The sequence below is a fragment of the Scaptodrosophila lebanonensis genome, unplaced genomic scaffold, assembly GCF_003285725.1.
Source record: "Scaptodrosophila lebanonensis strain 11010-0011.00,11010-0021.00 unplaced genomic scaffold, SlebRS2 tig00000043-arrow-pilon, whole genome shotgun sequence".
Taxonomy (NCBI): domain Eukaryota; kingdom Metazoa; phylum Arthropoda; class Insecta; order Diptera; family Drosophilidae; genus Scaptodrosophila; species Scaptodrosophila lebanonensis.
In genome coordinates this window covers 13,511,905-13,565,526 of record NW_022060545.1, presented here as the reverse complement: position 1 = coordinate 13,565,526, position 53,622 = coordinate 13,511,905, and the positions used below count along the sequence as shown (strand labels likewise).

At 37.6% G+C, this 53,622-nt stretch overlaps 1 protein-coding gene across 1 annotated transcript; it reads right to left on the bottom strand.

Moving 5' to 3' along the window:
- Window positions 1-1,055: 1,055 nt before the first annotated feature.
- Window positions 1,056-47,363, bottom strand: LOC115622317 (serine-rich adhesin for platelets). The gene is made up of 5 exons (XM_030516223.1): window positions 47,246-47,363; window positions 14,584-15,435; window positions 14,377-14,517; window positions 7,380-7,445; window positions 1,056-6,521 (listed from the first exon to the last, which is right to left on the bottom strand). Exons 1-5 carry the CDS (start codon window positions 47,310-47,312, stop codon window positions 1,978-1,980), a joined length of 5,670 nt encoding a protein of 1,889 aa, XP_030372083.1. The 5' UTR covers window positions 47,313-47,363; the 3' UTR covers window positions 1,056-1,977.
- Window positions 47,364-53,622: the final 6,259 nt, after the last annotated feature.

Below are 53,622 nucleotides of genomic sequence, written 5' to 3'. Positions count from 1 at the left end.
TCGTTGCAAGTTCCGAAAATAATAGAGGCAATTAAAATTTGAAAACTACATTTCTTTTTTTTTTCCAGGAGAGCTTTTTGACAACTACATACAATAATTTGAATACAAATGGTTTTCAATATATTGTACTTGTCCTGCTTATGGATGAGCCATGGTATATGACCAGCATATATACGAACTTACTATATACAGTATATGTAGTATATAGTATACCTATAATATAGGGTCAACTCACCGTAATACACCGCATGAATAAAAAGCTGATGTGTTGGAAAAATGAATAATTATTTATATTTATCTTTAATTCTTGTTGCACATAAGAAGTTAAATTTATTTATATATGTATGTATGTATGTATATCACTTGCTATGTTTACTCATAATTGTATGTATTAGCAAAAGGTTACACATAATTATGAAATCATAATTGTATTTAATCTTTTTCATTTAGTTTTTAACACAACGCGCAAAGTTGGCAAACCTTACATATATGAAGATGTTTTATTAATTACAAATTAAAACCAAAATGTTGTTTTTATATTCTTCTTGAATTCTTCATTGTATCATACACGTACATATGTATATACTTAGTATGTACGTACAGCTAGATAGCAAACTCTCTTTAAAAGTATAAACAACGGAAACGTTTTTTAAAGCGTGTTTATGATATATATTGTATTGTATGTAAGCAGATAGTTTATAGGGTTAATGTAAGTATGTACTATAATCAGATTGTTTAATATTGCTGTGGTTTATGATGAGCGTAAGGAAGTGGTATTTCAATTGTTGAAGTGCGTTGATTACTGGCTTCAACATAAAACGTGAGTCTTTGACAACTATATGCATTTTGAATATATTTCTTGAATTATGCTTAGCATACTTTTATTTCGGAGTACTCGTACCTATAAAATTTAGTCAGTACCAATAAAAGTTCCAATGATAAGTTTTTGTGAAAATGATGTTTAAGTATTAAATACATGTTGCGCAATATTTTTATAAAACTTGTAAGTAAAATTTATTTTTTCTTCATTTTTGTAAATAATTCACAATTCTTGTAAATATTGGAATCCTCTTTATTTTCTCAAAAAATATTGATTTCATGTGTTTTATTAATTGGCTTAACGTAAATTATTTATTTTATTTATTTAATTGTTTTCGACTAATTTAAAGGCTTTTTCTTTCCTTTTAGGAAATACTTATCAAATGTTTCTATTCAATAGGTCATAAATTAGGGTTCTGTGCATGCATAAGTTTTTGCTGTTCTTAATCTAAAATAATTTTTTTTTTTTTTTTTTAGTTTTTTTTTGTTTTCTTTTTTAAATAGAACTTAGAGTAAAATTATTGAATGTGTTTACTGCAATAGTTTACCCATAATATTAATATATATTCTTAACGATTTCTTGCATTTTAGCAGGCTCTTCCAATTCCACATCATACAATCAATCTAGACCCAAGAACTTTCCATTCAAACTTCAATACTCACTTCCCTATTTCGTTCTCTGCTCTATATATTTTAGTTCGGCATCTCTCACGCTATTTTCAAATTGGAATGACCTAAATTAGAAACGTGTACTTTTTACCGAGATTTATGTTCTCTCTCTTTTCTTATTATTTTGGGCTTTTTGAATACGGGTTTCTTTGCTATGGGAAAGGGTACAGAAATATAGTGAAGTGCTATCTTGCAAACGCTCCAGAGAATTCTGGTTTTTGTTTCTATTAATGTATGTTTTTTATTTTTGTATACATGTAGTATATTTTTTTCAGTTTTGTTTGAGTTTTGGATTATGTAATAGAGTTCAACTTGCGTTCAAATGTTTTAAATGCATTAAGAAAATTAATAGGATTTTTATTGTTTTCGAAACGAATTTTCAGGAATATTTGAGAAAAGTGTTGCCCACTTTGATAACTCGTGTATATGTATGTGTATGTGGCTTAGTGTACGTGTACGTGTGCGTGTGTGTATTTGTGTGGACGTCTTTTATACGGTAAAATCGCCAGCAGCCCACGACATCTTGTAGTCATCCATATTGAACAGATCAAAAATGTCGCCGCCAGAGTTAAAAGCATCTACGGCGCCACCGCTACTCTCCATGCTGCCCACCCCCCCGTTTGTCATGCCCACCGATCCCGACGCATAATCCCCTAGCGATGCCTGAGGCTGCGTCACCGCCTGCATGAATGAGTTGAGTGTGTTCTCGAAATCGTCACACACATCCATGGGTGTGTCACTAAATTGTCCACAATTGGAGCTGGAATTTCCAACGCAACCACCACCACCGCTACCACAGTTTTCAGTGGTCATGCTGCTTATGCCGGCGTTGCTGTTGTTGTTATGATAACCACCACCATGATTGCTGCCTCCATCGCTGTTGCTGTTATTGTTGCTACCAACAGCGGAGCCATTGCCGCCAGCAAGCGTGTGTTGCGTTAATTGTGCCACAAAGCTCTCGGCATCGAAGTCCACATCGGCCTGGTGGTTGTTGTTCAAGAGACCGCTGTCAGAGCTATTCCCGTCCAGTAGCTCCGTAATCGAGGTTTGTAGGAGGGGATTGAGATCTCTTCGCTGTTCAGTGGTGGTTTTCGCGCTACCTCCCGCACTAGCACCACCGCAAAAGTTGTTCGAGTCATCGCCAATATCCATCTCAAGTTGTTGGGACATCAGTTCCAGCAGCTCGTATTCATCGAAATGATTGATCTTCGCATCGGGACTGGCACCACCCGCTATCTTGTCGCCACTGCACTTTGGCGGTGTAGCAGGTGGTGGTGTCGGATGGTGCTGTTCCAGAAAAATGTCTAGCGTCTTCGCCACACTCTCGGCATCGATGTGCGCATCTGGTTGCAGGGGCGAGGCCATGTCAATGTTTTCTGCATAGCCTTGAACAAGAGTGGTTGAGTTGGTGGCGGGAGTGGCAGAACCGTAACTGATATTCTCGCTGGCGTGCGGTGTGGTGTCCATGGATATGTCCAGCGTTGCTATCGATTGTGGTGTAGGCGGTGGTTCAATTTTTGGCACAAGTGGCACAATGCTGGCACCACCGGCCACTGTAGTAGGCATGGCTCCAACATTGCCCGCCGCGCTGAATATAGAATTAACGCTTAGATCGCTCATAAGAGTGTTGCTACCACCGGGCGTGAGTGGAGTAAGCGGCGTGATGGGCTCTAGAACGGTTTCCGGAAGCTCACCTTGCTTGATTAAAATGTCCAGCACATCGGTGACCTGCTCCGATTTAATATTTGCTGGTCTGCGCTTATTGTCGCTTGCATGTTGTGTGCAACTAATTTTAAGTGGTGGCGGTGGTGCACTTGTGTTTGTTACTGCCGGCAATGGTACGGGCTCCTCTTTAATCTTAACCAGTGGCACCATGCCCATTGATGTCGCCGCCTTCGTGGCGGCCAACTGTTTGGTGGCCTCTTCGTACTGTGGCGGCGGTGGTGCTGCGGCTGCAGCCAAGCTTGTGGGCTTTATGTCCAGCTGTATGAACTGCTGGCCCGGCTGCAGAGGTTGGAAACGCTGCCCCTGCGCTTGATGCAGTTGCAGTTGTGGTTGTGTGGTCGTTATGAATGGTTTGGCGTCTAGGGGGAAGGTAATGCTCGGCAGGGAATTTGTGCGCTGATGTCCATTGAGCAGTTTTTTCACGGGCATTGTGCTCGCGGGCGGAGCTGCTTGCACGACTGCTGGCGCCGTTGTTGTTGTTGTTAGACTAATGTTTCCCAAGGTGTGAGCCGTCATGTGTTGATCGTTGAGACCAAGCAGGAAGATAGTTTGATTGCCCTCGTTCCACACCAATCCTAAGTTATTGTGGTGCATAGTGGCTGTCGTCGTCGTGGGCGCCTTCACCTGACTTAGTGGCAACGGATTTGTGAGTATTGTCGCGGTGGTTGTGGTGGTGCTAGTGTTGCTAGTGTTGCTGTTGCTAGATATTACCCCATTAACGGGAGCTATTGTCGCGGCGGCCTGATGTTGATTGCTATTGGAATTTTTCGATTGTCGTCCCGCAGATGTGGATTTAGTTTCGACCAGTTTTGAAGCGTTTGATGTGTTGCTGGTGGTTGTTGGAATGAGTACAGTTTGTGTCTTTTGCGTTAGGAGGCGCAATTGTTTCTGTTGCTGCGCTAGTGCCTGTTGTTGCTGTTGTTGTGCCTGAGCTGCCGCGGCTGCTGCTGCCGCCGCCTTTTGCTTTTGTATCTTAGCCTCCAAATGTTGTTTCACAACCATTTTCTGGCTCATGGGCGACGGATTGCTGTTGACGTGATTACCGTTGTTACTGTTGTTCGTTGTGTGGTTGTTGTTCTGCAGTTTCTTGCTATTGGCCGAAGGAACAAGCCCATTTTGTTTGGGCGTTGTTGTCGTTTTCAGCGTGACCTTGGCCGGTATAAGTGCCGTTGTTTTCTCAAGCTGTGGCAGCACTGTCAAGGATTGCGAGGGTCCATTGCCCGTTGTCGTGATCAGCGTAATTTGCTGAGATGGAAGTGCATTCACCACCTGCGCCGTGACAGTCTGCTGCTGCTGCTGCTGTTGATTCTGTTGCTCTCGCTGCCGTATCTGCTGCAATTCTTGCTGGGATCGTTGTAATTGCCGCTGCAGTTCGTGAATCTTGCGCTGCTGTTCACGCAATAGCTCCTCATTGGACAGTATGATGGTTGCCGTTTGCGGTTGTGGTGGCAAAATGGTTTGAAGTCGCATTGGTTGAGTGGGATCCAGTTGCTGAACCACATCCATTTGCTCATGCTCCATGAGAGACGACGTCACTGGTGATTCGCCGACAATCATGGCAACGGGCTGTGGCTCGCTCAACGTACAGCTGCTCGTGTCCATAGCATCACCGATGGTTATGACCTCTGTGGCTGGTGGCGGGTTAGGTGTTGTTATCACTGTGGTGCATTCCAGGGTTTCTAGTGGCAAATAGGGCTTTAGCCGCTCTATCAACTGTGGCTTGGGTCCGGAAACGGGCAAATTTCGGCGCTTCAGATGTTGTTTCAGATCTGATACTTTCATCTTTTCCAGTCGTGTCAGATCTGTAATGGAAGAGGAGGACTCTGCATAGCTGGTAGCCGGACTGGGCGGTATGGATGAGCCCACAGACAGTGCTGGCGATGGTAATGCTGGCGGGTGCTGTTGCGATATCGATATTAGTGGGGCAGCAGAAACGACTGGTTGTGTTGCAACAATGCTGGAGGCATCGCCAAATGTCAGTGGAGCAGCACCACCCGCACTGCTCGTTATGGAAATGGTATTAGGCAGAGTGATGGGAGCTGGAACGGTGGTTCCCGCTTGAGAAACTATGGCCGGCACGGTTTTGGTCGTCACTGTGATGCTGTTGGCGCTGGTGCTCACAGTTGTTGTTGCTGCTAAGCTGGTCGGTGGCAAATTGGATCCTGTGCTGGCCGATGGCAGTATGGACTGATTCTTGTTTAGATTCTCGAGGAACTTTAGCAAACAGTTTTGCTGTTCCAACATCAGCTGATAAGAGGTTTCCTCGGGCTGTGTGTTGTCCTGCTTTTGACCTGCAGCACTGGGAGGCCCTTTATACTCGTGAAACTTTATTGTACGTGCCTTGGACACAGGCTTCGTCTTCGATTTCTTGCGGTTTTTATCCTTTCCAGGCGCATCTGACTTCACAGAGATGGGTTGCAGTTGCAAAGCCGGCGAATAGAGCCGTGTGTTTATTGACTGCGGTGGCGAGGCGATCGAGGATAAAGGACTGAGCGTTGAAGTTGTGGAGCCTAGGGAACAGGGTGAGGGTAGCATGGGTAAAAATCCGCCGCTAGGACTAGCTGTGTGTCCCGCCACGCTCTGGCAGAGCTCCTCGAATAGATTTGCCGTCTCCTGCTTAACTTTTATGCCCAATTGGCCGGCGTTTGTGGGCAATTGTGTGGGCATGGGCGGCGGTGGTGGTGGTGGCGGTGGCACAGGCGTCGAAAATGTTGTAGCCGGCTTCAGTAGTTGCGAAGAGGGCGGAGAGGTAACTACCAACTGACCGCCATTTGTGGGCATGTTTACTGCCATCGTCACAATGCCCGCTGAATTGGCAGCAGTCTGCAGCATGTCCGGGGTAGCGGCACTGCCCATACTGGTAGGCAGAAGCTGCTCAACCCGCGGCGGTGTCTGCCGGGTGTCGCTCTCCGAGCTTTGTGAGTCCTCATCAAATGTGACATAGCTATTGGGATGCTGTGGACGCGTTAGCAATCCCTCACTTGTTGCCTTAAACGAGACTAGTCCCTCTTTCACAATTTTTTCGATGGGCTTCTCTGTGTGCAAAATGTTTTTCTTAATGAGCTCCAGCGGTCCAGGACGATGTTGGATCTGTGAGTTTAGTTGATCAGCAAGGCGCGCCTTCTTGAGCATGCGCTGCTTCTCCGCCAGACTCGGATCGATGTGACACTCATCCTCCTCAAGTATATGCAGGCGCTCCAGATCCTCACGATTAGGTCGCTGTTGGATCTTTGCCTTAAGTAGATCGCTGGTCTTGGCACGCTCTAGTTGTTTGCATTGCTCGTGAATTGCAGGCGATGTTTTCAGCGCTAAATGTCAAATACCAAACGCGAAAGTTTAGGTGTGGAAGAGAGGAAAGAAAGAGAGAACAAATAGAGTTTATTATAAGCTTTGAGCTTTCATTTACAGGCGCCGCCCATAAGCATGCCACACTTTCTTTCTAGGCTTCGGCGTCAATGTTAACGAAAATTTATCATTTAAATTCAAATTTCAGCTTTCTGTGGCGTCTGTATGGGTGCGGATGTGTTTGAACGTGCGGTGGGCTGTCAACTGAATTAGTTTGTAAATTCGCGTACTTTGTTGATTTTTCTGCAACGTCTTTCGCATTTTGTTGCCCTTCTATCTTTGTGAAGCTGCGCATAAATTTATATACAATTGAAACGAGCGCATATTTGCATATTTCGCTTTTCCTGCTTTTACATTTTCCTCGCATTTGAATGCGACTATAAACGAAACGCACTTCGAACACAAACATTTCCAGTGCATAAGTGTTCGAAATAATACATTATTTCTATCTTTTAGTCTAGTGGGGCATAGAAGCACATTATCTACAAATTCAAAGAAAAAGTGCGACAACATTGTGTCATTCACGTAAGATCAATATAACTTCTTCGTAAAGTTTCAATCGCTTCGATTCTCAAACTGATGAAAACCGATCCGTTTACTTTATATTATTAGCTCCATAAATCCATAAAAGTCTATGACTGCCTGCGAGGGCTGCCTGAACTCGGCATCCCCCCCACTTCTTAACTTCTTTGCAATCAAACAAACTAGCTTTGCAACCACATTGTAGTGAGTTTGCCAATATCACAAGGTGTTAAAAGCTCCGACAATTAAATTATATCTTGCTATTCTATGATGTGAAATATGTGCACTTTAATACTTACATGGTATAATGCCTTGTTCGACAAGCTGCGAGTGAGGCCTCCTCACCATGAGCTTTACTTTGAGCGCTGTAAGATAGAAAATGGGAAACATGTTAGAAAAGTGTCAAGTTATGATACACAGTCCTCGGTAAAAGTCAAAACAATTTTAACACTAATAGTGATTATATTTTCACGCCAATGTCACTAATAATGATTGGCGTATTAACAAAATACTAAGGAATAATTAGAAATACACGTATTTCATTTATGTTGAATTTAATTTTTGTTTAATAAACTAAAATGTAAATATTCTCTTTGGAATCCTCACACTTCGCGATGCTTTCTAATCAATCTTCCTTTTTGATTCTCGCCTAAAGTGTTAAAATATATAAATACATAATTGTGATAATGGTAGCAACATAGACCCCGACACTAATCCAAAATCCCAAATAACAAATTGATGCCAATTAGCTTAACAACAATAAGTCGGCTGAGAGCGGAGGAAGGTTGAATGTTGTGTCCACTCGTGGTGCTGATTAAATTACAGCAAATTATGCATTTTGATGCGGCGCCTACCCGAGAGTCATTACATTAAGTGAAGCCATGTCCTTTCCTAAGTCCTATCTGATAAGGCGTGCATGATATTACAAGTTAAGCATACGACCTGTTGCCGTAATATCATTAGAGCAATTAACATTGTAGCATAAGCGCTGATGATGAAAAACGAAATAATACGCATTAAGATAATGCAAAAAAAATCCAATTCAAAATGAAATTAAACGGAGACCAGCTTGTCCAGTCTGCCAGCAAGGGCAACGGGTTTTCTTAGCTTTTAGGGCCGCTTGTTTTTACCTCAATGTCACATAAATGCCAAAGGCAGCAAAGCCAAAGCATTGCACGAGTTATTTCATATTTGACATTATTATTTCTGCGGTCGCAATAATAATGTTGCTGTTCATCATCTAGTGGTTGCTGCATTTGTTTTATCTTGTTAGTAAAAAGTGGTCCATATACATATTTATCTGTACACGCTTTTTGTAATCAGCTGCGCCCCAGACAAATACTTGACGCCACCAAAACGGCTGAAATTTTACAACTTGTTCACTTTGTTAAACATCAAAGTGACGAAGACGACGACACGCACACACTTTGCGCTCAATGACGTTATTAAAGTAATTTAGCCCCTTGCCAAATTCATCATAAAAAAGCAAGCAGAGTTGCCCAAAAGACGCAGAGACGCGTAATTGTCCCAGACATCAGTGGCGGCAGCTGTTGGCTGACTGACTGGCCGCCTTTCTTTTGATTAAAGTGTGCCACGCATGTATGGCAAAACAAATTTATTTGTACATAAACTGAAATAGATACCAACAGCTACAGTAATTATTCAAGATATAGAATATGAAACGATAAGGTATGATATTCGTTTCGTATTTTTCTTTCTTAATTAAAGCGCTGCAGTAAATTTTTGAATCATTATAATTCTCGTAATGTCCTGTTTAAATGGCTACCATGGTAACCTGAAAGTACTTTAGAGATTTTCTTCTGCTTACAAAATGGGAATCACAATAATACCATTTCTATTCTAAAAGCTGACTGCTCCTGTGAAGATATATCTACGGCATTAGACCTATGCTTTTCTTTGCCAGATCTTTCCATCCATTCCACCTGACCAGTCTCTCGGCATTTTTACAAAAAACAATGAGCAACAACAACTGAGCTTCTGTTCAACTTTGTTTGAGCTGCTATATTGCTTAAATAACATATAAATTGTGAGGGTCCTTAAAAACGACATATCGTGAAATCTGAAAATTATTGTGCGTGCCCTTATGGAAATAGTAGTATTACAACAATAGGGAAAACAAAATAATTTTTAAAAAGGAGTCAATAAAACGTTAATATAAAAGCATTTAAAAGCTAACCAATTTAATTTAATAGTTTTGTACCCTGAACCCCAATAGTGAATAGGGAACATTGGGATTTTGGAATCGGCTGAGCATACTCGCCTAATTCGTAGGCAACACGAGTTTATTTTCTTGTTTTTGGATTTTCACGCCTTTAATTCTTCCCTCAATTGCTAAGCTTCATCAACTGAACTTTGCTTACGTACAGTGTAGTACATATGTATGTACATACATAAGTAGCTATCAATAGACATTTTAAATTTAATCAAAACCGGTACTTTACTGTCGGAGTGTAACATTCAATTTACTATAATCTTTTTTATTTATTCTAATAATGATACTACAATTAAAAATACTTTTGATGCCAAAATGTTCGTAAGTTTTGTGCAACACAACGCATAGTTTCCATATCTTTATTTGATATAATGTAATATAATTGATAAATTCGTCCAATGGATGTACTTATAGATGGACAGGACATGTCTAGTGCGATAAAACTTTCTTTCATTCAACCACTTTTACTAACTTTTTTGTTATTGCATAAATATTTTGTGCGAGGCGCCTTAGTTATGACAGATGTGTGAGAGTGAAAACAAGTGCCAAAATAGTTTGACACTGACGTCTGCATTGATTACGTGAAATATTGGGTTTGTCTTAGCAACCTGTGCCGCTCCCAACTGATTTCCTCCTACGCACAAATGCAAAGGAAAGCAATAAAACGCAAGTTCAGAAGCTGTCAAAGTTTTTATGGTAATATTTGTTTCTTTTCGGCCCTCTCCCTTCTATGCGCCCCCACAAAAGTCGCGAAGGTCAAGTAAACAACCAACAACAATGTCAGCCGGTGAGCAAAAGAGATAACAATTAGAGTGTGTAGTCAGCGAGAGAGAGAGAGCATCATTTAGTCTAGTGCCAACAAGACATTTGTTTGTAGCATCTATAGATCTGGCGATATTTTCACAGTACTATATACGTAAGTTTGTATGTTTGTATATATGGCAAAATATTATAAAATCGATTACGTGATCGGTGCTGTGGATAAACTAAGACGCCATCAACGTCAAAATCTCAACGAGAATGCGACTGTGGCGGCGGCGGCGGCAGCGGCGATGGCGACGGCGACAGCGACGCCAACGACGACGACAACTAACTCAATGAATGAAAGGAGGCCAGCAAGCCAAAAAATATATATATCAAGAGAGAGAAGAAGAAATACTCAATACATTTCAGCTTGAATGTGCACAGTGGCACAAAAGTCGTCAGCAAATTTACAATGAAATGAAATGCAATTGCATTTCCGCCTGCAGGCCGCAGCATTGCATCGACATCGGCATCGGCATCGAGAAATGGGCGTCAGGTTAAGTCGCGTGCAGCGTGTTTATTTGTCAAAACATTTAGCAGCACCATCTACACCATCGTCGCCGCCTGCGCACCCCCTATATTTCACGACACCCCTCTCCCCAACCCGCCCTTCCCTTCATTTATTAGTCAGCCTTGTGTGCCATGTGTTTATAATAAATTTTGTTGCAAATTGCAAAATGTTTACATAGAGAGAAACGCCAGTGCCATTGGGCAGCTAGGTGGTTGTTGTTGTTGTTATTATTATTGTTGTGTTGCCCAGTTTGTTGGGTTTGCCGACCGACTCGGTTGGCAAATAATTTGTAGTTTATTGTTAGATAATTTTGTGCGGGGGCTGAGCCTTTTACTATGCAATGGGGCGGCAACAACAACAGGAAATAGTATGCGCGTTCTGAGATGGCCTTTTTCTTTATTTTTGGCAGTTTAAACAAATGTTGAAATTAACATTAAATATTGAAAATAGAGTTTTCTGAATAATAATGGCGGTTTCGTAACGTAGGCAATACATCATTAACGTTAAATGTCTATTTCCTGTTTTTGGCTAGCACTACTAGCGGAACGAAATGATGTAAAAAGGAAAGAAGAGGAAGAGGCAGGATTTGTATTTATTTTATAATTACACCATAATTAATGGTGGCACGTGTTGGAACGATAGAGAAAGAAATTTGATCGTAATGAAGAGGTACAAGACAATTTTAGATTTAATTAATTGCATTCTTCTTTTCATTTTGTGGATCCCGTGTACAATCTGTTCTAGCATTGAGTTCCTTTAAATAGTTCTAAAGCGGTTTTATAGAAATTTAATTGCTTACTGTAGTGTAAAGTGTAAGAGAATAATTACAAATAGGAAACCTTAGTCAATTTCGGCAATTCCCAAGTCAAATTTACAATAATTTTGTTGAATGTACTAGATATTTGTATTTAATTTGTATTTAGCCGTTGATTAAATTGCTGCCTGCCAAGCGAACTCCTATTCCAAAGCTCTATTAACACTGCTATTAGAAATGTTCCACAACCACGATAATTCTTATAATTCTTTTTTACCAATTACAATTTACAAATACGTCCACTTAATGCTTAGTTGTCATCTTGATAAGTTAATTATAAGGGAAGTAATAATTATAAATGTAGTTTCTGTCAATGCCTCACAAGAGAATAAAAACGATTGGAAAACAGATCATGGAATGTACTTAAATTTGTGTTTTATATACACATATATTTGGCAATTAATTATAATTAATTTTAATAGAAAAAAAAATTGAATTCAAAAATAAAATCTAAAAATGTTTAAAATTTAAAAATTGCATGAAAAATTTTAAAATCTTAATAGTTAAAGGCCAATTACATTTTAATATTAAATTCAATTAATTAGCAGAGTATATAAGAACCGTTTGGAAATGTGAATGAAATGCTTGTCATATTCATTGCCAACAGCTTCAGCTCTCATTTAAATTATTAAAGACAAACAATTAAAATAAATACAGGGTTTTATATCATACCATACGGGTTAATTGCTCGCTAAACTGCTGGTCGGGTAACGGAGGAGAAATGCGAGTGCTGCAGAGACGATGGCGATGATTGCGGACAAATGTTTTGCAAACAAATGTCAAAACTAATAGCGAAGTGTACGAGCACACAATTTATTTATAATATTTTGCACTAAAACGCCCTCTAAGAAACTAAATAGGCCAGAAAAGCACCATGGCGAGCGAAAATTGTTGACAATTTTCATCGTGTGTCTGTGTAGTTGCCTTTTCCTTTAGCCTACGAATAAGTCGAAAACGGATGGGGTGGGGTGGAGTGGAGTGGGGTGTGGTGGTGGGGGGCACTGCTGAGTGGGCAACGTGCATGTCAAGTGTCCGATGCGCCCCTTAAGTGCCTGTTGCGCACTGACAGCTTCATTAAAAATTGTGGTTACGACGGCATTGCCGAAGGCGTCGCCCAGTCGATATTGAGGTTGAGCTGATGATGTTAATGTTAATGATGGTCAGCGCTGTCTGTTTCTCTGTTTCTGTTTCTGCTTCTGCTTGTGTTCCTCTACTTCCCAGCATTTCGCTTGTCTGCTGGCCCGATGATTATGATGTCTATGACTAAGCGGCCTAACAACAAACCAACAAGTTGACAAATACCAAACAACTGTGCGCTGGCATGGCATGTGGGCGTTGGCCAAGTATGTAAACACATTTACCAACAGCTACGAGAAAAAGTCAACAACAAAATTCAGAAAGCGCAACTATAGGGAAAAATTAAACCCCTTCCCAAGCGCTCAAATAAAAACGCGCGGAATTACAAGAAAAATTTAACAAATATGTGCATACATATAGTATTTATTTAAACTGGCTGCTATACATTTCCTTATGAGGGAAATTGGGCATTGGGGCAAACACAAAAAGACAGCACATGCTATTTTTGTAAATTCAAAAAGATTTATTCGACCATTTTTTGCTCATAGTATAGGCTTTCGATCAAAATAATTGAAGCATTCAGAAATTTTACCCTTTGCCACTTTTAGAACCATGACAGAATTAAAGAAATTCTACAATACAAATTTACCCTGACGTTTAAAAATGGTATATTAGGATTGTGCAAAATTCGAGTATATAACAGGGAAGGAAGCACCTCCATTAACTAAACTTGGTATGTAACTATTTTTGCACTTTCCCACTATAGAATCAATACTGTTCACATTTCCAAAGCAACACAAAGAATTTCATCCAAATCGTTTGATTCTAAGAAAAGTTATTAGCAAAGCAATTCCACGGGTTCGCCCTTCTTCTTTTTGCTTCTGCGGCGGAATTTTGTTTGCGTACAGGCTAATAAATATTTTAAACAAGTAGAAAAGCTAAAGTCGAGTGTCCCGACTTTGAAATACTCTGTACATATGTTTACAATAATTATAGAAACTAAAAAAAAGTAAGAGAATTACAAAAAAAAATGTTGATCAATTTTACCTTTCTCGGTATTCGAACTCACGTAAAGGGTGTATAATTGCACATATACAAAGCAATTGCGTCTATGTGAGTGTATGTATGTATATGCTCCTATATTCGTGTCTGTGTAAACATGTTAGCAGTCAACCAAACAGCAACATCAACAGCCGCGGGCAGCGCTGCAGCAGCAAATATATTTATGGTTATAACTTCTTGTTAAATCGGTCTATCATAGTGAAACTTGGCATACGGACACATAATAACTAACTGAAGGCATTTGCGTTCGAAATTCCTAGAATTACGGGAGTTAGAGAAAATCGCGATTTGCATGGGAGAGGGGGGTGGGAGGGAAATTCCAAAATACATTTTCTGCGTATTCACATAAGGCATCTGGGACTAAAATTTGGTGTCCGTAGGTCTTATAGTCTCCGAGATATAGGCGATTATACGAATGGAAAATCGGGAAAATCCCCATAGGGGGGAAGTGGGGGGGAAATCAAAAAAATAAAACAAACTTGCACAGCGTACACATATAACGCATCTTTGTGCAAAGTTTGGTGTCTCTATCTCTTATAGTCTCTGAGATGCAGGTGTTCATACGAACAGACGGACAGACAGACAGACAGACAGGGCTTCATCGACTCGTCTCGTCATGCTGATCATTACATTTTCAGCACCCGCAAACCTAATATACTCTTGTACATTTTATGTACAGAGTATAAAAATTAAAGGATTACTTGATTTTGAAACCAAAACAAAATTTTGAAAAAGTGAAAGTTTGGTAGAAATTTGCAGCTACTGTTTTAAGAAAATAATGCAAATGATACTTACACTCTTTGTTTTTATCCATCGCAGGCTGTAATGGACTGGAATCGACAATGGCCTTAGGTGGCGATTGTCTGGCATCATAGAAATCGGAATTATTGCCATCGTCGCTGCTGCCCAAAAACGTAGCATGTAGACGTTGTTCACCTGCAAATAACCGCAGAAATACGTTCGTTCAAAATTTTGGTTGGAGATGGGGATGTGTCGTCTTACCCTCAGACATATCGTCGTAGGCCTCGTGCAGCAGTATGATGTCCTGAAACGTGTGCTCTATTGATTTTCCGCTGAGCCTTGTAGCCAGCAAACCGTTACAGGCGGCACTAGAAATAAGCTCGACCGTAGTAATGGGCGATGTGGAGATGGTGGCTAGTAAGGATGATGCCCCACTACCACTTCCACTGCTGCCGCTGCTCAGACTATGCAGCGACGCTGACTTGACTAGCTGCCCTACTTTGTTGCTAGTGTTGTTGCAAATATTATTATGCGTCGTCTTATGCGTTGCTTTCAGACTACGGACAAGACTTTTATTTTGCGAAGTAGATGTGGACTTGTTGACAAAACGGGACGCCGTCGCTTGGCAGGCGGAGGTAGAGGAGCAGGTGGAGCTGCTGCTGCTGCAACTGCTGACACTACTACTGCTACTGCTGCTGCTACTGCTGGACTTCTTAGAACAATTCGAGCTTATTGACGACGCCGGCGACGCTGAAGACGAGCTGTTCAGTATTGTCGTATGGTGTTGTTGCTGTTGTTTTTGGAGTGTATTATTGTTGCTATTGCTGCTGCTGTTGTTGTTGTTAATATTGTGATGCGACGTTTTTGTGTCGATGCTAATGGGTATTATGTTGTTTTTAATATTTCCACTGGCCACTAATTGCTGCTGCTGCTGCTGCTTGGAATTTCCAGCGCTATTCTCTGCAACCGACCCTACAGTTGCGCCTGCAGTTGCAGATGCAGCCGATGTGCTTTGGAACCAACTTGGAAAGTTGCCCTTGAGCGTGTCAATTAGATCCTGATCGAGTGTCAAACGCCACGATGGAGGTCCGCCGTCCACGCTGAGCGTAGACTCTGTAAAATGTAAATGAATTTCATGAAAAATAACTTAAGAACGCGTGTGTCTGTTTCTGTATATTTATGTCTTAACTTAAATACGTAATACCATTTTAATTTCAACTATTAACCAATGATGTAAACTGGCAAAATTTGGCACTGGGTAACACATTGCATCATGTGTGACATTCCCAGACGCGCCTCAAGTTATGCAACGTTTTCTGTAGTTGACATTTTAAGTTCTTTTTTTACGTGCTTAAAAATACATTTGAGCATAAAAACAAAAACCTTTTTATACCTTTTGCGCAATCAATTTGAACAAGAAGCCAACAAGCTTAACGAAAAGAGTGACATGCACTTGTCAAATGTATGCTTGGCTGTATATTTGGCACATGATTGTTTTTTTATACAGCAGCAACCGCACTTATTTGCATGCCGAACTTATTTATATACTCGAACATACGTAAAAAACTAACTGCCAAATAGTATAAAAGGATTCCGAATTTAAACAACGTAGCTATAAATCAAAAGAAATTAGGCTTCAGCTTGGCCGCAAAGTTATAGTCAAATTACCACGTTTGTTCGAGCAAGCAATGTTGTTATTTGTTTAAGCCAAATTGGAAATTGTTTAGCAAATAAATATCGGAAAATTAAATTATACAAGGGGAAGCCAGAAACAGAGGCCCCCCTGCTGAACGTCAACAACATTTATTGGTCATTACAGCGAGCGCCAACGAGAGCAGAAAAGCGGGTGGGCAACCAGTCAAACAAACAAACACCCGCACAATGCACCGATGTCTGCCAACTTGGCAGGCGGGTTTGTCGCCATCGCACACAGACAGATGTGCAGCTGTGTTACAGCATAGCTTTGATGCTTGGCATCTATATATACTCATATACAAACATTCACATGCACCTACATATATGTGCAAGTATGTTTGTGTGGCACTGGCGCAATGTGTTCGCATGCAACACAAACTAACCGACAAGTACCCCACGTCGCCCGAGACCAAAACAAAGCCATTGCCAATTCTATTTTTACGTGTCCTTTAGATAGATGCAGGAGGCTTGGGGAAAATGGCTTTAAGTCGCACCTGACAACAACCAAAGGCAACCACAGCAACTTGTGGGTCTGTTGTTGCCAACGTCCTGCTTATTGTAATAGTCCAACCGGACGTATTTTTATATATTTCAAATCTAAAAAAGTTATATTCTTTTTCTATATGAGCAAGCACTTGAGCACGTGATTAACGAACATTAAAGGAAGAAGTTTTTTTTTCTCCGATTCACCATATAGCCATGTCTATCTGCCCGACAGTGTGTCTGTCTATCTGTATGAAAGCAAACATTCTAAAGGGGCACCAGAGCTTCAACAACCAAACTTATTTTTAGGTTCTCCTAAGCTCCTAGGGAGATCAAGTTTTTTTTTTGACATGTATACCCGCTATTTGTGATTTTCCATAGCCGCCGTAATTCTTAGTATTCTATACTGAAATTTTGCAATTACACTCGGTTTCAACATGCTAGGTCAATTGTTAAAAAAAAAATGACAATATGTCAAGATCGCAGAAGAAGACCTTTCTTACTAAATTAAATAAAACAAAAAACCAAACAAAAAAGCTCAAAATTATTGAAGTTAATTCTATTTATTGAGCAATGGACTCAAGTACAGCAACTGTTTCATCCTCAACGAAATCGAATCATCTGACGTAATGGGAATCGTTGAAGTAGATACATACAACTAACCATATAGTACGTGCGTCTTTGTCTACAGAGGTAGATCTAGATGAGGTTACTGATTCGGTGTACATAGATATTAATTATGCATGCGGCATTCCTTTGCTCGTCTGCAAAGCTAATGGACACCAGGTAGCAGGAAGCTGTTCTACATAATCGATACTCCTGGAACTTTCAGTGGCTATGTATCACAGGTCAACTGGCAATTTGTCTGCGACAGCGTAGTTTCCTGACCACATGCCGTAAATAAAAATGTGACAAACAAAAGCTTCCCAATATAATGTAGAATTAATCATGCCTACGAGCTAAATGACCGCATATTTAATGCAATATTCTAAATAACAAAACTATTTCTTACTGATTTCAAACGAAATGGTTAACCAGAAATAAGTTTTCTGATTTACAGTCATTTTTTTTTCTATAGTTCTAGAAGAGAGTAAAGTTCCGCACGATAGGATTTCGTTTAAAATTCCTTTAAGAAAAATGTTACTTCTAAGCGTAGCTTTCTACTGATTTGCTTTTAATAATTAAAAAAACTATTTATTTAAATTATGATAACTGACGAACGAAAATAAAGCGGCAAGCAGGAAAAACATATTTTAAAACTCCGTCGAATAAAAATTGTTTCCGACTATGAATTGACACTGCGTGGCACTTTTCGTCTATTGTATTTTATTTGATTTCCGAGTATATCAAAACAATCCAAGAGATATGGGACAAGGCTTGCGTATTCATTTTAGCAACAGAGCAGCTAGAGCAAATATGGCAGAAACAATTGTTCCATTCCTGACTGGCAGTTTTGACAACATTGACGCGTTTATGGGACCTGGGCAGGTCCAGTGAATTATGCAAGCTACAGGGCACACAAAATAAGCGCCCGTGAAATACAAAGAAGGATTGAGAACTAAAGCTAAAAATCAAATAAATTGGTTAAATATACAACAACAAACGCCATGTGTGCGTATATTGTTGCAAATGAAACGTATTTGTAAATAATACGCAGACGTCATACACAAAACCAATTTGGTTGGAAAAATATCTGTATATTTATACATACATACATATATATATATATATGTAATGGCGAAAACAACTACAGCTACATGCATACGTACTAACAAAAAAAAATTTGAAAAAAGAACAGTACAGAGCAAGATGCTCGACTGTGAACTTTGCGGCCCGCACGGTCGATGACGACGCAACTGATTGCTTTTGCTGTTGTTGTTATTGTTCTGCTCAGTTCCCGAGTTTTTGGTCATAACGCGGCAAACGTGTTTTTCCACCCAATGAAGCAGCAGAGCAGAGCAGCAACAACAAGAGCCATAGTTTTCGATTTATACAAAAATATAATAACAATTTATAGTAACGATTAATAGTTAAATATGCATAAAGCTGTATTGCCTTTTTGGTACGACAGACATTTCGCATGTTATCGCAATCTGACAAGTTCCATGCATGGGACAGCAGAGGGGCGAGGGAATAATGGCATAATCCGCCGATCACGAGTATATTTGACAGTAGCAGCAATATTTGAAAACAATGTGTTGTAAATTGCAAAATTTGGAATGAAGCCTGACATTGAAAGTATGAAGCGTTCTGGTAGTGGATTGTTTACAAGTGTTCACAAGGCATGAATCACAAACTGAACCAATAAGTAAGCTATCCACGCAAATATTGCAGCTGACAAACACTTTTTGTTCTTAATCTTTGCGTTTAAGTAATAATTGCATGCAGAACAGCGCAAATTAGTTTAGAAAGTAAGGCTTCACTCAAACCTTGAAAAGTAAACACCAATAAAGTGTATGGAACTAGAAAACTGATGTTAGTATAGAATTAGGTTACTTTGATCCAAATTCGACAAATTGTTATGCAGATTAATTGCTTGTTATTGGGGGTAAGGGAACAGAACCCCTTTTACCCAACCGGAAGTGCATGCCACAAATTGTAAATCCATCAATTGTGAGAATTTCTATAATTAATTAATTTACAGAATAATGTCGCGAATTTCGATTTTGTAAGCTAAAGGCCTATCGATTTTAATTCATGAAATGAATATATATATACTCGTATATATAAATTAACGCACATGGATTTGTTGACACACATTGAGTTCATGTATGCGACAGGTTTCGAAAAAACAGCCTTATCATTAATGTGAGCATTTGCATACTTTTTATACCCTGTAAATGATCTCGCAAGAGAAGAAGGGTGTATATTATTATTTGGGGAAAGTATGTAACCGGCAGAATGAAGCACCTTCGACCCCATAAAGTATATATATATTTCTAATCCGTCCGTATTACAATGCATATAATAACGCGACGGAAGTTTTTTTTGGTTACGGGGTATTTCACTATCGGGCTTGCTTGACTGTAAACTTCTCTCTGTTATATATTTTAATAAGTTAGGTATTTTTCGCCCGTTGTTGCACACTCACATACTCTTGTATATTGAAAACTTATCAGTTTAAACGAAAAGCAAAACAAACTTTTATCACATCCAGGTAATCGATGGCGTGATGATTCATTTGCCGCTTTATCAACACATAGCGCATTAAAGTAAGAACAAAATTGTTAGAAACGCGAGCCATGGAGGCAGACCGGAGGCGTCCAATCGGCACAGCGCGCACGGGCAAACTGAATATGTCTCGAGTGACTTGTCCAATTCGATATTTGAAAAGGTGACCGCTTGAGTAAGTATACAACTAAATAACTAACTAACTGAATGACTGACTGGCTTGAATAGAGGGTGGGCGTATTTACGCTGACGTCGACTTAACTGGCATTATAAGCGTGCCGTTCTATTCTGTGATGCCCTTCACCCTTCCTCTACACCCCGGCATTTTAAAGCGAATCTGTTTTTTATTTAAATCTTTTTTTATCTCTGCACTACTGTTCTGTTGACATATATGCGCTTCACTGCTTGTACACTGATTGATACATTTCACATTTAGAACATGTGTATGTATGTATGTTTGTGTTGACAAAAGAGGCCCACAACTATAATGACTGCCTCGGCATGGTTCTGGGCTGCAACTGCAGCAGAAATTGAATTAAAACTGTTTTGTATGCCTTGTGCATGCAAATGATGCGACAACAATGATGATAACGATGACGATGCCTGCGGCTGCCCAAACAATCGACAGCAGCAAAAGTTAATTGGCCAGCTACAAAACGCATGCCACAAGCGCACATATCCTCTCCGCCCACCGCCTCCCACACGCAAGCTCAGCCTGCTGCCTGCAGGCAATTCCACAACATGTTTTGCATACAAAGCAGCAACAGTAATGACGTCGACTGGCTGCTCCTCAATGCAAAGGCCTTTGTGGCATTTTGTAACTTAATATGTACAGTCAATATCGATTACATGCTGAATTTTTTACATAAAGATATCGTTCGTTTAGATAATAAAGCATATTCGTTTAGCTATAGTTGTTTCAAAAATATATATCCAATGAATCGCATCTACAATCAACTAAATGCGCCTTTGCGCTCCTCATAACAATCAACATGTGTAGAAACAGAGAGGAATTTAAAGAAAACTAGATTTTTCACTCGAAAATTATACGTAATCAGCAACCATAATAATCTGGATTGGATTCGTGAGTGAACACATATAAAATAAGTAAAACAATATACAGATATGCATCCAACTATTCCTTAAACTTACTTAGATATTTGAGAAATTGCACTCGAAGCCCTGACAGTGTTTTAAAGGAAAATGCATACCAGCTTCAAAAGGGCATTACACTAATCGTAGGATGTTTGCAAGTCACTGCTTAAAAGTTAGCCGTCATGTGTTTCTTTTTAAGATTCTTCAAATGTATAAAAGCTGTTTTGCTTATAAAAATATTAAGATCCCATTTCGCTATTAAGAAACCAAGTATGCCAATAATACTTGGTTATGTTACAAACATTAAGTGTTGGTTGCGGAAAATTCTGCAACTCATCATAACACGACAACTAATTCTTATCTTTAATTATTTTAAAAATTTTGTGGATTTAGGTACAAAATGTAGGCTTTTTAAGACTGGAAAATCCACTTAGTTTTTATTTACTGTTGATTACAATCAGGCTCTTGCTGCTGCTTACTATTCAGGTGACTGGCTATAGCTTTGGTATTTGCCGCACGTTAAAATAGGACAGGAGTACAAGTATGCTTGATGATACTTTGTATGTGTATATCATATAGAAAAAGTGCATATAAATAGAATCCTACTTATATGAACGCCCTCAATTAAAATTAATTATACCCAACCGATACGCTTAATAAAAATTTAATTTGCGAAAATATGAGCCACGAATGTAAGCCTCGTAGAAAATGTGACATTTAAGTAACGATACACGTACACACATACTATACACTATACTCTCTCCACCTCACACACTCTCTCTACACACCCATGCCGAATGTTATAATTGAAATTGAATTTTCAATGATACAACCACGACGGACGACGAAAACGTCGCCACCCCCACGAGTGTTTGCAAACTATTTTTAATCAAGAACGCTGCACAGTTTTTGATTTTTGGCAAGCTGTGATGCACATGGCGATCTGGGCGTGGCTCGTGGGCAACGCGTGTGAACGCAACAAAAACAAATATATTGACAAGTGCCAAATGCGCGTTGCCCTTCAGAGTGCAACCCAACAACTCAGCAAGTGACCAACAAGTCATCCCACACAAGATAAATAGAAAGAGTCCCAGAGGCGCTATTCATTTTATTCCAGAACCAGCCAAGTGGCCATCGCCTCGTTTTTGACTATTAATTAATAGAAGGAAGGCATATTAGCCGCTCATATACACACTTGACTACAATCTGTTCTGTATTTATCAAACGGCCGAAATCTTATTAAAAATATTAAAATTGAAAAGTGTAAAGTGCAAACACACTCACTCACACACTCTGATATCTGGCTGGCTGCCTGACTGCGACCAAGCTGCGTGCCAAGTGGAAAATATTTCGCAAGTTTTTCTATACATTATAGTTGCCGCTGTTTTTATAAACACACACACACACACACACATACACATACATTTATTTATTGTGCGAGGTGGCAGCCTCTGAAAAAAAATTCTATAGCAACTTTAGTAGCCAAGCAGGCAGCGTGTTATGTTTAGTTTTTATACAATTTATTTTCTATTGTTTTTATTGTTGATATTGTTTCTATTGTTGTTGTTACCGAAGGCACACAACGCACCATCAACCGGCAAAATCCCCAATAAAACAAGCGAAGTGAACATTTTTTGGCAAACATTTCAGGGCTAAATTTTTATTTTTTATTTATACGTTTTTATCACAGAGCATACACTTTTCAAATCTAGCATAAACGAGAAAAATAAGAAATATCGAGATATGCAGGCATTAAATAAACAAAACCTAACAATGTCAAAAAGCTGGTGGCCATAAATATAGTTTATTTATTGGTGTACTTTCATGCCAAAGGATGGGGGAGGGGCGACTAGTCAGCCGATTAACAATTTAAAACTTCTGCTTAATTCTTGGGTCTTAGTATTAGAAGACCTCCAAATAACCTATCATAAACAACATTGGGAAACCGATTAATTATCCAAGGTCAAGTGTTATACACATATAAATTACGGTCGCAAAGTTTATTTAATGTATCTTTGGAATTATATTCACGAAATTTGTAACTCCCAGAAGTAGAAGCTTAACTACAAAGTGCGACAGGATTTTAAAAAAATAAGAACAAAGAATTGGAAATGTGTTGTTTTTTTTTTCCAAATTATAATCTTCCGGCTCAATTTCTTGAACGAGCACTCAGGCTTTTGAGTGGCATGTCGTTAAAAATATTGGTGTCATTTTAATAGTTTCCGGGCAAGAGCAATTTTCAGAAAAGGACCCAAATCAGGCGAATAATTGATAATAAATACAGCGTATACGGACGTACCAAGCGCTTCAGAATCGTAGAAACGATAATACTTGACTTCTCAATACTTTTTCCAGTTTTGTTACTTTGTGTGCAAAAACTCGGCTTCTACCCGATTGCCATGAAAAATTGATTGAAAGTCCAGATGTGGCCAGCAACGAAAGGGTCCCCTTTATTATGGGAAGCACCTTGTAATCGTGTGTAGAGTTTTCTGGAGCTTAATCTTATCTTATTGATATATTCTTAAACCTGCCCTGATGGTAAAAAGTAAGTTCAGTTTAGTTTGGTGGCTACATCTAATTGCAATAAAGTTTAATTATGCATGACAATTGAAATAAGAAAAACAAAACGCACACGCACACATGCGTAAATGAATTATTCATTGGGCCAAAGGCAGGCAAACGGTTCACGTTTGCATGTATGTGTATGTACATGTACATGTATGTAATTATTTATGTACGTATAGGCATGTTCCGCCAGTTGCCTTGCATGTGTATGTGGAGCCCGTATTGCTAAAACAAACAAACAAACACTACAACAAATCGCATAAACGGCAATATTTTGTATGCCTAATGACGTTGATGGTGGTTGGTGGTTGGTGGTTGGTGGTGGTGACGGCGATGGTGCGGGCGGTGGCAGTGGCGGTGGCGGTTTCCAGTCAAACACACAGCCCACAAAACCGCAACACATTTTTATTTTATTTTTTGTAATGAAACATTCGTTGGTAATTTGCACGTGAAATTTCCTACGCACATTTTGGCAGCAATGGTCAAGTTTGTTTTGATATTGAAAACTTGTGTTGTTTTCGTTACACGCACCCCCACATAGAGATAGAGATGAGCCTTCATATTCATATTTGTTTCCACAACTAATTTATGCAGTAAGCCAACTACAACAACAAAATTTTTCTGATCCAATGTAAAACCACAAACAAAAAATATTGATGATGTGTGGTTATGGCAAATCGGTGTTATACATTTGTACATTCTACTAAGCACCAGAGAAATAGACAGGCGAAAAAGTTTTCCACGCTCAGACAATAACATTTCATTTGACTAGAAAGCATACGCCCACCATACATTAAGCATACGCCATGTTGCATTCTGCCAAACACTGAACACAGCATTGGCCAACGAACTCTCAAGGCTGCCTGCTCTAAAAACAAATCGAGGTACTCTCGAGTCTCAGGCAACTGTATGCATGTCTCCAATCATAATTTTTATCAAACGGCAACAAATTAATTAGCTGGCGCAGTCAGCGGGTGTGATTTCGATTTATTGGACACCGATTGCGGCGAAATGTTCATTCATAAACTTAAAAAAACATCATGAAAAAACTGCGTTTTCCGTACGCCGAAAACTATATACCCTAGATAATAAGAACAGTTTTTTTTAAACTCTTTTATGTAGGGATACACTTAAGAAACAATAGGAAATAGGAAAGAAAATATGATTTGCTGGTTTAAAATTTCTATAAAAAGTTTATTTGAATTATCTTGAAGAACAGTGAATTTTTCACTAATAAAGCACAATTGGCTGATTATATAAGTTAGACCCAATTTTACCTTAAAAGCTGTACGATGTATTTGGAAAAATATCGTGATCCGAACAAAGCTAAGCATATTCACATCACATCTTCATAAGTAAAACCTTTCCTATAATTTTTGTATGTGATGCAAATATCTAAATCAAATACTAATACCATTTTGTAGAGGGTGTCACGACATAGACATAGAAAACACACATCAGGCCATCCGACGGACATAAAACTGAATTTATTAATTGCTAGAAAATGTTGCGCGTGTAGAATGTCCTCTCACGACGACGACAACGACAACAATAATAGCAACAACAACAACAACGCGGACGACGACGCCGCCACCAGTTGCGAAATATGCACTAGCTGGCGGCCAGCTGAAAAGTTCAAAGTTGCAGCCAAAATGAAAAGTGCAGTCTTTTCAGAACATAAAAGTTTTTCGCACGTTTTTCGCATCGACGCGCCTGCTGTGTAAAATATTCTTCATTGCACATATTTTGGCGATTTGGCAATAATCGGGCAGCGAAGCCGTCGACGCCAGCGTTGCCGACCAACCGCCAAAATAAAGACGCTGGCGTTTCAGAAGACGCCGCCAAGTTGAAATAAATAATTGCAAATATTATCGGGCACTCAGCGCATGCCAAGCAGCAGGAAAAAAAATCAACAACAACGATATAGCGACTATAAGACATGCTAAAATTGCTGCGAGAATGCAGTGTGCATAGTTTCGCAATAATTCAGCGATGACTCAAAATTCAAAATGAAAATTGTAACCATAAAAAATATGTATATTATGCGATACAGGCACATAATAAATAAATATACAGTCAGCAAAATAAATGAAATGAAAATAGTATTTATATCCCAAATATAATCAGCTTAGTAACCCAATCTAGGAAACAACTGTTCAAAAGCCTTTTTCACTTCCCTCTTTAAAAACATATCTTATGTAATGTATGTATTGGTAAATAAATACCCTAAATGGAAAATCTTGTAGGTACCAGGCAAATGCAATTTTTAGATGAATTTTATGTAGAAAGCAAAATAGAATAACTTTTATATTTCGGAATTTTTATAAAAATTTGCATCTCAGAAAATCTAGGATGTACTATGACTGATATGTCGTTAAAGTTTCTCGAGTGCACACTCCACTCATCTCTCCTGCTTAGTTAGTTTTTTATTGAAAGTATCATATCTTCATATATTTGTAAATTAGCACTTTTTTGCAGTGTAGTTTAGCGTTGAATCAAAATTCAATACACAGTCATATACAGGCATTAATAGGTTAAGTGGTCATCGGCTTATTTTGTACACCAATTTGTTTGACGAAATGGAATTTGGAACGTGTCTCGAACAAGCTATAAGCATTGATATTCCCATTTTTCAGACTCTTGCAGTCATTTGTTTTTCGCTTTTTGATCTTGAACTTTTTGCCAATTTTTTTTTGTTGGATGCAGTTGGGTTGCGTTTGTTTTATTAAAACAAATGGCCAGAACCAAAATACTTTCGAGTGCTCTATTTTGCATGCATATTTAGAAATTTTCATAATTTTCGCACTTGAGGGCGGAATGGCTGACGACAGCATGTAGTGTTTGCTATTTCTTAATTAAATTTATTAATTGCGCATACATTGGCGCGCGTGCAAAGAAAAGTTGTGGGGGGATAGGGCAGGTACAACGGGGCGTATGAGGAGTACAGTGCATGTTCGTAGGCGTACGAATACCAGCTCAAGACGAATTCCGCTGGCAAATCAGTTGGCAGCGCACGATCTATACGAATCTGTGTCTATATATTTGCATATATGCACGCTCAGTCATTTCAATGATTCATTTACGTGCCGAAAACTTAATTGTGCGCGCAGGTGAAATGCTCCGATGACTCGACTAGGCGACTATACTGACGCCAAAGAGGACGACGACTACAATGGGACATTTGCATTATCACGTCAGGCCAGTTGAAAGAGTATTCTAAAGCCGGTGCAATTTAAATGAACTTTGTATCTAGGTGACAAATAATACAACCCAAATACAACCTATTCCAATAGATCGTCTTTAAATGTCACATACCAGTGCAATATTTGTGTCAGCGTTATTTTCACTTTTATCGGACAGACGTCATTTGGAATGCGTATTTTGACTGACTGCACGCAGCTGTCATTTTGACATTTGTATAACGGAAAGAAAAGAGCCATCCACCAACCTGTCGTCCATGTACTACTCGTATAAGCATATCATCGAGGGTGGACATATTTGTATAATTGGTGCTTACGTTGTCTTTGAAACTTGGCAATGTTAAACTACACGTATGATGTTCCTTCTCTAAATTTAGTTTAGTTTCAGTGAAAAGTAGGATTGCTATAAAACTTTCCCATATCATGGGCACGAAGCGAAAAACTTTTCACTCGAAAACTTGGACTACACTTGGCTTTGTGGCAATGGCTTTACTGCCAATAACAATTATGGAACTAGAACAAAGCAGTTAAAAATTTGACTCATTTTAGTCCACTTTAGACATAAATAATCGAGCTTTGTTAGCTTATTATATATGAGGAAAAAGTGATTGATAAATAATGCATGTTTCAAAATATATTTAAGAATTATATTTATCTGTTACTTCATTTAATTTGGTTTTAAAATGTTATATAGAATATGATTGATGACATTCACATTCGATAGGAATTTGTAATAAAAAGATTCGCAACTTAATGATTATTACATATATCAATTACTAATCGTACCACCCTCGCGCACACATACATACATAGAACGTGCAGTCTAACCTAACCTGCTGCCAAAATTTGTCACCCACAGCACAGCGGGAACGCCTTTCTTTGGTCAGTTGCTGTGGGCGTGGCTGCCGCTGCCAGCTAACAATTAGTTTAAAGTGGATCACCATGCGGGTCGTCGTCATAATTTAGGATTTTTGAAAATGTGTCACATATTCAATTTTAAAACACAAAAACACATACTAAGCAGGGGATCTAACGAGAGTCATCAATTGGCTAATGTCCCCAATATTTAAAGCACAGTGCAGCCTTGGCAATTTACTTAGCATTGCTGCTTTTGGTGTTAACTGAACAATTATGTATGTAGATGAGAGAAAGGGGGAAAATGAACAGAAATGTTGGCTGTAAACTCAATGTTTACACGACTTGGTCCGAGCGCTTACATTGTAAAACAAAATTTGGGATCTGGCATGGAAAATGCTCTGATCGTTGCAGCATTGTTGTTGCAGTAGATGTGTGTCTACAGGTGTTTGTTGTGGCTGCTGGTCTTTGTACATGCACACACCCACACATTTATATCTTCTCATAAATATATGTATAATTGCTCGCACGTTGCGGAGATGGCGTTAAAATATTTTCTAACCAGCTTTTTCAGCTTTTTTTTTTTTTGCTTTTTTTGTTGTTGTTGCGTATTTACTCATTTTGAAAGCTTTTGTTATTTGTATGCCGCATGCATAATCTATGTGATTATTTAACTTGCGCTAAATACAAATATTTAGAAATATAATGTAGCAATTTTTATGTTATTTTTCTTGGCAACTTGGCTTTACGTTTTTTTCTACTCAGCCGTCAATGCCGTCGCTGACAAAAATGAGGGTGATTAAAGAATACTATGCATAGTCTAAAGTCTTATATGTATGTTTGCATATACATACATACTTGTATATACTAACGTATCGTAGATACATATACAAAAATAATTTCGTTCATTAATTAATGTTTTCCACTTTCGTCTGCTTTGTTAATGAAGGCAGAAATAGGCAGAGGCGCTAAACTGTCTCTTCCATTGACACGATAGTTTTAGCCAATCAGATATTGACACCTTCTTTCCAAGAAGTGCGATAGTTGGTTAACTTTCAGTTTAAATAAAAGGATATTGAAAAAAAAAGCAATGTTACAATCTGAGAATGTCTGGATAGCATTGAAATGTGATTTTCTACTATGTTTCTGTTTTCTCTGATGTTTTGTTTTTCCCTGTAGGTCGGCTTAGTATAGAGAACTTAAAAGATACCTCTTTTGAAAAGTAATCAGTTTTTTTATTGCTTGATTTGATTTAAGAAAGCATTCCCCATTAAGCCATTAATTAGCTTCCACGGGTACTTTATTTGACACTTTCCCGTCAACACAAAGTCACCACCTTTTCTTTTATAGATATTTAAATTTTAAATCCGTCGATGGGAATCAAACTCACTGTTTAAATGTGTCACACACTAATGTTTTCAAGGCAGCCAAAAACAATTAAATTTCATGATTTTATGACTTGTTTCTCAATCTCAAGGCCTAAGCCATAAGCTTTTTAAGTATTATTTAAGCTAATAAATTGTATAATATTTATATACACATTATAAAGTGGAAAATTATTATAAAAAAAATCGCAATATTGCACTTTACCGAAAATTGCTAAGGAACAAAATTTATATGCAACATAAGCCGTCAATTCTATTCAGCACTTAAAGAAAACTCATATTTAGTGCCCATTAAAATGAAATTTATAAATGTACATAAAAACAAAACACAAATTCTTGTCGCGCCGGCTCAAAATGAAACATGGCTGAAAACGTCATGGGCCCGAATGGGAAATAAATAATCCAGAATATAAAATAAAAAACACAACTGTCGCAAATATCGACGTTGTTGCCGTGGCCCCAACCAAAGTGCAGCACCATTTAACACATTTGGCAAATGAAGAGCATAAGTAGCTATAGATGCGATAGATACTCGTATGTATCTGTGTAAGAATTAAGAAACAAATATGTGGCCATGCATATATGCATACGTCAAACAAGAAAGCCCACGCGTGCATGGCGCAAATACAAAAAATGTCCAATGCATAAAAGAAAATAAAATCAAAATGGCCCGCAACTCCTACCCCCACATGAGCAGCAAACTGGACGACATTTTGTCATCCAGTCAGTCACTCAGTCACAGTCAGACATTTCAGGTTGATAAATTTTGTGTATAATGGAATTAATTAAAAACCTGTAAATCTAAAATAATTTATGACATTTTCGCTTGCGAAATATTTGGAGCTGTGTATTTCGCCTAGGCATAGTCCCAGCTACCAACAATGAATACGCTCATAATTATGATGGATTTGAGCACGATATTAACCAATTGCTCGCTGTTATTGTGCTTTATAAGCCATTATTGCTGCGATGCATTAATCAATGCCAAAATGTGCGCACTCACCACACTTTCCCCCCTCCCCTCGCCAGCTTCTGGCACATCTTTGGCAGGTTTTCCAATTTATTAACATTTAATTTAATTATTATTTTAGTCGTTATTTTTCGTCAATATTGTTGTAAAATGTTCGAATGAAACGTCTGTCTGACCATAGACAGAAAATGTTGCACAAATTGGACGAATTACTTCAATCAGAAGCAATATCAATTTCTATCCACCATAAGCCTTTTTGTGATTTACTATTCCTTTTATTTTTGAATCAATTTTACGAGTTTGTATGAAAGCTTGAGTTAAGGTTTTATTTTTTATAAAGCATTTTTGCTTAAAATATCTTTAATACCTTTGTTTTTTTCGGTATTTTGAAATTTCACACCATATTCATATACATATTTGTGGGTTACAGGCTCTTTATAATGCGTAATTTCTACCCGACCTTATCATATTCGAAACATTAATCAAAATTCATTATATAATATAGCTGCCAGAAGTAATATTGAAGCAACCATGTTTATTTCAATGAAGGACTGTAAGGAGTAGTAAGAAGTGGCTACTCGTTCTACTCGTTTCTTATAGTATTACCTTTACCTCATTAGTGAGTGTTCAGTGACAATAACTCTCTATTTAGGCACAAGTCTTTTCATGATATATAAAGGGCAATGGGAAATTAAATGTGAAATAATACAAAGTAGTTTTTAGCAGCATTCAAAATGAAGTCCCAAAACGCCCACATAAATACTTGCATTCACAATGTGAAGCCTTTTCTTTGTTGTCATCGTATCTTGCCCATTCCTATATTTGTATCTATTTATGCTCTGCTACCTCGAAGGTAAAAAGTTTAGGCAATAAGAAGAAATACGTAAGTATGTATAGAAAATGAAAATGGGACACAGCACATTTTCTCCAAAAATAGACTCAGGCATGTAGACAGACAGACAATTTACCGTCGGCTTTGTCGCAGTTATTACCGAGGACTGGGATTCTATCCCATGGACAAGAAAACAAAAAACAGCATGGCAACTTTTAATGAAGGCATGTTGAGAACTGTATCCAAGCTAATTTGTTAGGCGACAACATACTCACACCTCCCCCTCCCGGCCTCGCTACCTCACACTCCTACCACTGAACACAAATATTGGGCAACAACAGCCAACAGTTGTCAAGGTGACGCGTTTAAACCATTCCCCAAAGCACGAGTATATTACATGAAATGTATGTCTGGCTAAATTACTTGTACTCAAGCGTTTGCCAACACCAACCAAATCGAGCAGAATCTTTAAGTACGGGTAAATCGCATCATTAATGTACATGTGCATTAACTTTGGTATTAAAATTCGATTATAAGAATTTATAATTATTTGTGCTCTTTCTTTGTGAAAGGTGGATTGTTGCATAAACATGTTGCTTTGTTTCTTCGTACATTTTTACTCAGCATCAAAAATAGGTGAGTCCACAAATCAGAGTTTAATCAACACAGATTTGACAGTTTATTGTAACTCGATGATCATCGAATGTAAATAACTATTAAATATAGTAGATGATGACTTCGAATATAAAATGGCTTTCAAACGGAACTCGTAGTTGAAATAGTACTCACAATATTACATTGTTTACCCCATTTTTATATCCAAATTTAAGTGAAACTTATCAAGCAATTCCCAGGTCATTGACGTGCTCGCGACTGCATTGCCTTTGTTTCACAAAGTTCAGATAGGAACATATTTACATATAGTCCATATAATGCTCGCTGAAAAGTTTGATGAAGTCTTCAGCAGCCTGTAGCTATTTGTTTCAGTCAGTTAATCAATCAGTTAATCCGTTTCCCATTTAGCACTGTTATCAAGATTTTAAATTAGTTGACGGTTAGTTGCGAGTGACTAAAGTTCATGTATATTTACATTTATTCATCTCTTAGTCCCTCGCAGCCTCAATCTTTCTTTCTATTCTCGTTATTCTGTTCTTTACAGTGAAATAAATCGATTGATTGATTTCTGAGGTGTGTCGTCGACGCGGTAATGATTTTCATGTTGAGTGCGTTATGGTGTTTGTGTTTTATTTGCTGGTCTGTTTGTTGAGGACTACAACGTTTAGTTTTATGTTGAGCTACTTTATTTGTTTGCCAGAAGAAGAGATAACACAGGTATTAGAGTTGTACGGTCTAGTTCGTTTCAATGAGCTGGAGGTGTAGTTCATTGGCCATTAGTTGTGTTGTATTTATGAGCATTTTCTTGTTTATTCATACTAATAGTACTTAATTTTTATTTTCTACAAGACCGACCGTCTGGCGAACATATTTATGTCTGTCTGTTCCCAATTTCATTGTTCCTAGGCTTTATTCTTCTTCTTTCTTTCTCTTGCACTAGATATTTCAAGTTATTGTACTTCTTTCGAGTTGTATTTGAAATACATATAAAACAATTTCTTGTCCTCAACCGATGTTATTGATACTTAAAAGAAAATGATGCAATTATCTAGTTTTATATAAGGTAATTTTTTTAAATAAAAACAATTTCTTGTTCTCAAGCGATGTTAAAGAAATATTGATACTTAAAAGAAAATTATGAAATTACTTTGTTTTATATTAAAAAAAAAAATGTTTGTTTGCATAAATTTGTAACAGGTTTTAAAGAGATAGATTAGTTGAGAAAGAGCATTTAAAGAGGTAGCGAATTTCATGAACGTTTTAATAGCTGACAGATTTCTGGACGAAAGAGCACAGCACTATGATTCGATTCAGTGGCGTGGTTGGCCCTTACATTTGTGGTACATTTTTCTGCGCACTTGCCAACAAGTGTGTACACATACACACACATACAGCCACATACATACAAGTACAGCTATGTAGGTGGAAAACACAACGACTGAGCGAATTTGATTGAAATGCTGATTACAAAAGCACAAATATTTGCTGATATGAAAACGTTTCTAGTCACACACTCACTGACTCAACTCTCTCTATTTGTGACCGCACACTTTGGCTTTTATAAGTACAGATGTATGTACATACATACATACGAGTATGTATATATGTCTCTCAGTCTGCCAATGCTGCTGCATAGCATTCGAATGCAATCGATTCTATTTATCCGGCGCAGTTTATTGAGCATTCAAACGTCAAAGTGATATGCTTGAATGCATCGTGACGACGACGACCTAAAACCTAAATACGGCGCTATTTTCAACTAACGAAAAGCCCAACGCGGCTATGCGCACCGTTCATTTTGTATACATTTAAGTACGCAATGCGTTGCGAAAAATTCACTTTTGATTTTAGTCCCATGGGTACTCGCATTTTATTTTGGTTACCAAGTATGTCTGCATACTCGTATTCACTTGAGTGTAGATATGTATGCGTATGAATACCCAGGCACTTGTCGCTCAGATGTTTCAGCCAAAAACCAACAAGTCAAAAAGCACACCGCAAAGCCTGATAGAATGTTGCATTTCACAGAAAGTTGGGAACCAATAACAGCTGATCGGCAAATTTTGCGTATTTTGCGGACGGCCAGTGGGGAAATATATTTGTAGCAAACAAATTAATTGCAAAAAGGTTGTTATACTTGTACATAGTTCATTAATTTTAATTGCAGTTTTAATTATTTGTACTATATGGTCTCATTCGTTATTATGTTGTTTCTTTTCCGATTTACCTCATAAGTTTCTATAATAATGTTTATAATATGCGTCGACAGTATTGTTTTGGCAACTCACATTGCATTAACTATTTAATTCAATTAAGCAGTTTGTTTTTTCTAAACTTCTTAGCATTAGTTGGTCCTTTTATCAGTTGATTGTTGAAATGCTTGAAATAATCGAAGTTCTCCTATTTCCGTTTACAGTTAAATGATTGAGGATTAAGCAAGTTTTCGTATCTAAATCTAGTTAAAAGAATGCATGAATTGTTAAAACATTACAAACATAGCTTTAAATTCTTCCATCCTATGGTGATGGAGATTTCCCAAAGCACGATAAAAAGAAGTCACAAGCACATTAAAAACAGCACATAAAAGTGTTCAGCTTGTCAGTCGGCAGAATTGCATTCTTTTTATTGTTTTCAGTTCAAGCTAAAAAAGTATCTTAGAGGCGACGACTACGAGTCCTAAATAAACAAGAACGCAACTGCGAAGTGGGCCTACCCAAGCGACAAGTTAAGTTTCGAGATTGTAAAGTCCCAAGCGCAAACCAAATGCATTAGAATCTTTTTTCGTGCATGGCCAACAACGTCGACAACGACGACATCGTCTAGAAACACGATGTGCGTGCCAAGTTATTTGCATTGCTGCTGCTGTTGCTGTTTATGCTGAGCTGTTTTGTATCTTTTAGATACTAGAACGAGGCGCGATATTTTTGCGCTTATTTGGGCTAAAAAAAAGATGTGTATACGTTTCGAATGTGACTCAGCATGGCGGACAATGCATAGAGAGCGAGAGAGAGAGACTTGCCCTGCCATCTTAGCAGATTTTCATGTTGATTTTGCCGCCTTTTGGGCTGACAGTTGGCTCGTGTCGATAAATTTTTGTACTGACGCGGCGGCCCGAGGCTTAGGTGGCCGCGTCTATTTTTATGCTGGCCCTCGTCCGGGCAGTGAAATTGCTAAGCCTAAGCATTATACAGTAAATGCAGTTCGTACAAAACAATAAAGATCCTTTCCTTCACTCAATACAGAACCAAATTCCAACACATCTGTATATATTTTTGATTATAGCTGGTTTTCAATCAAATGTTACAAAAGGAATTAAGAAAAGACTCTACCAGAACGGGCTCAAGTCTTACATACTCTGACAGAGTACGGGCAGAGACTATATACAAGTATATGACCAAAACTATCTTTAGAGTTGACCTATAGCCGTGAAATAAGTATGATACATAAATTCCAATAAATGCCAATAAATAAGAGTTACTTAAAGATACTAATTGCGCCTCGTACTTTCAGCAAAGGATGCATCGGAAACCAAAACGTTGAATGTTCTCACAGAACCTGCTGTTATACTTTCTGAGATCCACTCATGGCTATATCGACTCATCTTGCCTCCTTATAAAGAATCTGCATATTCTTGGGGGCCTGACTTATTAAAATCATTAAGAGCGTATATCAACAATAAAATTATTTACAACATTAATAAATAACTAAAGCTGTAGATGATTTTTCTTAGTTTTATATTGATATTACTTCACAGGGACAAACACTAACTGTAGCATATTTATTTCAGCACGATTTCATTTCCAAAGTATAACATCTGAATTCTTTTCTTCAGTTAAATACTACAAGCCGATTAATTTTTGCTTTTTAGTGTCAGGTATAAAGCTTCTGTGCTTTTAGAATTCATATTCTACACACTTTACTTTATACAACAAACAACAGAATCATTTGATACAAAGAAAATAGGAACTTGATAATTGAAGGGTGAATAGAAGTCTGATTGATCAGAAGTACAAAATGCATGTGTTATATTTGTATTCGATACACGCGGTTTATTAATATCTAACAAATGTTCTAAGGTGCTGCACACCATCCAGGCAAGTGACAAAACAATTGTGGAAAAAAACCAAAAACAAGAAAATAAAATATATTGCAAATACTCGCAACACCCACTTAAAGATCTGAAATTTGTACTTAAGTGTATATGCAGACGTACATAAATTATGTTGAAAATCTGAAACATGAAAAATTCGAAATAAACTGACACACAAACACATGGAGACAGACACAGACACAGACACATACACGCACACCAACGCACATCTTAAATGCACAGCATAAAACTTTGACATTACGCCCTAAACACCGCTCTCCATTCGCACGTCGCTTAGTTGTTTGTTTGTTGTTTGTTGGCTGGCCTGCTCGCCTGTTCGCTCACGCGTTCGTCCCAATATTTGTCCTTCATTTGAAAGTCAAATTTGTGTGAAGCTAAGAAATCTGTTGCTCGGCGCTGCCGCTGCCGCTGACAGTGACTGCGACTGCCTACAATGGCAGCAAAAATTTTTATAGAAACAAAAAAGAAGACACGACGCCGACCAAACCGAAGAATGTATGAAAAACATAACATAAATTCTAAAGACTGACAAGCATATAAAAATGGCAGCAACCGAAAATGTTGGTATAGAAAACTATGTATGAGCCAAGCCACCGGGCCGGTCTGGGCTGCGAGCCGTTAAAAATTGGGTTAAAAATAAATGCACGCAATAAAAATTTATGATTATGATGTCGCTGGCTTCTTTGGCAATATCGAGCGACTATGACACAAAAGAAACAACAACACCAACACCGTGGAGCTGTTTATATAAAAGAAATTAAAAACTAAATATTTGGCAATTTTATGAAACCCACTAAAAAAGCCACTTTGGAATTTCTCTAAGGAGCAAATCAATTAAATGGTTGTATTTATAAATGCCTTCATCATTCCTGGCTCAATAGTCATTCAACATTTCTCCCTATCGGTTCGAGCAATTACTGGTCAATTGATTGAACTTGTAGAGCAGTTTTCTATGACGGATTAATTAACGGATATTCTCATGGAATAAAAGTAGTCAATCTTTAGGTTCACCAGTTGATTTACTTGCACTTTTAATTTCTCCAGTGGCAGTACGACTGCTGTTCTCAAATATGCAACTTGTCAACGAAACAATAATATACCTTTTCGGTACTCCAAATATTATTGCTTCGATTTTCTTCCATATATAATAACTCTGTTTTTTTCTGACTACACTTGCTCAATAAACTTAGTAATTGGATAAGTAACATACTAATCAGTTTTCTTTCTTTCTTCCCAATCGGTAATCGAACTTGTAAGCTGGCCAAAGAAATGGGTTTGTCTGGGAGACTCAGATACAATTCATAGTCTAAATGCTTAAAGCAACTCTAATTTTCATTAACTTCAACAGGTTATAACAAAATCTTTCGAGCGATATTTTGTGAATAATAATTTGTTTCAATGTCATTGTATAACTTCTGGGAATTTGTACATATTGCATTTAATAGTAATCTACACACTTTGTGTATGAGCCAGCATGTATTTACTCAATTTGCTCCTGACCCTCAAAAGAAAAATCAACAAAAAAACATAAACAAAACGTCAATCGGGCCGTCGCAAGAACAAGTAGGGCAATAAAAAAGTCAGCTAATTACATCCCAATAAAACTATTTGCGCAAATCAACAAATTTCTTCTAAATAATTGTGCTGGCGTTAAACAGCCGTAAACACGGCCGGCGAGGTTTTTAGCATGTGAGTCAAAGAGATAGTTACGAGTACCACCCTTCGATATTTATAGATTTTTGGAACTGAAGAATATGCACGAGTACGGGTATGTTCAGTGAAATATTTCCTAAATGCTTCCATAGACAGCATGTGACCCAATAATGAGTACAGGCGCTGAGTTATGATCGCAGAACCGCCTATTTAGCATTATGACTCGTACGAGTATGTATGGCAAATCTCAATAACCGCGAAGCGACTCGTGGCTCGTGCCACATTTTTCCATATTTTTCTGTATTTGCTTTAATTGAGGACAAAGCGGCAGGCGGCAAAATGAGTCCCTGCTAATGGCCGCGTGGCAAAAAAATATGCATATTTCTACATACTATTGGCCAAATGTCAATGAACCGAAACGAGAAGTTTACAATTATTGAGCACAAAGTTCAATGATTGGCAGGCGAGAAAAACAGCAATGATAAATGAGCTGAGCCCGCGGCCTTTATATTTATGACCAAAAAGAGACTATTGTCCGTTTTCAGTCACGCGGAAGCATTTTAACAATAATTGCTTTTCCAAATAAGGAACTACACATTGTATGTGGCGGACCCTTCTTTATTATTACATTTTCTAAGGCAATGATCACCATTTGTTAACAATTTGTGCTTGTCCTAACCTTCGTTTTCGAAAGGCCACCTGTCACCCATGCAATAAATAGTACAAATGCCAAAGGGGTTACAAAATTTTGCATTGACCTGTTGGGTACGAATACTTGCCACATAAAAGAAAACCTCTTTCAATGTGCCAGCTAACATTGCGCATACGCCCGGTTGTTCATGCTAAAGCGAAATAACTTTTATGGGCTTTAAATATGTGTTTTAAAGTGAATGTAATATACCCTTCAGAAAGGCATTGTTGCAAGAAGGAGCTGTCAAGCTAACATTTTCCATTTTTCTTTAAACGTAATTTTCCTTGCTTATCTGCTACATTAGCCATCTGCTCCATACCCCGCATGGGGTAAGCATTTATGTATGTTTGCAGAAATTGTTATCAACAAATTAATTAATCCTAATAATTTATACTGATATAATACTAGATACATTTGAAAAATCTTTTCTTTTATTTTTCCCAGATATATATTTTAAAGGTCTAGGACAAAGCATTTGCAACAAAGCATTTCATCCAATTATAGAGTGTATTCTATAGCTTGCTCCATTTTGTTTGGAGTAACTTTTCCATTTTGCAACGACCATCAACACGACCTTTTAGCCTTAGATTTTTGGTCAAGTCAACATTAAAATAGTTTAGGGATTTGTATTTATGTATGTTGAATGCATTTTGGTAGCACGTAACTGACAGCAAAGTCTTTCTACGTGTGGCAGTATGTGTGATGTGGGATTTGTATGCGAAATTGAAAAGTTTCGCATACGACTGCAGCTGATTTCGGTTCTCTTTGCCAGTTTGCCAGAATGTGTGTGCAAAATGCAATTTTGTGCGCTGACACATGCAAACGGAAGAAATGTGAAAAGTTCAGAAAGTATTTGGCCAAAAACTGGCCAGTGCGGTAGAGAAAGTCACTTGACTCGCTTGCTGCTGTCACTCAAATACAATTTACAGTCAAGCTCAATCTGAAAAAACAATTTACAGAGTATGCTAAATTTACGAATATAATTAACCTAATTTACAATTGAAATAATGTTATGAAAAGTTAATTAATAATTAAATGCACAAACTACAGAATGCTACTGTGGATTATCGATTATAAACAAAATTAAATTACTTCTCATTACTCATTTCTTCTCTTTACTAAGAATCGTGGAAATGTATTATTTTATTCTTTTCCATATTTTCTAAAAATAAAGCTTATATCGACTTTTTGATTAGAATATCATAAGCAGCAATCGCCTGCATGTCTCAATTAAGGGCAGCAAAAATATATCAACTGCTCTTTATGCACTATTTGATATGAAGCAGTTTCTTTCCCTAGAAAAGGTACCAAGGGGATTGGTTCCTCAGAAACTCACGTTTAATAAATAATACGGCATGTTATGTCCATTTAGTTGATTGTTTCATTTCATATCAACTATAGAGACTCAGCTTCACATAATTCTTGATAACTGAACTGTACTTTGTAATAAAGTTGGACCGTAATCAACATATAGGGTCTTACATATGGCCCAGCCTGCCCGAGCATGGCCTGGCGGGCGTCTTCTGCAACTTTCAACTGCAACAGCACCGCACCTGTTCCAACTTCACTTCTTTTCTATGTAGATGCATTACGCCGTAGCAGCCTCATCTATTTTTGGAGCAGAGGCGCTGTCGTTTTGCCATGTTTGACACACATTCGCAGGCGGACTTGACAATTTCAACACATTTATTAATATGCAAAGCAACTCTCACCAGACTGTTGCCATTGTTGTTGTTGGTGCTGCTGTTGGTGCTGCTGTTGGTGTAGGCTCTGTTGTTGCTTTGGCAACGGAAATGAAGTTATCTGCCAGTTGCCATTTAATTGCCCAGCCATTGTGCGGCTCATTTGCAGTCGAAACTGCAAACAGCTGCCGGCGAGCCACTGAATTCTAAGACAGAGAGCGACTGGAACAATTGGCTGGCTGTTGGGTTACTCCTCCATCTCTCTGTTGATTGTCCCATCAATTTAGTGGGCTTTGTGTTGCGCTAGTAATTTATTTGTCTTTATACACACTTATGTGATGGTGGTGATATTAAAAATACAATGACCACATGTCTTGACATGCCATGGTCAAATAATTGCATTTGTCAAAGCAAAAATAAATCACAAAATGGCAAACAAACACGCACACACATAGAAAATAAAAAAAGAACGAACTCTGAAACGTAAATGCAAATACTTAAAAATTGGCAAATGACAAATTTTCCGCTCTTGTTCGTTTCTGCAACGCAGTTGGCGCTTTGCTTTGTTTAGAAAGCACAAGAAGCAAAATTTCAAAAACAAAAAAAAACCAAAAAAAAAAAAAAAGAAAAAAAATGAAGAAAATTGCTTCATGCAGCGGCCACTTGGCTAATGAGCATTCTGTCCCAGTTTGCAGCCAAAACGCCCACCACCAAATCGCAGCAGATAAACAAGAAGAAGCAAACACCGGACGACTAGTCGCCTTTTTTATTTTATGAAATGAAATCTAACCTCAATTTAGTCAGCGAAAGTTCGCGACAATTGCATACATACGAGGGTATGTGCCTGTATATAGAAATATAAATGCAAATTTCATGCCACATTTAAAATAGCCGGCGCGATGTTTTGTAATTTATCAACGCCCGCCCGCATAGGCGAAAGAAAAGAAGAAAATAAAAAAAAAAATAGACGCACACACACACTCACACGCACACATATAGAACACAGTTTGGGACATTGGACGGATGTCCAACGTCGCTTACAGCTGTGGCGACACACGCGCGAGGTTGCAACGACAACAACGGCAAAATAGTGACGACGACTACAACGAGGAGAAAGACGAGACAACGGCAAAATAGTTGCAGCAATGCAGACATTTCTTGACACTTCTCTAAATAGTTCGCGTGCGACGCACCAACGCACTCACGAGCGCCAAGAGGTGTGGGGCACACGGTGGTTACTCGAGTGCCAAATTGTCCCCGCACGCCATTAAAAATGTTGCGAAAATTGGCCAGAAAACTGAAAGGTGTTCTAATGAGGCATGCTCTTGGCATACGTATTAACGGATATATGTGGGTGGGGTCGTGCGATGCGGTCGGGAACGCGCGAATGGTTGAAAGAGGTTTCAATTCTCCATGTACGCCACTTCATGACTACCCTAAATTCTATACAAAATCATTTACCTAATATATGTACATACATACAATATATCTAATGAAATATATTAAACAACTTCTTAGACTTTTGATTAAACAGTTTTAAAGGTTAAAAGTTACTATTTCCGTTTTGAAACAAATTTATTTCTAAATGTTTTCAAAATGTTTCCGTATTACCTGATACCTTTAGAAAAAATGCATTTCGGGAACCCTTTTTCAGAATTAATGTCGCACAGGTATGACAATATGCATTTATCAATTATAATATTTTATTTTTACAAACGGAACTAAATAATTCCATGAAGAAAGAATAGTATTTCAACATTCATAAAACAAAACAGCTGAGCATAAATGAAATTCCATTCTATCTGCATTTCAACTACAAGTATATATATGCTTTTCCAGTCCCACTACACTTCGTAGACGTTGAATTTTTCAAACATGTTGGGATTTTTCGTAAAATTCAAATTCAAGGTCGCCGTCGCAGTCCTTCCATAGTGTTTGTATGCGAATGAGATAGACACCTCTAGTGATCTCATGCTGCATCATCCATATTTTTCAGCTTTACGCCATGAATACAATTTGATGCATTCAATAATAAAAAATTCATGGCTTTTCACTTCAATAAACATAGGAATTGAGCTGCAAAAGAGGTTATCAATGTGAGTTTGGCACTTCGAAGCATATATACTCTCTGATAGATAGGAAGAGTTTGGCCAAGGATACAATTTAAAATGTCGAGCCATTTTCCAGCCAAGTGCTATATGAATCACAACATTGATTGGAGAGGTCGTGGACAGCAGGAAAAAACTTGTACATAATAAGCTGATAACATCAAAAACAATCGTAAAAAAAATAACATAATGTTTTTACAAATTCAATTGCGATATGAAAGAAACAATTGCTTTGAAATCTCTTTACATTTTCCTGAGTTGCTTGCCTGCATGTATAAGTCCAATATGCTAAACAAAGGTATCCATCTATTCGCTGTTTACTTAATACAACTTGGAAACTTTTTGATAGAGAGAGTGTAGCTATAGCCTCATCATTGGAATATGAGGCAAGCAAAAACACGAATACAACAGAAAGACTGACCTTAACCGGCACGCACATGTTGCACAGCAACGGGACAAATAGAAAAATAGAAACTTCTCCTAAATTGCTAAGAAAAATATTTTCCAATAAACCAAAAGTAAAATGAAAAGAATTTGTGAATACATAAAGTCGGGCAATCAGTAATGCTGGCAGGCAGGCATGCAGGCTGGCTGGCTGGCTGGTTAGTTGGCAGGCAACAAATGCTACAAATTTGTTTATCACAAAAGCATTACCGTCACCCACACATCTACACCTACACCCACACACACACGCAGACACAGATGCTGGCGAAAAAAACACCTGCAGTTTGCGTTGCGTACGTGTACGTACGTGTTTGTAAGTGTGTGTGTGCGTGTGTTCGTCTGGTATGCAGCGAAACCGCTGGCCTGGCAATGTTTCTAAGCAACGAGCGCAAATTGCTGCGTTTATTGAAAACAACTACAATGGCAGCATCACTACCATCAGCCGTAGCCCAACTGATCGCCACATTGAAGAAAACTAAGACCTCCCACATCCCACTCCGCTCCTTCTACGCACACGTACATACAAGTATGTACATACAAGTATATACATTTATAAGATTGTTTTACCATTTTTTGCCGTTGTTGGCTCTTTTTTTGTTTATTTGCGCAAATGCCTGTTTCCATTTTATTCCAGCATGCGCTTCAAAAAAAAAAAAATTCCCCGAATTTCGGACTCGTAATGCCAAGTTTCAAATTTTATTTCAAATATGGCAGCAACAAAAAATTAAACGCATAAATTTTTGCTTGTGTGTAAACTATACATACCAACACATACTCAGTTACATATGTATGTATGTACGTACATTATGTTTGCTGTACTATTATTATTATTATTTGTTGTGGCTGTTGTTTTGTTCGTTCATGTGGCTTTTAGAACATATGTCTGCAATATGCAAAAGTAATGCATGGAACCGCCCATTCATTCCCCCGGTTCGCTCCCACTCTACAAGTATAACTTTTTACATGAATTTTGACTCTGACTATTGCTGTTGCTGTTGTTGTCGGTTTTCTCGGTTTTGCTCGTACTATTATGTGTAAACATTGTGCCAATGGGTGGAGGCACATCGAACGACCATTGAGCGCGAAAACGGCAAAAATTGTTCATACGCCGCGTTGTACGCCAAAATGGCAAAAAGACGTCAGTAGGTGAGCTGAATCAGACAGCAGCTCGCCATTCCACCACAGCTAGAGCCATCGCTCGCTACAGCGGTTGACTACAAAAATGGGCAAAATTCAAAATACACAGAGACAGTGGCAATAACTAAGAGATAGTTGTTGTTGTTGAGCGGTTGTGTGGGTGCGTCTGCTCGGCAATTTTCCGGCATGTTTTTCACACTTGGGCGCATAGAAGAGTTGCAAAAAAACAATGGACGCCCAGCTTCGGATGGTTTTGCTTGCGGCTTTGTTGTTTTATTTTTTGTTATTGCTATTCATGATACTTTTGGTGATGAAAGTGCAACAATTTGTATTGCCTTTCTGTACTTACAGATAGTAAAGGAAACACAGTTGAGTGTTTCACACATGGGTGTTTGAGCAGAAAGCACTTCGAAAGCAGTTGCTAAGTAGTATCGAAATTCAGTTTAGATTTACAGAATGTTTATGGTGTTATCATAGTACAGGGTAATCGGGTTGAAAATATATGTGTATATTATTCATAGAAACTGTTTGATGCCAGGGTGAGCAGAAATACCTAAAACTAAGCCACAGGGTTCTTAATGCTTAAATTCTATACCATATATTTTTGTATGCATTTCCATTGCCTACGTAGATATAGCATAGGAACACCCAACTGACAACACAGCGCATATCCATCGGAATCATTAGAATCATCAAATTTTAAAGATCACGTCAAGATCATTGTTTCCATTTTAATTTAATATGTATGGTGCCGGCCGATCAATTGAATTCGAAATTCCGTTGGAATATTTGGAATAAACTGGGTCATCTGCTTCCACAACGGTGTCTACCAAGTTCCTGGCCACAACTGTCTTTTTTACAGTTTTCTTTTTTGTATGCTGTTTTATTTTAGTACCTTGTGTATATTGTTTTTGGGTGTAACATGAGAATTTTTAAGTTTTCTAAAGACGACTAAAGCGACTTTGAAAGTAGCATAATTTTATACTTTTATGTTTAAATATAACTGAACAGGAAGCGGAAAGCTTTATTTATTAAGAACCCTACGAACTATTCCAATAAATGATGAAATATTTTTTAAACTACTAGATTTGCCCCAATTCAAAATTGTTCGGGAACTATCCTACATATTAGGCTACTAATAATAAAGTTATTTTATTTAATGGCTGCGCTATGACAGAACAGTCGCCCAAAATAGTCGCACCAGCATTTACTGAGAGTGTTTGGCAACCAAATCCACATACAAAACCACACGTATACACACCACCCCAAACACAACACCTTGTTACCAAGCGTTCGACGCTAAAAATTACATTGAAAAGGCCATAAAAAAGCGACCAGAAGCACAACAACAGCAATAAACAGCATAAATGTCGCCCTTTAAATTGCCATTGTTGTTGTTGTTTTTGTTTTTATTATTGTCGAGTGTCAGGGAGGCTAATTAAGGCTCTGCTTATTTCTTTTACTGAAATACATACATATATCATAGAAATAATAGTCTGCATTTATTGTATCGTTTAACTTGTAAACAAAATATCGAAACACTCGTATATATTGAAAGAGTGTCAAGGCTTGGAAAACTTTCTGTGTTGGTGTCTGTACGCCGCAAGCAAAAAAATAAAAAATAAAAGTGGTTTTATCGCGTTGTAAACAATGAACATGTTGTAAACAAGTCGCTAAAACAGTATAGCGCTATATACATATACAACTATTCATTGCTTTCTTAGAATACACTTTTTATTTATTTGTAATTACGTTTCCATTCCCATTGTAAGGAATATACTAAACATATGTATACGTCTGCATTTGATGTAAGATTCCATTTAATTATTTATCTTAATTAAATAAAGTAGAGGAAGGCAAGCGCCCATAAGGCATGGACCCAAAAAAATTATTATCGATTCTAAATTTTCTCCTGAAAATCCCGAAATGCGTGAAGAATACAAAAATTGTATCAATGTTCTAGCCGATGGAACTATTTGCATTTTTACTTTAAAACTTGATAGTTAAAGATTGTAAATAAGAAGTTGGTTGCGCTAAGAGTAATTCTAGGCGTTCATATTTGCTAGAAACACCTGCGTACAGCATCTAAACAATATGCAATGTTTCTCATATATTTATGTTCTATAAAAAATTGAATTTTTGAACTAGTGAACAGTTTGAACAGTGAACTACTAACCAGCTTTCAAAACGATCGCCAATTATCCTGCCCACGGCGGACCACTGGTCTAACCAAACCTAATATCAGTTTTGAGGTATTCCAGATCAACACTTTTAGATTCGATAAAGAAAATTTGTATTATTTGTGGTCTTACCACAGAAGTACGCAAGCGATAAAAGCAATCAAAAACTTTCTTATCAAGCGAACCGGTTTCATCTGTTTTTATTGTTGTACTTACTGTATTGTAATTTTTAGAAATGTAGTAAAAGTATTTAAATTTTAAGCGCTTTAAATACAAATATTTTTAGATTCCGTTGTTATGAAGTAACAGTTTTATTGATATAAAGACATATTATGGAAGGTTAGTTGCTGCGACTAAGGCCCGGCAATAGTGGTTTTAATAATCGGAAACGATTTCAAGAAGTCTGTAGTGGTCTTGTGTCTGAGTGAAAAGTGTTGCATTGAATTAAATATTAAAATGAAATGAAGGAAATTTGGGTAGTTTCATTTAATTCGAAAAATCGAAATCAATAAAAATCTGAATATGAACGCCTAGAATTACTCTTTTGCATTTCTTTAGCTAAGGTGCGACTTAAATGGTACAATTTTTAACTATCAAGTTTTAAAGCAAATATGGAAATAGGCCCACCGGCCAGAACATATATTGATAAATCCCATTGATACAATTTTAGTATTCTTCACGCATCTCTGGATTTTTAGGAGAAGCTTTAGAATCGATAATCATTTCCATACCTTATGGACGCTTGCCTTCCTCTAGTTTATTTGATTGAGCAAGGGAAAATATTTTGAAACTGAGCGCTGCTCATATTTTACATTTTTAGATTTATTAGATATAACTATAATTTGATTAGATAGCTCCCTCTTAAGCTTTCCTAGCTCATAAGACTATATTATAAAGTTTACATCAGCTTGTGTTGGTAGACTTAAAATAAATTATAATAAATTTTAAACAATATGCTAGATTATTTAATAAGTTATATTAAATCATCAGTTAAGCAGTTAAGCAGAGCACTAATATTGAAAGCTATTTAAATAGCGCCTGTTTTAAAGAAAAGTTCTAGAATATTCCCGATTTTTTTAATAGACATTGCCACTTGGTTCTTTAAGTAACTGAGTTTTGGTTTGTTATTTTGACGTATGTACTATGTATTAGTCTTTGACTGTAGACATTTTTTCTCAGATACATTATATATGTTCTATAAATAAACCTCCAACACGCCCACCGCCCCTCCCTCCTAGCTCCCGACCACCTATCCCGCATCGCTTAAAACTAGATAGGCATTGACAAAGAAACCGCCTAGTTCTTGTAGTTACTAAATGTTCTACTCTAGCCACATTTAAATGGAGTTTCATTAAATTTATTTCAAAAGTTGGTAAAAAAAAAATAATTTCCGGTCATTATTTCTGCCAGACTTGCTTTGACAGGCGCAAAAACAAATAAATAGATGGCTTTAAGAGGCAGCAACAAATGTTGGCTAATAGTAAGTTGGTCTATGCTCTTGCTGCTGCTGTGGCTGACATGAAATCATAAGCAGAATATCAAAATTTTAAGTAGACACGTCAGCGGCTCTTCAGACGCAACAAACGCAAGAAAAACAAAGTATCTAACAGCTGTGGCGCAGAGGGCCCCCACAGAAACGAAAATTAAAACAAACAAATGCCAAAAAGAAGAAAAAAAATTGAAATAAACTAGAACTAAGAGCGGCGCACAAATTTAATGCCAGTCGGACAGTCGATTACAAGTTCGAGTACTCGTACGTACTGCAAGTTGTGCCACAACCGCTTCGAGAACTCTACATATTGTACTTGTGCATAAATCTTTCAGTTGAGTGGGAAGGGGGAAGGGGGCGGAGCGACGGCAGAGGCAAGGGCGGCAACGGTAAAGCGGTGGAATAATAATTGTTTTGATTTTCTTAAACTTAATTGCAGGCACGCCGGGGGTTAGTGAACTCGCAAGGAAGTGTTAGAAGAGAAAGGTTGGCGAGAAAGGAAATACATGTACTATATAGTAAGAGTAGTATTAGATAAATGTGTAATAAAATCTAGGCATACCCTCACAATATTTGCAACATTTTGCTGGTGGCTCATCGTTGGTAGTAGCATCAGCAATGACCGGCATGATCCCCAGCGAAGGTGGCACCCGCTACCACTGGCTGCCGGATGACGGCAATGTCGGCCAATAATGTGTGTTTAGCGTGTGTTACAAATGCACAATAACAATTAAACTATTAGCTAAAAAGCTAATCATCACACACACACACACACACACAAACACACACGCACACGCACTCTTCGGCCTTTGGAGAGAAAAATTGCAAGCCACCTGTCGTTACCCGGAATATCTTTGAAGTTTCAACTTCTGTTTTGCCACACTTTTTTCTATTCTTTGTATTGAATTGAATTTTTTGTCGCCACTGACGTTTTTTGTCGTTTTGGAATGTTGGCGTTTAGCATGCGATGGATTTTTCACATTTTACTCAGCACTTCACTTATCGTTATGCGCCGAGCCTGGGGAAACGAACGCGCACTTTTGCTTTCTCATCAAATTGATCGGATCGGGCATCAGTTCTCAGATATCAGTCAAAAAGTGGTTCGAATTAACTTTATTCGCTATACTTGTAGAACTGCCTGCCAAGTCAGTCAGTGTCTGTGTGGGACGTCACGCCAGCTATTTCTAGTATTTGACTTCACATTGCGCTTTTGCATGCTGCTCTGCCGTAGAAATTGTTTAGGACGTTCAAACGTGAAACCTCCGCAGAGACCACTGAGCAATCACGCGGCAGATCGTCCGCCAGATCCGCCAGATTGGGCCACAATTCGAACCTGCACATAAGTTCGAAAATATACATACGTTTCGAACGTGAGCATGGCGAGCTGTTAGATAATTTGACGTTGGCTCGGCCCAAAACTTTTTCACGATTTTCCTCAATGAAACAATGAACTTTCACATTTGTTACAACAATAATTTCTTAAACGGTGGTGACGGCGCTCCGATTCGAAAATATTTCGAAAATAAAACAGACGGCAAGAGTCGAGAATCAGCGTTTCTGCTACTCTCTCGCTTGTTCTCTTCCCCAGTCCCGATCGCGGCAAACATTGCCGCACGGCGTATTTTCGAAAGATGCTCAAAAGTTTTCTAAATTCTTTATATTTTTCTCTTTTGTGGACGCTAGCTAGTGCGCTCCCCAGAAAATTCGTTGTTTTTGTACCCTACGTGGCAATTCTTGGGGCGGGCATGTGTCACATGGTGGTGCAGGATTCCACATTTCAGTGGATATTTAGGTTTTTGGGCCAAGGGAAGCCGACACTCAGCCTTTCAAGACAAATTGATGGCAAACGATTAGTGAACTACCAAAGAAATTAAATCTAACTAGCAAGGCTTTAAAGAAAAACTGCATGAATAAATGGACAGATGTTTAGAAAACCAATTTACTTTAAAATCGCTGTACGATACTTAAAAGGTTAGCACATTTTCAGGAAAATGTTAATGAACTCTGAAGGCTAGATGATTCAGATTTCCCATTATTTAAAAACTTATAATTAAAATAAAATGAGTAATTGGTAATATAATTAGTAATTGGTTTTTTAAGGACCAAATTTGCTTTAAATATTTAATCGGCTTGTACAACTATATCTACATTTTATTTCATAATCTTTGGATTATTAAGATAAGTAGGAAGGAAGAGGAAAAATAAAATAGTTTTAAAATCGTTTAAAACCGTTTCGGATAAATAGCCAGAAAATGTTAAGCGATTTAAAAATGAATTAAAGGGCGATTTGGGAAGATCATATACATATCATTACAATTAATATCTGATGTATAGGTATTATGAACTTTGATTGCCGTTCATAGCTAATATTGCTTCTTATACCCACGACCTTGAGCATAATTTTAAAAGTTTCCCACATAGATAATGGCGCTCGTAAACGAATTTTCAAAATGGCCAACATTAATAGGCCAATTACCGCTATAAACTATAATTTATGAATGCGATAAAGTGTGCGAGCATTGGCAAAATTATTTGTGTACACGTATGTAGCTACAATGGCAGCCTTTTCGGGGCCCATTGTCCGATATATGCTATTTCGATTTGTAAAGAACCACCTGCATGACTAACGAACCGCCAGCAGGCCCTTACGCCCGCCCATCCCATCAGCTCGTTCGATCAAGCGGCCAAAAATGCGAAAGCGAAAAATCAAAGAGAAATACAGTTTAAATTTAGCGCCGAACGAACTACTAATTAGTTTAAATATAGACGAAAAAATATGTTTTTTATATTAAATACAAAAGTTCGACCACAAGTTTGGCAAAAATAAATCAAGAATGGTAGTTTCACCTGCGGCCCCCGCAACCCGCCCCATCAGTTGTAACTAAAAATAATAATATTGACTCAACATTCGCTTTTGGTGACTTTTAGTGACAAATTCTGTGTGGGAAAATAAATGCAAGATTGCTGTGAAAATGCCAACATTTTAGGAATGACATCTACTATATGTTTTAAATTTATGGCCAAATTGTCAGGAGAAGTCTGGCCACAGTGGGCGTGTTTATGACGCCTTTGATTAGAAAATTCGTTTCTGTAAAATAGTCAACGTGGGCCGTTTTTGCTGACGGACAAGAAAAACTAAATCAGGGATGCACCCCTTTTTAATGTCCATCCGTCTTACGAGTAAATGGTGTTCCAAATTCCGCAAAACGATAAATTCTTACGATTTCAAATTCTTTTCTGTAGAATCAATTTGGTTATACCTACATTAGTAGCATAGGTATTAATACATAAGTAATTTTCGATTTCCACTGAACTCAAATAATTTCACCAAATCAAATTAATTTGAAAAACATTTAATTTTTAATACTACTATCAAAACATTTAATTTTACTATGGTGAAATGAACGTGAGAAAAGTTTTTAAATAATATTGACAAAGTTTTGCTTAATATTGTTTCATTAGGATTAATAAGCCCTATAATCCTTTCTTTTCATTTCAAGCTTGTTGTAGTCCCATAAATATATCCTAACTACATGAACAATGGAACACCGATTGGTTTCCAGCATGCAAAGTCAATTCCGACAGTTACGGTTAATAATCTTCTTTCGCTTAGATTGTGAAGTTAGGACGGAATATATAAATAGTGTGTGTTTGGTACGAAAAGTTTGCTGGCATTTTTTAATACGGAAAGAAATGAAATAATTAATAATTGAAATTTTGTGTTTCCATCGCGTGTTGGCAGAGGTTGATGTTTTCGGTATGAAATGCATCAACGCCAAACTCGTAACAAAACAGCTCAATTTTTAGAAAAAACATTCTAGAGTAGAGGTAACGAAACAAAAAGCAGCGTTCGTACATAGTCGATTGAAGTCACAGGTGAAGTCATTTGCTGAAGAAACTAAAGGCCATCCCGGCCGAGGTCTATAACAATTTTTTTGGGTCCGGGTCAAATTTGTTCATTTGGCCAGATATCACATTTTAGGAACATTTCGGTTCATATTGCTAATGCATGCCTATAATCAATTTTAAGTATAAAACAACTGATAAGTGATTTAGCAATTACCCTTCCATGAGACTTTGGGAAATCAAAATTGTTTCACTTAAACAAAGGAAGCAAACGGAATAGCAATTTCTGACACTTGCTATGCGATCCGAAAATGTGAACAGACCTAGATGCGAGAGTTTTACACAAGATTTGCATACATTTGTTGGGGGCGGATTTCCCAGAAATTGTCGTAAAAACTAGGCGGTACTGATGCACTAATGGGAAAAATGCATCTGCAATGTCGGGGGCGAGGTAAAAAATAAACAGAAAGACCCAAATTTATGGCAAAAGAAAAAAAGTATGTGTGCACATGCTGAAACATGCAAAAATGTGTGTACGAAGCCATATGAGTTTTATTTTTATTTCGTGCCTGTTGTGAGGCAATCATCGTTCAACCCGTTCAAGGTCAACTATTTAAATTAAGGCAAGTGGGTGGTCTACTTTGAATGCTTTAAGAACTTTCCCATATCTACGAAGAATAATATTTTAAAATCAAAAAGTTATTTAAAAAGGACACGAACATTTCTACAGAGCTACACTTTTCATCGCTGACCAAAAAAATTCAGTTATTTTTATGCAAAATTTGTAGCATTTTTTATTAAAAATATATATTCCTGCATGCAAATGTATTTATTTATATTTTATGCAAATAAATTTTAAAGTGGGCAGCATAAAAACACAAAAGAAAAACACAATTTAAACGCGTCAGAATTTGTAGCGTGGGTGTCTTCCTCGGACAGCCAAAAACTTGGCCAGAAAATGAAATTGAAAAACATTTTTCACCGTGCGAAAGTTTTTCCAACTGCTGCGCCGACTGCCGTTGACGTCGTTTTATAATGACGAAACTGCTGATATTTAGTTTAAAACAGCCAAGTAAGCAATAAACAAACAGGGAGCCACGAATAAAGCATTTTCTCTTCCTTCCCATCGGTTCAATCTGTTGAACTAGGGTGGCAGAGGGCGTGGGTGCCGGCAACAGATCCTAAGCCCTATAGCTGCTGATCAACATAACCTGTTGCTTCCACATGCAACAAAAGCTATAGCTAAAAGAATCAGGGATGTCCCTTGGAGGGTGCTAGACCAAAAATTTTACTGCCGATTTCGAAATCTGCAATAATTTATGTGATTACTTAAATGAGCAAAGACATGCACATACATATACATATACCTAGACATGAACATTCTGGTGGGGAAAACTATGCCAAGAACAAATAATTGGTACGAAAACAAGCTATTTACTCCGCACAGTAGATGCAGAAAGTATTCGACCAGTTGCTCTAAACAGAATATTTGTGATGACTAAGTGCATTGTTACCAAAATAAAATACATAGTTCAGTGTAATTTGTTGTTAAAAGGTAAAGCTTAATAGCTTCGAGTAACTGTCGATATTAAATTAAAATGAATCTTTCCTATACAATATTAACATTTTATAGCTTTTTTTAAATCCTCCAAAAATTAATTATAATTCAGTGAAATGTCTCTAATGCATATGTATTTACTTAGCAGAAAGTAGTATCATATTGAAAACATTCAACTTATGGACTTATTGCCTATAATAGAGCTGGCATAACTTTTCTCTCCGCCACAGTCCTCCAATTTAAATAAACTTTCTTGTAATACAAGTAGCCACTCCTATGGGAGTCTTGGTATAGTGTTATAGCTAATGAAAACTTCGGTTAAAGGTTTATGAAAGACTTTTTTACATAATAAAAACGATATAGGGAACTTAACGGTTTCTCTGAGTTATCTTGCTGACATCTAATACATATATTTATACACCTAAGAGCTTTGCCAATAGACAACATTGTCATATGTCAGCTATGTTTGTAAGATAATTACGCTACATATGATTTGTTATAAACTTCCACAAATCTTTATTCCAAGTTTGGTATTCCTAGCTATTATGGTTCTATATTAAATCGTCTCGTCATGCTGATTAGCATTTATCTTTTTATATTACAACGCTACATAAATTAAAAAAAAAAAAAATACCATAGTTCACACATGCAGGTAATTTTTTACATAAAGTTGGGTCCGTTTTTATGAACTTCATATACCTTGTATAAAATTGGTATTGTTTCTAATTTAAATAACATTAAATTCATAGCATACTTGTGAAATTTTTAAGAAAATTATTTACGTGTCTGACAATACTGTATTTGAAGAATAGCACACATGAAAATTAAATCATGAAAATCATGATAATCATGAAAATTAAATCGATTTAAAAAATAATGCATTTGAGAATAATACATATGTATAAATATATTTCGTGAATGTGCGTGACTGTAACGGCATTTCTGTCACGTACACAGCTCATTTTAAATAAATTCGCATAGGCATAATTTCTACAGAACATACAATTCATTTACTATTTTGGTCATTAATGTCAACGCCTCGCGAAAGTATTTCGGATGTTTTGGGATAGTGCTCTATCGCCAAGCAATAGATTAATAGTCAATTAATTTAGCAAATTCGTTTACTTTTGGTCCACTGTGCGCGAACTTGCAGCAACGACTGTGCAACTAGTGCGACAACAACAAACCACAAACTAAAAGAGAAACCAAAAACAAAACAACAAACACAAAAAATGATGGCAGACACAAACTGCCTGACAACGCAACTCACAGCCGCTGCAATAAATAATAAAATCAGCTAATAATATTACAATCCGAGGAAAGCACATCCAAACATGTATGTATATACATACATATGTATACGCTTTTATATACTTATGTACATACACATACGTATAGGTATGTATATGCGGCTTACAGAACTAGTGGAAAAATACAAAGCTATAAAATGGATGCGCCTAAATACATACAAACCTACACCCCACATGCACACCTACATATTTATATATACATATGTATGTACACACATATAAACA

Bases quoted from the DNA above. Each gene is read 5' to 3' on its own strand.
- LOC115622317 (XM_030516223.1), bottom strand. From the start codon at position 47,312: ATGCCGGTCATTGCTGATGCTACTACCAACGATGAGCCACCAGCAAAA. The intron at 14,518-14,583 runs GTAAGACGACAC...GGTTATTTGCAG, and splicing joins CTACGACGATATGTCTGAGG to GTGAACAACGTCTACATGCT. The intron at 7,446-14,376 runs GTAAGTATCATT...TCTATCTTACAG, and splicing joins GATGGATAAAAACAAAGAGT to CGCTCAAAGTAAAGCTCATG.